General features: G+C 46.9%; 1 protein-coding gene and 1 long non-coding RNA gene across 3 annotated transcripts; one reads left to right on the top strand and one right to left on the bottom strand.

Annotated features, from left to right (window-relative positions):
• Positions 1–25,332: 25,332 nt before the first annotated feature.
• Positions 25,333–29,989, bottom strand: LOC123458559. Its single transcript, XR_006635722.1, has 4 exons — positions 29,907–29,989; positions 28,824–28,942; positions 28,365–28,475; positions 25,333–26,641 (listed from the first exon to the last, which is right to left on the bottom strand). It is a non-coding gene; the product is annotated as an uncharacterized LOC123458559 (long non-coding RNA).
• Positions 28,454–68,352, top strand: Apcdd1 (APC down-regulated 1). 2 transcript variants are annotated; one of them, XM_045142782.1, is made up of 5 exons: positions 28,454–28,538; positions 43,299–43,482; positions 46,896–47,427; positions 63,348–63,669; positions 66,337–68,352. In XM_045142782.1, exons 2-5 carry the CDS (start codon positions 43,403–43,405, stop codon positions 66,783–66,785), a joined length of 1,383 nt encoding a protein of 460 aa, XP_044998717.1. In that variant the 5' UTR covers positions 28,454–28,538; positions 43,299–43,402; the 3' UTR covers positions 66,786–68,352. The 2 variants fall into 2 exon arrangements, with proteins under 2 accessions (XP_044998717.1, XP_044998716.1); XM_045142781.1 differs by lacking the exon at positions 28,454–28,538 and adding an exon at positions 29,653–29,931.
• Positions 68,353–71,300: the final 2,948 nt, after the last annotated feature.

The raw sequence follows: 71,300 nt of genomic DNA, 5'->3' as shown, positions 1-71,300 counted from the left end.
GAGTTGACCACTGGTTGTTAGGCTTTGCAGGAAAAGCACCTTAACCTCTGAGCCATCTCTCTAGCCCACCTTGGCTTTTATTTTATTTTTTGTTTATTTTAATTTATTTATTTGAGAGCGACAGACAGAGAAAGAGGCAGAGAGAAAGAGAGAGAGAGAGAGAGAATGGGCACGCCAGGGCCTCCAGCCATTGCACATGAACTCCAGACACATGCACGCTCTTGTGCATCTGGCTAACATGGGTTCTGGGGAATCAAGCCTCGAACTGGGGTCCTTAGGCTTTACAGGCAAGCGCTTAACCACTAAGCCATCTCTCCAGCTTTTATTTCGTTGAAATTCTCCTTGGTAATCCCTTTCAAATTATGCCTGCCGTGCCAGCATGGTGCCAGACACGCAGTCAGCTCTCAATAAATACTTCCTAGAAGAGACAGGGAGGAGCTGATGGAGTTTGCCATGTTCTTCATGTGTTATTTTCTATCTTCTCAAAAGCAAAGCATGATCATGAGGTTATTTTTAAACAGTGAAATAACATGCTAAGTTTAGCTCTTTTTGCATCTATAAGGAGGTAAATGTGAAGGTCATATTGTAGACTGACGAGATTGAAACTCAATTTCAGGTAAAAGTTGGGCCGGGGGGTGAAAAGAGGGGAGACAAAAGCTATCTCTTTGATCTCTAGGGGAGGCCTGCTATGCTGCAGATTCAGAAACACAAAGACACTCCTGGGCTAGTCACACCAACCAAGAGAATCATGCCCTTGAATGGCAAAGCCACCCATGAACAGGCAAATTCAGGATTCATAAATGTTCCAGAAAAGACCATGTGCGTTCGAAGCAGTGTGGATTTCATGACTAAGCAAACTGACTGGTGTGTTTTAGTTGCTTGTTGCTGGAGGGACCTACCTTGGCAGGGTTTCCGTGCCCAGCTAGCTCCACGCTGCCCTTTTGATTTCTTCCTTCCTTAGCTGCAACCTCTACCAGAATTCCTGGCACCAAGAGAGGAGGTTGTCCATTGTGCTCTGATGTCAAGCTTGGGCACTTCCCCAAGTCATTACATCTGAAATGTCTATGATCTCTTTTATTTGGGAAATTTGGGCTAAAAAACAAGCTGGAGGGAAAAGTACTTTTTTGTTTTTGTTTGTCGAGGTAGGGTATTTTTATAAGCACCAAGGACTACCTTAACATGCTAAAATGGTTGCTATGTCTAAACATGGACAGGTTGTGACAGACAGTGGCCACAGCCTCCTTGCAAGTTGCCTGCACTTCTGTTGAATTTGCCTCTCTCTCCTCTCAGATCCTGGGAGACACTTAACTTCTCAAAGCCAAATAATTAAGATGCCTTTTACTTTCTGTCCAAATTAAGAAAACAGTGGCACAGAAAGTTCCATTTCCTAAATTAGGAGCCTGTGACAGGTGAAAGGCCTTCTGATATTTACCATCATCTCCAGCATTCACGGCTGCCACTGGACCCTAAACATTCAGGCTAGCTGTGTATGAGAGCCCCATGTCACGCTGTTTGCAGCATCTTTTCCCAGAGCAGATAGAACCATCCCGCAAGTGTGCAGCCCAGTTCTCGGCTCAGCTCCATCGGTCAATAAACAACCCCACTGATGCCTAGAATTCTTGGCCCAGAAAACACCAATCCACTTGAGGAGGTGAAACGACTCCCCTTTGTTGGATACAGAGACGGATGAGTATACCGGGCTTTTAACATAAATATGAGATAAAGCTATTTCAACTTACAAGAGTCATTATTTGTGCCAAATTTATATTTAGAAAGAGAACAATAAAATTTGTGAGTTAAACTTAAACACCTAGAGGTAGATTTTAAGATTTACAAGTTTAATCAGTTAACTATTCATCTGAAGCCCAATAACCAACAAATCATCTTTTCAGCACAGAACACCATTGATCCGACATTACAAAGCACTCTCCAAGACCACAGACAGAACGGGATTTGGAGAGTATGCTGAAGCGCCCTGAGCAGTGGAGGAACTGCACTGGGCATCGAAATAAAATCATTGCCATGAACGTGGAAACACCGAAAAAGAAAATAGGCAAGATGAGCAATCAATTGCTAACATAAAAATATGTTTTTGCCTGATGTGGTGGCACACTCCTTTAATCCCAGCACTCAGGAAGCTGAGGTAGGAGGACTACTGTGAGTTTGAGGCCAGCCTGAGACTTACAGTGAATGTCAGGTCAGCCAGAGCTAGAATGAGACCCTACCTCAAAAAACAAAACAAAACAAAAGTTAGAGACTACCCTGAGACGACTAAGCAAATTCCAGGTCAGCCTGGGCTAGAGCAAGACCTTGCCTCAAAAAACCCAAAAGTAGGCTCTTGCTCTAGCACAGGCCAATCTGAAATTCACTATGTAGTCTCAGGGTGGCCTCAAACTCACGGTGACCCTCCGACTTCTACCTCCCTGAGTATGGGGATTAAAGGTGTGCACCACCATACCTGGAAAAGCCAGTCACGGTGGCATATGCTGGTAAGAAATTGCTGAAGAAGTGAGGAGGCAGGAGGATCAAGAGTTTGAGGCCAGCATGGGTTACACATTTGAAAAATAAATAAGGGCTGGGGAGATTGTTTAGTGGTTGAGGCACTTGCCTGTGAAGCCTAAGGACCTGAGTTCAATTCTCCATTACCTATGTAAACCAGATGCACAAGGTGGCACATGCATTTGGTGTTTATTTGCAGTGTCTAGAGGCCCTCGCACACCCATTCTCTCTCTCTCCCTCCCTCCTTACCTCTCTGTTCCAAATAAATAAATAATGTAAAGGGAAAAAACAAATCCTTTGTGGTAATGAGAAATATTAGATTTAAATGGAGTATCCTTAAGGGAAAAAAAGAGCAAACGAAAACCTGAAATTATTGAAACGTACATCAGGGGAAAAAAATTACCTTGAATGTAAGGAGAAAGGGGCTTTCAGTTTATAAAGGCACATTTTCTAGAAAACAGAAACAAAAATGATGAATACTGAGACACATCCTGGCTGTGAGTAACCTTTGAGACAAAAAAAAAAAAAAAAAAAAAAAGGATTATCAGTCATCCACACAGAAACTCACTGGGCTGCCTGGCTGGCAGACTTGTCTGTCCTCAACAATATTCACAGCCAAGATCCACTGGAGCGATGTGATGAGGGAGAGAAAATGTAATCTAAGCATGTTACACCCAACCGAGATGATATTCAAGTACAAAGACAACAGGTTAAAAGTTCCAAGTGTGAAAGAACTTTAAGAAATACAGCACTCTGTAGTCTTCATGGATGAAATCAAGCTGACCAAAGGCTAATCAGGGAAACTGAGGGCTAGAAAGAGTCTTAGGGAATATGTCCAGAAACTTGGCATCCAGCCAAGTGTTACTTCTAGGCATTTAAAAATGAAAAAAAAAAAAAATCAGCCAAGTGGTTAATCAAAATCATGAAACAGAACTTGAATAGGCCAGCCAAAGAACTAATTATGAGCAGTGCATCCTCTACACATAGAACCAAGGCTGAACAACCCCCCGGTTACAAAATGAAATATAAATGTTAAAGTCAATGGAAAAACAATAACGGGAGACAGGAAACCAGAGGTGAGCAGAAGTCTTCAGATGTCCTATTTTTCCCAGCAGGGGTGAACTATCTCACCGAACGCTATAAAGTCAGGTACAGTGAGTGAAACCGCTACTGACCTCTACCGCTTAATGTTTTCCTGATGGTTTTCCTAAGTCATGGAAGGATCTGTTCAGGAAAGAATCTTTCATGGTAGGAAAAGAAAATGCATTGATCTGAAGTCATGAAATTCCTATCTTTAAAAACATAATTTTCTACTTAATTTAATAGAAATGTACTTTATTGCTTTACTTTAGACAAAATGCACAGCATGACGCTGGCCAGGTTTTGAACACATTATGCTGTGAATTTGCCAAGTATTTCATTTGGGCCTTCATAGGAAAAATGCCTGGGAATTTGTTCACCTATTCTAACAAAGTTTTAAGTGATTTCCCCTTCCTTCTGTGTTTTTCTCTACTGCTTGAATTTTTATAACAATTGTGATTCATTTTGCAAATAGAATAAGATAGTCGTTCTTAAAGGAAAATGACTTGGGCTCAGAGGGTAGGGGAAGAGGGTTAAACACACCAGTAGTTAGTTATAAAGGGCTTGGGGAGGTCACAGAGCCAACCTGAAAGAGAAACAGAATTGTCACCTAAGTGTTTTGAAGGGCAGAAATGTTGTGTAGCAAGCAGACTCCTCTAAACTGAAGAGAGAAAGGAGGCCCTGGGGATTCAGGAAGTCAAGTCTGGGAGACCTGACTCTTAAAGGTCACACAACCCCTCTGGAGGTTATATCAGCTAGAAACCGAAACATCCCTTCTTGGGGGAGGGGCAGGAAGGACGTTTCAGAGATTCAGGGAGTCAACAAGTCTAGGAAAGAGTTGCACGGCCCTGCCCTGAAGTATATAAAAGGGAAACAACTGCTTGGGGATGAGACTCCCCAGTGGAGCTGCGTGTGAGAGGTAGAGTGTGCTGGAGACTCTCCAAAGGATGAGCCTTTGAGTCGAAGCAGCGCCTTGTGGCTGCCTTTGAGTCATCTATTGCTCCAGTAAGCAACCGACCCCTCACCCAACTCTGTAAGTAACCCAGTAAACTCACTGGTTCACCCAACTGGTTTGGTCTGTCGCCTGTGCCCTATCTGGGGGAGAAGACGTGTGCTTCTGTCACCCTGTAACAGAAGGAAGCATCAGCCCACTAAAGCGGTTGTTTTTTCCAAGGATCAATTATGGTTATGTCAAGGTGAATTCAGAGATCGGACCCCCTTCCCTGCTGGCGGCTGAGAGATGAAGGCAGATGTGCGTTGGCAGCCTAAATTGAGCCAAGAGAAGCGGTTTCCAAAAACCGAGGAGGGGCCCGGATGCTGGAATACGGAGAGGTAACCCTGCCAACCAGAGACCCTAGAGAGCAAACACAGCACCCAGGGAGGCCACCTTGAGAAGCAAGGTCAATCAGAGACCAGAGGAAGGCAGGAGGAGCTGCTAGAATCTTCTTTGAGAGGCCGCTGGTGCTGTAAGCTAAATCAAACCAGCAGAGTTGTCCACTCATATATCTGAAATACGGGGTCTTTTCTAAGATGGACCACCGTGGGTGGGGCCCCCTCAGCATCCTGGGACCACTGAGAGGGACAAATCCTAGCCTTGAAGGATGTGTGCATAGAAATGTAAGCCAGCCTCACATGTCACCCTTCTCTGTATCCATCTGGCCTCCCCCAGCTGAAACTATAGGCCATAGCCCTGAAGGTAAGCTCAGGCCAAGGTGTGTGAGAGTCTGTTGAAACGGAACACTCAGGCAGCAAGAAGCTGTCATTCTTTGCTGGTCACTCTGCAAGCTGCTATTTCCCAGCCCTTCACCTGTTACAAGAGTCTCAGCTGGCTCCCCCTTGCCAAAGGCAGAAAGCTTGTTGGCCTGTTTGCACAGCCGTGATAGGGTAATTGCACAGAACTTTATTGAGCCAGCTGACTCACTCCGAAACCCGGATTTGCTTCCAATTAGTGGTGCCGTTTGATACAAGGTGCCCTCAGCAGCCCTGAAACATCCCCCTGTGTCAACAGGGTTCGCAACGATTCTGTTGGCAGAACCCATACACAGCGGGCCCAGAATCAAAGGGAGATTAAATTTGAAGCATTAAAAATTCGCTTAAAAGCCAACGTGAGTCACTTTAGTAGACGCCCAAAGACTGACAAAGGGCCAAGAGAGCTCACTGCTAATGGGAAAGTTGGGACAAAGAGTAGAAAAACAGGCATGTGGAAGGTGAACCTGGAACAAAGAGCCACGAGTGCCATGTGACAGGGCGTTCCCTCTGCAGGGAGGTGACGCTCCCTCAAGGGAAGCCAAAGACGAAAACGATGCTCCCAAGAACATAACGTGAAGAGCACGGGGGCTGGAGAGATGGCATAGCGGTTAAGCGCTTGCCTGTGAAGCCTAAGGACCCCGGTTCGAGGCTCGGTTCCCCAGGTCCCACGTTAGCCAGATGCACAAGGGGGCACACGCGTCTGGAGTTCGTTTGCAGTGGCTGGAGGCCCTGGTGCGCCCATTCTCTCTCTCTCTCTCTATCTGTCTTTCTCTCTGTGTCTGTCGCTCTCAAATAAATAAATTAAAAAAAAAAAAAAAGAGCACGGGGCCAACGCTTCGCCTGGGGAGCGGCTGCAGGGGCGCAGGAACACCAGAGCCATGAGTGATGCGTGAACAAAGGCCGAGTCTCGCGGTGACAGAGCTGTGTCCACCTAGTGGGTGTCATCCTCCTGCCGCTCACTGAAGACTAGTGTTCTGGTTCGCCTTGGGTGGTCCTGGTTTGACTTTGTGGTTCTGGGCTAAACCTCTCAGCCCTTGGTAAACCTAAATGACAGTCCCCAACCTGGTCCTCTCTCTAGAGCCCTAAGGGTGATCGACAGCTTCCCAAGGCATTCCCTTGGCATTTTGCTTACCTAAAACGGCCCAAGAATTTTTCCTCCACAAAACTCAGCCTACCGTGTTCTCTTGTAGGACAGTGGCTTTCCAATCAGTAGCATCAAACTTCCCCTAGGAACTGTCTAGAACGGTAGACAGGGAAAGAGTCAGCGCCAAACCAGGAACATTGACATTTCCCTGGGAATTTTCTAGAAATGCACATGTTGAAGTGTGACCCCAAGTCTATAGAATCAGCCCCTAGGGGTGAGGCCCCAGGTCTCTGGGTTTTAACAGCCGTCCTGCACCTTCTAATATGTGCTACTGTGATTCCCATTGCTTCCCAGGACCCCCAAGCAAAGACTCCTCTGGCAGCCAGGACCATTCCCTTTCACACAGTACACTGAGACCTACTTCCTGTTGCCATCAGAGTCCTTGCATCAATCTCATCTGGACAGTTCTCTGTACCCAGTCTGACTGCAAGGGCTTTGAAGGCAGCATTGCCATTTGCTAATGCTTTCTAGGTAGTATCAATCTATGTTTATAGTGCCGTGGCAGTTTTATTAGCTCTTTTATTATGGGAACAGATTTATTAAGTTATATTTTGTTTCCTAAGTCGAACCATGTTGGAAAGAAATGTTTAATCCTCCAAGAAAGAATGTCAGAGAAAGAAAAGAAATGGGGGTCTCTGAGGCTGCCTCCGATCATCTCTGTAGGTAAATTTTGCCTTCATTTCATGAAAAGCCACAAATCTTGTCTGCTCCTCCTTAACATTGGATTGACAGAATGGTGACATCTTTCCCTGCTTTAAATGTGATCCTAGCTTTCAAACTTACTTAAAAAATTTTTTTGGCTTATTTTTATTTATTTATTTGAGAGTGACAGACAGAGAAAGAGGCAGAGAGAGAGAGAATGGGCGCACCAGGGCTTCCAGCCACAGCAGACGATTTCCAGATGTGTGTGCCCCCTTGTGCATCTGGCTAACGTGGGTTCTGGGGAATTGAGCCTCGAACCAGGGTCTTTAGGCTTCACAGGCAAGCGCTTAACCGCTAAGCCATCTCTCCAGCTCCCAAACTTACTTACTTTTTTAACTTTTCAAACTTACTTACTTCTTTAACTCTGACTGGACACTGAAATTTTAGGAAACTGGAGAGATGGCTTGGCAGTTATACTCCTTTTTTTTGTGGTTTTTCGAGGTAGGGTTTCACTCTTGTCCAGGCTGACCTGTAATTCACTATGTAGTCTCAGGGTGGCCTCGAACTCACGGTGATCCTCCTACCTCTGCCTCCTGAGTGCTGGGATTAAAGGCATGTGCCATCACCCCTGGCTCTTAATTACACTTCTTGCACACAAGCATGGGAGCCTGAGGGGGCCTGAGACTACCTGCGTTTGAATCTCCAGCCCCCATGTAAACAGCTGGGCATGGCCGTGTGCACCTGTAACCCCAGTCCTGCGAACAGGAGGTGAGAGCAGGGAATCTCTAGAGCTTTGGAACAACAGCAAGCTCCTGCATCAGTAAGAGACTCTGGCTCAAATAGTAACGGGCAGAAGAGCGATGGAGCACGGCACCTGGCATTCTAGTCCGGCCACTGGGAGGTGAGCATCCCTGACGTAGGGGAGTGCATGGGGCGCTGCAAGGGTGCATACGCGTGCACACACCACACCTACCACACGTGCACACACAGACCCCTTGTTACTTAGGTACATAAGCAAAAGCAGATCAATAAGAAGAAAACAGTGACTCTGAGGGATTCAACAGCATTTCTGAACATTTAACTGACTCTCCATTTGCACTGGCTCTGTACTGGAAGAACCCACCCTTTTGGTCTCAATTAAAAACACTGCCACATGTCTGCTATTAATAATGACAGCAATTTACTTCTGTTGAAATTGAAAGCCTTCAATTCACTTTGAAAACCCTAAATGCATTTCACATGGCATGCAGGCATGTTTCAAAGCTTTCTTCTCCTTTATAGTTTCTAGCCACCCCCCTCCTTTTTGTTTTTTAAAATAGACTTAATCTTCAAAGCTTACGATTGCCATTTAGTGTCTGAAGATCTACAGATCTAAACACACATATGAATGTATATATGCACATATGTGTCCATGGATATTGAGATTTGTATGTTTTGGTCAAACAAATAGTTCTGCCTTCTGAGGTAACTTGGGCATGTGAATATAATTTAATTGTTTTTTTTCTTCCCTAGCATTTTTACTTGACATTTTAAAAGTCAGTGAAACTAATGAAAAAGAAGGGGCGGGGGGCAATCTTGCAATGAAGAAACGTAATTGTTTTCAACAAACCACATGTGATATTTCAGATGTATATTTTATATGGCATTGTCATGAAAGAGTATATAATTGAGGGAACTTTTAAAAGTCAACCATTAAGAGGGAGCCTACAATGACTAATTAGCATCCATCAGATACATAAGAGGAAGAAATGAGATGTTGACCACATCAAACAGGCTACTTTTAATAGACCAGATTCATGTATGGTGCTTTTGAAAACACAGATTGCTGCTCAAGAGTTCACCACTCTCCCCTGAGCAAGGATGCCCATTTTGGAGGAGCTGGGAGGGGTCCTGAAAAAACACCTGCAGACAATTAAGGGCAGGATCCCTCCTCTTCACTAGGAAGTAACTTCACTAGGAAGCAAATGTTATCCAGGGCCTCACAGTTTGGAAGGGTCAGTATGAAGTAAGCAGTTGTTGATGTAATATCTTGGAAAATTTGTTTAAGGCTATCTGATAGTCACAAATAACAAAGTTGGAGTTTTTGTCTGTGATTCATTCGATCATCTGCATCAATCATATTTGTTGAAATCACTTAACTGTCCTATATGGCCAAATCAGGCACAAAAAATACGCCCATATGCGATTATATAAATTAACCACGATGTAGTTAATTCAGAAAAGGTTCTTTGTTTTAGGATGGACCTATTGAGTATTTTCACCCATATTCACTTACTCACTTGCTAATTACTTAAACCATGATTGGTCCATTATAAACATTCAGTAAACCAGCTTTCACCACCAAGAGACAGCTTCCAGTCACAGCCCTCCTAAGAAGCTTTCCACTGAACTGGAATTATTGTTACAGGAAAAACAATGCAGAATTCCTAAAATATGTTGTCCCCTTCCTTTAAAACAAAATGGAGGAATTTTTATTAAATTCTTATTTGCATGTGTTTGTATATGTGTACAGATGCATCAGAGCCTTCTACTGCTACAAATGAATGCCACTTTTTGTGTTAGGCTTACGTTGGTGGATTGGGAACTGAGCTAGGGCTGGCAAGCAAGCACCTTTAGCCACTGAGCAATCTTCCTGCCTCCTTAAATTTATTTATTTAACTTATTTATTTTTAAAATATTTTATGTATTCGAAAGAGAGAGAGAGAGAATGAATGTGGGTGTGCCAGGGCCTCAGCCACTGCAAACTCCAGACACATGCACCACCTTGTGCATCTGGCTTACGTGAGTACTGGGGAATCGAACCTAGGTCCTCTGGCTTTGCTGGCAAGTGCCTTAACTGTTAAACCATCTGTCCAGCCCCTTAAATTTATTTTATTTTTTTTTTAATTTTTTATTTATTTATTTGACAGGGACAGACAGAGAGAGAAAGACAGATAGAGGGAGAGAGAGAGAATGGGCACGCCAGGGCTTCCAGCCTCTGCAAACGAAATCCAGACGCATGCACCCCCTTGTGCATCTGGCTAACGTGGGACCTGGGGAACCGAGCCTCGAACCGGGGTCCTTAGGCTTCACAGGCAAGTGCTTAACCGCTAAGCCATCTCTCCAGCCCTAAATTTATTTTTAACTGATACATTAAAACATAAAAATGTTCATGTTCATATAGTGTCCCAATGCATATATTAGATAATGTTTGACTTAGGTTGAACATCTCTACCTCCCCAAACATTTATCATTTTTTAATGGTGAACACATTCCCACTTGTTTCTTCCAGCTTTCTGAAAAGTGCAGCACATGATCTCTGTCTGTAGTCACCCTACTAGGAAACAGCATCCAGAACTTCTTTTTCCAACTTGTCTTTCAACCCTTTACATATGTGTGTGTGTGTGTGTGTGTGTGTGTGTGTATTTCTTATTTATATTTTAGGCAAGCCTTCAAAGTACTTTCCCATAAGAAAGCAGGAAACCTCCACGTAATTCAGCAGACTGTCACAGTGACTCATATCTTGTTGCAAACAATGGGGGTATATCCCACACAGAGCTCCTGGCTGTGACAAGAACGAGGTGATGAACACCCAGCACAGGAAACCATGAAGAAGAATGACAACTCCATCCTCCACTAATTTGGAAACCTAAACCTGCGACCCCGCAAGTGATGTGTACTTTGTGGAACCTGCTGACACACAGGCTAAAAGAGGTTAACAGGCCATCTTATGGACTAAAAAGTTCAGAAGCCTTGTGCTGGAGGGATGGCTCAGCGGTTAAGGCACTTGCCTGCAAAGCCAAAGGACCCAGGTTTGATTCCCCAGGACCCACATAAGCCAGATGCACAAGGTGGCGCATGCATCTGAGTTTGTTTGCAGTGGCTGGAGGCCCTGGCGTGCCCATTTTTTCTCTCTCTCTCTCAAATAAATAAAAGTAAAATATTAAAAATATTAGGAAGACTTTATTATTTGTAACCAAAGTATAGCTGGCAGTGGAAGTGTTGCTATATTCTTCATGCCTAGGAGAGATGAGAGGTACACACTACCACCTTGGAAACCAAACCCTACCCTCCTATCTCTTCTGATTGTAGCCGTCCTTCCCCAATACCACAGTGTACTGACACATACCAGTGACAGGCTAAGAAAGAATCCTGTCCCCTCCCTAGAGAGTAGCCTGGGACAGGGAAGTGTAAGTGATTTTCCTGAACATTCTTGGAGGCTTACCTGTGAGTACAAGTCCCCTGAATAACAGAGAGGAACCGGAGAGCTTTCTCCCCCCACCAGTGCTCAGGGTTGGGTCACAGTCTAGGTCCGAATTCAGGAACCTGCTAACTTTACCTGTAGGAACCTCTGAGGCTGCACACCCAAGGCATTGGAGACTTGGGGTCAGTGTTCTGGCTTGACCTTCCAGTAGCTTCCGTGATGGCTTCCTCACATGCTTCCGGTCCTCCCCAGCAGCCTTTGCTTCTTTTTTTTTTTTTTTTTAATTTTTGGCCTGAAACAAACCTCATTTATTGACTACAGTACAGTGATCTTGAATCTTAGCTGGTAATCAAAGATGGTTATGAACTGAGAGATGCAATCTCTCTTCCAGGTACCACCTCTCAGAAATCTTGGAAAATTCCACCTAAGACCTAGCCTTTGCTTCTTAATGTCCCTGTGTCTTCTCCAAGGAGGATACAGACCCAGGTAAGTTCTGGTGGGGAGCGGCCTGAGGAGAACTCATGATGGAGTGTGCAGGACTGGGTAGCAGATAGCTCTCAAACATTGAGGATAGCTTTGTTTGTGTGTGTGTGTGTGTGTGTGTGCGTGTGTGTGTGCGTGTGTGTGTGTGTGTGTGTGTGTGTGTGTGTGTGTGTTTTCCTGTGCAGTTCTAGGAATTAAAGCCAGGGCTTCATACATGCTAAGCAAGCCCTCTGGTACTGACCTATATTCACAGCTCTCTATCTCTCTTTACATTTTTAACTTTTCTTTTTGAGAGAGAGAGAATTGGCATACCAGGGCCTCAGCGGCTGCAATTGAACTCCGGATGCTTGTGCTAGCTCGTGGGCATATGCGACCTTGCGCTTGCCTCACCTTTGTGCGTCTGGCTTCTGTGGGACCTGGAGAGTCAAAGGGTCATTAGGCTTTGTAGGCAAGTGCCTTAACTGCTAAGCCATCTCTACAGCCCTTCTATTTCTCTCTAAATTTTGAGATAGGGCCTTGCTATCGAGACTAGCTTTGAACTCATCTGTAGCTCATGTATGTCTTGTATTTGCAAACTTCTTGTCTTGGCCTCCTGACTAGAGGTGTGGGTGTGTGTCACCGGGCCCAGCACATGTGGCTTCTTGACCCATACCTCATAGTACCTGGATGATCCCTGGGCTCCACCCAGCATGATCAGACAGCCCCACAGAGCCACACTGCAGACAGTATCCCAGGGTGCAAAGCACTCAGTAAACAGAGGAAGTCATTTCCCATCTGTGAACCACAGGCTAATTGCGGGAACAAAATTTTGTTGAGTATTGCCTGAAGTGGGTACAATGACATGCCCATACCTGAGCTGCAAGGGAGAAGGGGCTCAACATTCGTACTTCTGTTTCCAGTCTTATGCCCTTCCTTCACAGTTGTTTCCTTGTCTTGGCCTCTTTCCAGGCGCATTATGTGTGTTTTTATGATCAAAGAACCCCTGGGTTCTTGTTTGACACACAAGTCCAGACTCAGGCCACCAGGCTCCCATGAAGGATCTGTTCCTCAGAACTGCTCAGAGGCCAAGAAAAGACCCTGAGGAGAAGGGTAAGGCCCTAGGACTCTGAGGCTGGTCACAACTACTGCCAGAGGGTGTTCAAGGGTGGTCAGAGCATAAGGACCAGACCACTCAGGGACATCAAACACAAGGTGATGGCCAAAATCTGGTTGTCAACTTGATAGGATTCAGAATCACCATGGAAATAAATAAATCTCTTAGCATGCTAATTAGGAATTTTCTAGGCAGGATTACTTGAGGAGGGAAGACTCACCCTAGCTGGGGTCAGCACTGTTCCATGGGCTTGAGGTCCTAGACTGTATAAAAAGGAATAAGTTCGCTGAGCAGTAGCTCTCTGCTACCTCCCTGCTGATAAGATCCCAGGCTTTGCCTGCCTGACAGACGTCCCCTTGAAACTATGTGATGATGTGACTCTGGTTTCCTGCTCTTGCCTTGCTTTCCTGGCCACAATGGGCTCTACTCTTTGAACTGTGAGCTGAAATGACCTCTTTCCTTCTCTAAGCTGTTTCTGGTCAAGTCTTTTGTTCCAGAATGTGAAAATAACTGATACATACAGGCTGCATTCCAGAAACTATCATAGATTTAACTGATTTCTTATTCTTTTTTTTTAAATTTTTTTTGTTCATTATTTATTTATTTGAGAGTGACAGACAGAGTGAGAAAGGCAGGTAGAGAGAGAGAGAGAGAGAGAGAGAGAGAGAGAGAGAATGGGCACGCCAGGGCTTCCAGCCAGTGCAAAGGAACTCCAGATGCGTGCGCCCCCTTGTGCATCTGGCTAACATGGGTCCTGGGGAATCAGGCCTCGAACCGGGGTCCTTAGGCTTCACAGGCAAGCACTTAACCGCTAAGCCATCTCTCCAGCCCTGATTTCTTATTCTTATATGAATCCTCATAATACCTATGTTTCCAATTAAAGACACTTCACTCCAGGGGTGTACTGTGACTGCTCCTAAATCACAAAGCTGAATGAGATAGCCAAGATCACTCCAAAGGACAGAGACATAGCTAGCTCAGTGGTAGACCACTTGCCTACATGTCAAGGTCTTAGGATTCATCCCCAGCATGAAAGAAAGAATAAATAAAAGTTACACCATGTCTCCTGGCTGCAACCTTCACAATCCATGAGAGAATTTAATTTTCAGACCTGCAGAAGACCCACTATGTGAACTCAGTTCCATGCTTGGGGCTATGAAAAATGACTTCCCTTCTCATTGAGCATGAAACCAGTTAACAGAATCCAGGTATGAGAGAAAATTCTCTGCCTTGTTTATTAGTCAAAAGTCTGCTTTCCATTTGTCATTATTCTGTTCAGTTCATTCTCACAGGCTAAGTATCCTTATCCAAAATAGGTGGGACCAGAACGATTTGGAATTGTGAAATTTGTCAGAGTTTGAAATATCTTTTTATTTATCTTAGAGAAAGAGAGAGAGAGAGAGAAAGAGGCAGAGAGAGAAAGAATGGGTGCATCAGGGCCTCTGGCTGCTGCAGATGAACTCCAAATGCATGCACCACCTTATGCATCAGGCTTCCTTGGGTCCTGGGGACTTGAACCTGGGTTCTTGAGCTTTGCAGGCAAGCACCTTAACTGCTAAGCAATCTCCCAGTCCAGAGTTGGCTTGAAATATTTGCATACTGATAATGAGATATCTCGGGGATGGGAGACAATTCTAAACAAAAAAGTCATAAAAAAAGTCAAAAAAGTGTCTTATCTTGAAGTTGATTTTATAATTATTCATTATAATCTTGTGCATGAAATAATTTCAAGAAATGTTCTCACTTGTGGCATGTCAACATTCAAAAAAAGTTTTAGATTTTAGGGCATTTCAGATTTTGGGTTTTCAGATTAGGGATGCTGAACAGAAAAAGATTACATGGAACCCTGAAGATATCTGTTGGGGTTCTTATAATGAACATTTGTCAGTTTTATTGGTCTCCTAGCATATAATCTCCATAAGTTTAGTGGTAGAACCTTCCTCCCTCATAGAAGTTAAAACTGTCAGCCCTGGGCTGGAAAGATGACTTAGTGGTTAAAGCACTTGCCTGCAAAGCCTAATGACCCAGATTCAATTCCCAAGTACCCACGTAAAGCCAGATGCACAAAGTGGTGCATGGTGTCTGGAGTACACTTATAGCTACTGGAGGCCCTGGCATGCCCATTCTCTCTCTGTCGGTCTGCCTCTTGTCTCTCTACCGCTCTCTGTTTGTAAATAAATAAAAACTGTTTTAAAAAATGTCAGCCCTTTCTGCCAGGCAAAGGTTTAGGTATTTGATCAAAGCAAGGTTAAACTAATTCTTCCATCTTTAAAAAATTATTTATTTGCGTGCGTGCATGTGTGTGTGTGTGTGTGTGTGTGTGTGTGTGTGTGTGTGTGAATGGACACACCACCGCAAATGAAACCTCAGACTATTGTGCCACTTTTTATATCAAGCTTTATGTGGGCGGTTAAGGAATTAAATCCAGACTGGTTGGCTTTGCAAACAAACATCTTTAACCACTGAGTCACCTCTCCAGCCCTCAGTTCTCTCTAGTCATCTGAAGTTTGGATCAATCGCTTCTGGAAGGGTCCTCTTGGAATCCATTCTGATTAAAGTAGGGCCACGGGGTAGCCCATCACCATATTAGAGGCGATGGGACAGCAGTTCCAGTGGCCATCCCCAAGGTCCAGTGGTGTCAGCTGAACTTTCTGCGTGGTCTGGTTCCAGGTTTTATGTTCACCTAAATGGCTTCTTTGCTTTGTTTCAGTCAGCTCATGCTGGGCTGTAGATTTGTTACCAAGAACGCTCCTGGCTTGTTCGCTCTCACACTTGAACTCAAGGCCAGTGTGGAAGAAGAGCTGTGATTTGCTCTCTGCCCGGCACTTCAGAAACACACCTGTCCAGCTTCTCTCAGAGGCTGATGCACCATTCCCAGCACTGCTTGATAACTGATGGTTACCATGTATCAGGAATTGGGTTTTCTCTTCACACCTTCACTGTTCACCTACCTTTGCCACCATTCACAAATGAGAACGCAAAGATTTCAAGAGATTGCAGAACATACTGAGGTTGCTGGCACACAGTAAGGATTTGAAATGAAAGCTGGCCATGGTGGCACATGCCTTTAATCCCAGCACTTGGGAGGCAGAGGTAGGAGGATCACCGTGAGTACAAGGCCACCCTGAGACTATACAGTGAATCCCAGGTCAGCCTGAGCCAGAGTGAGACCCTACCTTGAAAAGCTAAAATAAATAAGTAAATAAATGATTTGAAATGAGGCCAGTTGCCACTGTCTGTACTCTTTCTTGAAAAAAATTATATTTATTTATTTATTAGAGAGAGAGAAGGGACATGCCAGGGCCTCCAGCCACTGCAAACAAACTCCAGATCCCTGCGCCACCTTATGCTTCTGGCTTATATGGGTCCTGGGGAATTGAACCCAGGTCCTTCGGCTTTGCAGGCAATTGCCTTAACCACTAAGCTATCCCTCCAGCCCCACTTTCTGTACTCATAATCACAGGGACACTTTGATCCCACCTTCCATGCCCCCCCCAAACAAATAGATATGCAGGAGTTTATTACCACACCTACCAGCAGTTCATTCCAAATCCAAAATGATCTAGTTTTCACAAAGAAAAGTGTTAAGTGTGGGCTTTCAGCTCCCAGCTGCCAACTGTGTTTGAAAACATCAATCAAAATGGCCAAGTCAAGCCAGTCGCACGTGGCTGTTACCTTCAACATAACTAAAAGAATAAGTTAAAGCGACTTCTGGAAACAATGTCAAGGCTTTAGCCTTTAGGAATAGCATAGATTATTGCTTCCATCACTTGGCAGGCTGAGATGCCATCTCCAGGATTCCTCACCATGTAAATGCTACACAGTCCAGTGTCTTTGTCCTCTATGTTGGCATTGGACCAAGCCATCATGGCTCTAGGACAATAGAACACCAGGGCCATGAATGCTCATGCAGTGAAGATAGAAACCCCAAGAACATGTCCTTTTGTGCTGGTCCTCTTGAGCAGATGGTTTGCTTTAGCCTTACACAGTCACGTTGTCTGATCTAGTGGACCATCTACACTTAATACATAAAAGGAGTTGTTCGGGACTCTAGGGTTTTAATATTTTCCTTCTTCATATGAATGTTCCTGTCCAAGTGCTCAAAGAGGATTGCCAACCAGCTGGCAATATTAACTTTGTCCAGTTCTACTTTGTTTTTCAACTATTTATTCATATTACCATGTGTATTTAGTAAATGCATGAAAAAGGCAAGAGAGAGAGAGAGAGAGAGAGAGAGAGAGAGAGAGAGAGAGAGAGAGAGAAAGCACTTGGTTGTTTAACAGATGCTTGAATACAGTTTCATTTGAGTAACAAGACACAATGTCAGTTAATTCTATAATTTTTCTTTGATGGTGTATGCAAATTCAGGCTTTTTAAAAAAGCTATTCTGTGTCTTTTATGAACTGTGAGTTAAAAAGCAATCCAAACAGAAAATGGATTAAAGCTAAGCCAACCATTTCTACTTTGTAACAACTTCTCCACTTGAAATGAAATTAACTTAATAGGTTGAAGATGCCCCATCTTCGAAAAAGCTTGGAAGAAGGAAATAAACACGAAGCACTTTTAAATAAACATGGACAGTGTGCTTCTAAAAGAACTGAAAGAAACCTTTCTTTGCTGGTCCTAGCTCTTAGTGGAGTTGGAGGTCATTGCAGTCCAGAGAAATGTTTTGAAGCTTACTATTTGTTTTCTGTCCCTTTGTTTCTATTTATTTTAACTTCAAAGACTTTCAGATCCAAATGGAATGCAGAGTGGGAAAATTACTTTGGGAATCTTGTAAGAAAATATCTCTGTCTGTATCTGCATGAATGGTGGGCCTCTTTCGGTAAGAGAGGCAGCTATGGTATGGTGCCCTACAGTCTATGTGGGTATATCTAAGCCACTATGCTAATTTTCATATGAACTATATGATGCTATACAAATGGTTGACTTACCGTTTCCTTAAGTGATACAGAGCTATCAGTCATTTTCTTGAGCCTTCTATACCTCATCCCATCCAGCTCCACAGTGTTGTCTTCACTTCTGGGATCTTTGACCTATCTTGAGATTCATCCAGAGGCAACAAAGTCCACCGTGGAACACAGTGCCATTTCCAAGCGTCTTTGAGTATCTTCTCATTGCTATTTCTGCATGTGTGGCACCCTCAACATATTGTTCAATGAAGAACCACTGTCCTCATTATAGAAGACCTCAGGGGATGAGTCAATTGGCCAGTCAATGGGAGAAGGATTAGGAATCACAAGATACTCAGCCAGGTGATGTTGGAGAAACTACCACCAGCAAAACAAAAGATAAGGAACCATGGCATCTTAGTTGGAGCACTGTATAGAATGAAACTTAAACTTTGGTGACTTCCCCAGTAATATATTATAAAAGATACAGTTACTGGCCCAAGGAGAGTGAGTTATGTTAGCAGGGGTGCCACAGATGAGAAGCAAAATCAACCCCTGAAATCTACCCAAACATGAATAGTGACAATCTGTAGACCAGCCCCTCTTTCTCTCTCTCTCTTTACTTTCATGTGGGAAAGAGAAGAGTTTGGAAACCTCACTGAATGCATGCTCAGATCATTGAGATATGGGATCTATATTACACAAGGTAGAAAACAATTGAACTAGATAACATGCACAAGTTAGAACAGAGCTGAAAGAAAACTCTGGGTGGCATTACCAAATTCTCTACCCCCAGCTAAAAATACTATATAAAAGGGCCAGAGATATAATGAAAAGGAAAAAAAAAAATCTGATTTCCCTTGAGTTCAAAACAAATACAGAGGGCTGGAGAGATGGCTTAGCGCTTGCCTGTGAAGCCTAAGGACCCCGGTTCGAGGCTCGGTTCCCCAGGTCCCACGTTAGCCAGATGCACAAGGGGGCGCACGCGTCTGGTGTTCGTTTGCAGAGGCTGGAGGCCCTGGCGCGCCCATTCTCTCTCTCTCTCCCTCTATCTGTCTTTCTCTCTGTGTCTGTTGCTCTCAAATAAATAAATAAAATAAAAATTAAAAAAAAAAACAAAAAAAAATACAGAAAAGGCAAATCTCCCCTCCCCACTCATGCCCACAGGGCTGGGGCAGCTCAGAGAGAAGAGCAGTTTTCCTAACTCAGTCCAGGTGAGGGATTTAGGATGGGCCCTACTTCCCGATGGTGCCACGCATAAATGCTGGGCCAGGTTCCCTTCCTGCTCCAGCTCAGGGCTTATCTGCCACTTCAATGAAGAACTCCAGTGAAGACCGACCATTTAGAATTTATGGATTATTTACATTTTAGCACATGTGAATGTATGAGCTCAATTTTCATGTCAAGGGAGAAGGGCAAAGACCACAGGATCACTCTAGCTGGTAGATTTCAGGAGTACCAGGAAAAGAAAAGAAGCCAAAAAAAAAAAAAAAAAGAATGTTGAGCATGGTGAAGTGGAATCCAATTCACCGCAGCACCAGCGAAGTCGATGAGAATCCATCAGCTAATCCCGATACTTCTTTTTGCATGTGATTTTAGGGCAAAACGGGTGATTCATGCATGTAGAACATACCTGAAATGTAGTGGGTCCTGAATACCTTCTGAATGAATGATTGAATGACATCACAGACATGGAAGGTTCTTGTTACTTTCCAGGGCATGGTCACAACCGTAACCAGAAGGTGGGAAATGAGAATTGGCGCTCCCCTTGGCTCCTAGTGTTTTTTTATTGTTGGCACTCCCCCAGGGATGCTCAGAAGTGACCCTCATCATTATAATGACCGCTGGGTCACACAAGGGTTCTCAGATGCCAAGTGGAACAGTCAGCTTGCATTAATCCAGCCTGACGGAGCCCAAGGCTACTCACCTATCACAGGCTCTGTTGCCTTTCTCGTCAAAAAGTGGAAGTCCATTACCCTGTGTATAATTATGATTCTCCTCTCTCACGTGTTTACAAAGATCGCAGGTAGAATTCAACAGAGGCTGATGGGAGGTCTAAGAAAAACAACGGTTTTCTAATAAGGAACGTATCTACTCATAAAGATGCCCATATGTAACTTACCAAGTTTGTCCCTGTAGAAAGTACAGGTCTCAAAAGCATTGTATTCTTAAAAGAGGAGAATGAAGACTTGATTCTCAATAAATACTTCTTAGATAAAGCAAAGCAAAGTGTCTAAATCATGTTTTTTCTTTCTGCTTGCTGTTTGCTTCTCTGCATATATTAGTTTCATTCTAACATTGTCCTATAATGTTTCTTAGCCATATTCTTTTATCATTTTTACTTATTTTTTATTGACAACTTCTATATTTGTAAACAATATCCCACGGTAATTCCCTCCCTCACCCCACTTTCCCTTTTGAAACTCCACTCTTCATTATATCCCCTCCCCATCTCAATCTCAATCACTCGCTCTCTCTCTCTCTTTCTTTCTTTCTTTTTTTTTTTTTTTTTTTGTTTTTCTAGGTAGGGTCTCACTCTAGCCCAGGCTGACCTGGAATTCACTATGTAGTCTCAGGGTGGCCTTGAACTCATGGTGATCCTCCTATCTCTGCCTCCCGAGTGTTGGTATTAAAGGCATGTGCCACCACGCCCGGCTCTTTTATTTTGATGTTATGATCTTTCCTCCTGTTATAACGGTCTTGTGTAGGTAGTGTGTTTTGGGATCTTACGTTGCTCCTGCTCTTTGCCTATTTGTAGAATTAATGTTTATTTTAAAGTTGCTTTGCTGCCGCATGATTTTCATTGTGACCTAGGCAGAATTCCCCAGTCACAAACATGCTTTACCTCCAACTTCTTTCTTTGAGCCACCCTGGCCAGTGATGGGCAGCATGAAGTGTCTGCATCACTTAATGTCCAAGGGGAGGATCACATTATCAGAACTGGGCATGCGCCCTGGTGCCAATTGCCATAACTTAGTCTGTCTGGATAGCACATGATGGGTTCCACTCTAGCACCTTGAAGACCCAGGACTCAGACATGCACAAATGCTGGGGTGTCCTGGCCAGCCCATCTCTGTGACACAGTGGTGGATGCCTATGTAGAAGAGAAGGAGAACGTTCTATGTAAAGTTTTAGACAGGTACTTGGCCAAAGTTTCAAACTTCAGCTCCTGCTTTCATATACCACTGCTTTCTGTCACATTGTGTAATTCTCTGGGCCAGTCCTCTTAAAATGGCTTTTGAGCAAGGGCACCCCATCTCTAAAAGTAACATAGGTCATGAGGGGAACCGTGGTTTCTGGGAATAGGTGACAATGTGGGAGACATCAAACTCAACTTGAGCTGGAGATGACTGGCCTCATTTGTGTAAAGCAGGGTCCATGGTTGTTTCTCCCCATCATTCATCCTCCTGCCCCTCCCCCTGCATTCTCAGAAGGCCTCCAAATCGTAGCACATTCAACACAGCTGTGCAGTGGCAAGGACAACCTCTTTGCACCCTGTTCTTCATTAACACACTGGAAAGAGGGTGTGAGGCTGTGGAGGGCGTGGGTGAACTGAGGAAGGACAGCCTCTCCCTTCTCTCCGGTGCTTTTCTCTCCACATCATCAGTTCACTCGAACGTGGATGGATTACTTCTTCCTCCGTCACACTCCCCATGCCCCATCCTCTCTCACGTCAAAGAAGCAGAATAGCCTCCCACACTAAAGGGTATACAGAAAATCATATCTACAAGGAAGACAAAACCAGGAGCACCATCTATATTGAAAGACGGTGTGGTGGCATGTTCCTATAATCCCGGCAATCTTGATACTGGACAGGGGGACTATGAGTTCAAAAACCACTCTGGGCTACATAGTAAGAACCTGTTCTAAACAACAACAGGTCATATATGTCACAAGCTTGCAGTAAAGTAAAAAATAGATGCCTACACAGGGGAGTCCAGCACAATTCCAGAGCATTAGAGGCAAAAATAGATACAGCAAAGGAAAAAAGAAAAAAAATAAGTCTTTTGATATCTATGTGGGTCCTAGTTTCAGAGGTCCCTATGGAGTCCAAATTTCTTAAGTTCCTGGTCTAAGAGAGCTTGTCCTAAAAAAGAGTGTTGTATTTACACAGAACCTCTGTATAATATGGAATAATGTTGAGAAGGAGCCTGGACTTATTCAGTTCAGATGCAATCTTTCCCTCAAATTGGCAGTTGGCTGGATCTAGGAATTCCAAAGGCCAAAGAGTACCTTTTGAAGAGGAAATCCAGAATTATTTTACTAATTAACAAACAATGCTTCATAAGGTCCCTGATTTCTATGCTTTTTGATCATTACAAAAGAGAAAGTATGAAGCACAAAGTAGACATGGACAATGGTCTGAAAGAAGACAGGGAGGTCGAGAACCTAGATCAACCCCTCCAGCTGTGTGACCCAATAACTCTGACCTTGAGTGGCCTCATTGTCCTCAAAGTTTAAGTCCACTGGCTAGGGCCCAACTTCTTTGTCACCCATCCTAAGTAGGACATCACTTGTCGGCGCTGAAAACTTCATTGTGGCATTTCTTCCATCTGCTTCCACTGATTGTTTTAGAGTTGCTCAACCTTCTTGGGGTTGCTCAACCTCCTCGAACTCCATAAGGAAAGAGTTGAGGGCAGCACAGCTGTGTGATGTGACCCCCAGCTACCTCTCCTGGGCATCTGGAAGTCTGTGCCTCAGGACAGCCATCCTCACTAATGTGGGTATTTTATCCTCACAGCTGGGTGGGCTCATCATGAAAGCAAGATCAGCCAGCTGGGCCCCATTATCCTGTACTCAAAGAGCTCTTCCTTCCTACACATGCCAGCCTTGTGGCTTGTCCTGGGTGACATCGCCACCGTGACTGCCTCTTGGTCCAGGAACGCCCTGAGGACTCAGTTGTGCACTTGACCCAGTTTCTTACCTCCTTGTCTAGTTTCCACTGTGATCTGCTAACATTTTGCTCACTGCCATTTCACTCAGTATGTCTATTGCAGTAAAATATTTACTTATTTTTATCTTAGCTACTGAAAAATCTGTGAATAGATACTAATTCACTAATGGCCTGGATAAAGCCTATAAAAAATGTAGTGCCAGATCAGAAGATAAACTGTAGAAACATGTAAGGGTTTCCCAAGTGTTTTAAGGTTATTTCCAATCTACATGATTTCAGAATGCTAGTGTCTTTTCAGCACTTGGGTCTGTTGTGGAATCCCCTCCAAGGACAAACGCAGACAAGTTACCATGTCCTCTAGAAAAGATAATGCCGATTCTAGATTAGTTCCTATGAAAGGCACAGTTCTCAGATGCATGGCTGGGCTCCCTGCACTTCATGTTTTCTCTTGACCTCAGAACTGTCCTGCTTGTCCTTGGGACTTCTCAAGATTGCACAAGGATCCAGAGACTTGGACGTCTTTTGAGAATAGCACATTGTCACTCTGGACGACATGGCATTGAAGCTGGTGCTGATGTTGATCTCTACCTGAGAGCCCTAAGCTTCAGAGACACGGAATGTGATTGTGGAGGGCTTTCTGTGCACAGTCACACAAAAGTGTGGGGCTCTTTCAGGGACTCAGTGTAGCAGGCAACCTTTCAGTCACAACCTTGTCCATCTGCCTAATTTGCAGACGGCAATCAACCATTCTAACGACCACCTAGGGCCGGGCGTGGTGGCACACGCCTTTAATCCCAGCACTCGGGAGGCAGAGGTAGGAGGATCGCCACGAGTTCAAGGCTACCCTGAGACTACAGAGTGAATTCCAGGTCAGCCTGAGGTACAATGAGACCCTACCTCAAAAAACAAAACAAAACAAACAAACAAAAAAGACTGCATAGTTCACACATGAAATCATGAACTATAACCCCAACCCTTCAGATAATGATGAAGGCAAAATATATAAATGCCTCAAGACAGGTAAAAGATTTTCTTGGGCCAGGGGATAAGGGGAGGGAAGTGATAAAAAGACTTGAGCTAAAAGTAGCACATTCTTCATAGAAAACCTAATGTAGCAAAATCTTGAAGTTGTGACTTTTGGGCAAACTGTTTAATCTCTTTGACCTCAATTTCCCATGTGCAATGACAGATTTGTAAGAGCTGAACTACCTAACCCCAAGACAAACAAACAAGGGTATGCCGACAGAATTGTGTGTGGAAGCAGACAGGAACCCGTGAGATGACTGCCTAAGGCAGGAAGGATGCATCCCATCGGAATCCTGGCCTTACAATTAGGGTCAGTCTTCTGCTTTTAACTTTGACTTTGACCTCCGGATGGGGGTCACATATGGAAATCTGCTTAGTGTCTTCTCTAGAATCAATATTTATAGCATCACACAAGTAATCAGTGTAACTAAGTAATGTGTCAAAAGCAAGTCATGTCACTGAATTTACTTTAGCTGAATTCAGATGCATGAAAATTCTCTAAATTTATCTCTTTTTTTGTTGTTGTTTTTTGCTTTTTGGTTTTTTTTCAAGGTAGGGTCTCATTCTAGCCCAAGCTGACCTGGGACTCACACTGCAGTCCTACGCTGACCTCGAACTCTTAAGAGATCCTCCTCCCTCTGCCTCCTGAGTGTGAGTTCTGGAATTCAATGTGTGCACCTTTAAATTTATCTTTCTTTCTTTTTTTAATATTTTATTTTTATGTATTTATTTATTTGACAGAGAAAGAGGCAGATAGAGAGGGAGAGAGAGAGAATGGGCATGCCAGGGCATCCAGCCACTGCAAAAGAACTCTAGACACATGCACCCCCTTGTGTATCTGACTAACATGGGTCCTGGGGAATCAAACCTGGGTCCTTCAGCTTTACAGGCTGACACCTTAACCACTAAGCCATCCCTCCGGCCCTAAATTTAGCTTTCAATAAATATTTCTTTGCATGTTTTATTTGTTGAAATTCTGCAAAGTTAAATGAAACTGTAGTTGCACATGGCAAGCAGAGGGTGAATAATTGAAGAATAATGTGATTTTATTTGTGCAAAAAATTAATTTTTCAGTTCATTAAATATGAATCATATTAGCAACCAATACAAATATGGACAAAACACATTACCTAGATCATCTTACATCTACATTACATCCTTTGCAAGCCAAGCACATGTTGGTGAACAAGAAATTCAAGCCAGAATAATGGGCTCTAAGTAATATGATAATTATAGTTTGCAATGAATTGTTTAATGCCTACTACTCTTGGTAGCAAATAAAATAATATTCAGGAACTATAAAAAAAGTCACCCAACAGTAAAGCAAGATTGAATGTGACATTACATTGATGTAATATAATGGCAGAAGGCCACTTTGGACAGTCAGATGAAGGGAAAAATCTACTTAACATATCATTTTGCCAAAACCTGACAATGATTTTAGGACAAGAAGGTGTCACACTGGTACCTGAAGTGGTTTAGGGTGGCATTGACATCACTAGGAGTCTTCCTTGATGGTCTTGCTTAATATATGATTAATTCTTTTTTAAAACATTGTTTATTTAGGCTGGGCATGCCTTTAATCCCAGCACTCAGGAGGCAGAAGTAGGAGGATCCCTGTGAGTTTGAGGCCACCCTGAGACTACATAGTGAGTTCCAGGTCAGCCTGAGCTAGAGTGAGACTACCTCAAAAAACCTATATATATATATTTGAGAGAGACAGAGAGAATTAGGGAGCAGAAGAGAGAATAAGACTATATAGGTGCACCAGGGACTTCTGCCATTGCAAACAAACTCCAGGTGTATGCACCACCTTGTGCATCTGGCTTTATGTGGGTACTGGGGAATCTGTCAGACTTTATAAGCAAGCACCTCTCACTGCTGAGCCATCTCTTAAGCCCCTTCTTCTTCTATTTTGATGCCCCCCCACCCTCCATCACCCATAACATGTTAATGAGCCCAATATTATGCAGGTCTTAAACAGGTAATGACAGCTATTGTGAGGTCCTGAATGCCACAGCCCTTTGTATTTGGAAGACAGTGTTCCAAAGCACTCCTACCCATCCTTTGGCACTTTCCTTCAGTCACCTCTTCTACTATAGTCCCTAAGCCTTGGAGGGTGGAATAGAGATGTCGTTTAATGCTGAACACTCACTGTCACTTCTTCCCGGCAGAGGGATGAGTTTTGAATCTCCTCAGTGGTCACTACCATCTGAAAAGAGAATCCTCTCTAACCAAAAGTGAGAGCAGCTTTAATATATGAGTCTCAACATAAGTATTTAGAGGGCAATTGGTGCCAGCCCTTCTTTAAATGTATCATTTTCTTCAAGACCAGAGAAGCCCCCAATTCCTGAAATTCCCAGTGGCTCACACGGTAACTCTGCATTGGTTCAGTTTTTATGCGGATTCTAGTAGAAAGCCAAGTGATAGTACAGACTGCAGTGGGTTTCAGTCCTTGTGCCCTTGAAACTGGGCTTTCTACCACTTCACGGATCCCTAAGACTTATGACGCTTCCTGTGGACCTCAAGCCAAGCTGCTCCGGGGGGTGCCGTGGCCTGTACTGCCCAGCCTAGGGCACTAGCTGCTTAGGGTTCCCAGCAGATGAGTGTCAGTGGGAAGGGACTGCTTGATGAATGTGCTGGCCACTGCACAAGCCCTGGGAGTTCAGAGTGCGCACCGCCATTCACCAAATGTGTGGTCATGTAGGTCCTTTCTTGGTGTGCCAAATTCTCCATCAATACACCAAAGTAGCCGGTGAGGTGTTTGGAATATTCCAGCACACTTGCTGATGTGACGCTACTGCCCATGTTAGGGCCTCTCCTATCACTGCCAGGACCTGGCCTGCCTGCTCTCGTTCACTGGTCTGGAGATTCCGTGGGCTTGTCCCAGAGGTCCGGATCTGGATTCAACGACTTCCCTTTCACTTCCTTAGCCGTGCTCTTCTCAGTTCAGTTCCTGCAGGCATAGAGTCAAAAATATTTGCTCTAGGACAAATCTGCACTGTATTATTTCCCAGAAGTGGTTACACTCATAACAAAAGTAAAAGTTGGGGCTGGAGAGATGGCTTAGCGGTTAAGCGCTTGCCTGTGAAGCCTAAGGACCCTGGTTCGAGGCTCGGTTCCCCAGGTCCCACGTTAGCCAGATGCACAAGGGGGCGCACGCGTTTGGAGTTCGTTTGCAGTGGCTGGAGGCCCTGGCGCACCCATTCTCTCTCTCTTCCTCTATCTGTCTTTCTCTCTGTGTCTGTCTCTCTCAAATAAATAAATAAAAAATGAACAAAAAATAAAAAAAAGTAAAAGTTGTTCAATACCTAGTGCATTGGTAGTCCAACTGTGATTCTAGTTACTTGGGAAGATGGAGCAGGGGGATCCTTGAACTCAGATGTTCAAGGCCAGCAGGGGGAACATTTTGAAGCTAGTCTTTGTCCAGAAGAAAGAAAAGGAAAGAAAAGAAAAGGAAGAAGAGGGATGGAGGAAAAGAGAGAGAGAGAAGGGTGAGAGAATTCTGTGGAAAATGAGTCCCCTTGTTAGGACAAATCTAGACCTCTGAGGCAGGACTTGATGAGGACATTTCTGGTACTGGCCATGCTGAGGGTCAAGCATGTAGATCTAAGAGAACACATGGGGAAAATCAAATAGCAAAACAAATTTCAAAGAGTTGACGTCATTCAGGCTATGTTTATAACCACACCAGTAAAACTGGTTAGAAAAACAAAAGTGGAAACAACTTGATTGTCAAGATGACACCAAATTATAACTGGCCTCCCACTTAGATTCTTTCTCCTTTAAAGAACGGAATCAAATCATTACTGAAGTATAGTGCATTGCCTAGTCATTCTGCTAATAAGTGATGGACGACCGGGACTTGTTTCAACCCCAATCACAGAGATTGCTTACACAAAAGCACTCCCATCCCCTCTTACGCTGTTCGCTTGTTTGAAATCTTCCCAGATAAACTAAAGGACATCAAATGCTTAAAAACATGTAAAACAGCTAAACGTGTGGTATGCGTTCCTGGTGATCTGGTGATGTTCTTGTTAAGCATCATTTCCACCTGCCTGACGTTTGTGAAGGACTCAAGTTCAGGGTTTAAAATGAAAACCTGTGTGACCCTTGGGGAAACATTCAAATCCCATAAATCACTGTTGGCTACTCAAGCCTAGCAACCAGGATGACCAGCAATGACCAGAAACAAAGCCAGGCTCACAGAAAGTGGAGCTGAGTAGGACTGAGAAAACACAACCGGGTCTCCTTTGGCACCATCTCCACCATTGTTGTTGTGCCCACACAGAGACTCTTTCATCTGCTAGATTTGCAAACAGTGGCATGGTTAATTCTCTCAAGATCCTTGTGCACCAGGCAGCTGGTATACATTATGATCCCCATCTTAATGATGGAAAGATAATGATGATGACAAAAATGAAAACACATCAAAGGACTCCAGCAGCATCACATGAAGACACCCATGGCTCTCTCAGAAAGAAAAAAAAAAAAAACTGGAAAAGTGGGAACTGTCAAGTTCATTCGGGTCTGTTTTACTATATTACATGAATGCTAAGATCCAACTAGTTTTGAACATCTAATGCCTAGGGAGTTGAATTATTGCATTGTTCAAAGGGGCAGAAAATCCTCTTGGGAAATCAAGCATGTATTTAAAGTATTTTATTTAGGAAAAATACCAGCGGAGTTGAGTCAAGAAATGTTCTCCCCTCCATCCGGTCTCATGTCCGCTCTTTTATCTTGTGTGCTAGGAGGAGGTGACCAGATGGTCATCTCAGGAGCCTGGTAAACTTCCCTCGGGAAGAAGAGAAAGTCCAGGTGAGAACTTTGCAAAGGAGGAACCTACCTACCAGGTAAGTCTGACAGCAGCGTACAGGATTGCTGTGTTCTGGGAGAATGGTGGAAGGGCCGGAGAGGAAGCCATGCCTGCCCCCGGGGGTCTAAAAGGCCATTGTGACGTTGAGCAGACCACAGACCACAAATAAAGCCAGCGGGATTGTGGTTTTAAGATTTGCGCTGAGAGATGACTGACTCAAAGAAGGGGCCTTAAGGGAGTTTCTCTGACATGTCTCCCCTGTTTCAACACGCCCTTTGCGCGTTGGAAAGGGGATCACAGAGAGGGTTTCTGTTGCTCCTACCATGCCCTTCACAAACAGGAGCCAGCCACAGTCCCTGCTCCTGCCGGAGGCGCCCTAGCCGCTCACAGGCTTTGTAATGAGCTCACGTTCCGCACTCAAGGAGTCCAGCCCCGCAGCACCTGCAAGGTCGGAGCAGTTTTCTACAACTCCACTGCAACCAACTCCGCACCCGAGATCATGCCCTCCACCCCACACCGGCCCCTCATCTTAGCAAGTCCCTCTTCCCTGAGGTCCCACTGGACGCCCGCAGACCCTGGTTAGGCCTCCCTCCATCAATCACTCCTCTGCATCTTTTCACGACTGGAGGGGAAGAGGAAAGGGTTCGAGAGTCGTTTGGGCTTGCTAGGCTGGAAGCCTCTCCCGGGGAGGGTAGAAACGTCCTTGGAGTGGGCATCCCTGGAGGGGGTAGAGTGCTGGGCCAGGGGACACCCGGGGGGGGGGGCGGGAGAGAAAGGTCGGGGAAGGTCGAAGGGACCGGAGCGGGAGTCGATCTGGAGCAGGGAGGAGAGAAGAGACGGAGGGAGGGAGGATGGAGAGGGGAGCCCGGGGTGGAGGAGGGGCGGCGGGGGGCGTGGTCCCCGGCGACGCCCCGCCCCGGCCCCTCCTGCGAGCCGCAGGCCCCGCCGCCCGCCCGCCGCGCTCTGCAAATATGAAGAGTCGCTGCGGCGGCAGCGGCGGGAGCGGCGGCGGCGGCTGCAGCTCGAAGCGGCCGGGGCGGGACGCGGAGAAGCCGGGCGTCCGTCCAGCATCCCGCGCGGACCGGGACTCGGACCCGGACCCGGACCCGGACCCGGACCCGGACCCGACGGCGCCGCCGAGGGAGCGCGCGCTCCGCCGTCCCGCGCAGCAGCGCCCGCCGGCCATGGGACGCGCCGCTGCCTGAGGCCGGGGCCTGGCCGGTGGCCGTGGATCCTGGAGCTGCGCCCCCGCAGATCCCCGATCCCGCCCCTCACCCGAACCCCGTGGGCTGAGCGCGGGGCTCCGCGCGGGGGGGGACACGCGATCGCACCGCGAGCGGCGAGCGGGAGGCCCGCCGGAGCCCCGGAGATGTCCTGCGTGCGCCGCCGCCTCCTGCTCGGATACCTGTTCCCGGCCCTCCTGCTGCACGGTGAGTCTCCCCGCCCGGCCGATCGCCGCGAGCGCTCGGGGTCCTCTCCGAGCTCGCGGTCCGCGGCGGCGGCGGCGGCGGGGGACCGAGCCTCGGTGCGCTCCGCACCGCCCTCTGCGGGTTCGAGGACAGCCCACCGCAGCGCCGCCCACTGGCCTTCCCGGCCGCACCTCGCCCACGCTGGGACACTTCTCCTGCCGAGAGTCCCGGGAGGGTCACGGCCCAGGGAAAACTTCGCTCCGCTCTCTGGGCCTTTCCAACTACATGCTGTCACGAAACCTCGGGCTTGGCGGTCCCCGTTCGCCCCCCACCCCGCCCCGGTGCCAGAGCGCCCCGAGGGAGCTCTCCGCTCCGTTCCAGGCCTTTTACGAGGCTGTAAAGAGAAGCTGCGAGGGTTTAAGGGGAGGACGTGTCTCGCGGTTGTCTGTCTGTCTGCTGTCTCAGGACCGACCGGTATTTGCTGTGTGCCCGCCCTTGAGCTTCGTGTTGGCTTGGTGGAGTGGGCACTGTTGGGTGCTCTGGGCACAGCCAGGGGGGACTCTTGGTAGACTGGATGTCCTAAGACTTCTTCAGGGACTGCATGCTAGTTCCCCTCATGCTGGTGTGAAGTGGGATCTGCTCTTTCCGGGTTTCTAGGGGCTCTGGAAAATTAAATAAATAAATAAACAAACCCTAAGCAAGGCAGCATCAGCTCTGGAGAAGAGAGGATTGTATTTGGCTGGACAAGGCGTGTTCCGTGGCAGGTGGATGTTGACAATGTGTCAGGCAAGTGCAGGAACACCTTGTGGTTAAAGGGTACCTTGAACAGTGGTCGGACACCTGACGTTTCAGCTTCAGGGCTGTCCTTTCCACCACAAGCCGCCAGCCAAACCCACAGCTGGCTGTCTTCAGAATGCATTGGAACCAGGCCTGCAAACCAGGCTGTGGATCCCCCAGGAGCAAGCAGAGAGAAGAGAACTCATCCTGCATGCGCTGCGATATTCCAGTTTTCTTTGTAGTCCTGTGGGTGGCAGCTGATGTAGCCCCCCCCCCCCCAGGCCTTGTGAACGTGTCTGGTTGGGCCAGACCTGCCTGATGGATTGCCAAGGTGTATATTGGGAGCCCCAGCCACCCCAGCGTTTTAGAAGTCAGAACGGAACGCTTTCAATTCCAGGGCAAAAAAAAAGAGAGAGAGAGAGAAGGTATAATTATAGGGTTGGACTTCTAGGCCCATCTGCTTAGAATTACAGAGCAGTTTTAATCTTTGGCTGAAACATGAAACAAATCAGAGCCAATGAGCAGATCAAACAGCAGCTGCCATGCATACAAGAAAAAAGAAGATGAAACAGGCAAAATTGTCTCTTGTTAAAAAAATAAAATAAAACAACTTGTAATGTCTATGAAGAAAAAGATCATAGCGCTATCAATGGCTTTCAAATGAAATTTACTCAAAAGGTTCTCATCCACAGAATTTTTTTTTTCATGAAATCATTGCTTGTTGAACTGCAAAAGCTATCCTCACAGATGCAACCTGGCCCAACCCTGGGCATTTTGCACACTTCTGAGACTTACGGGCTGTCTATGCCTGTCTGCCAGTCTATCTGCGATAGCTATAGCTGGCTGGTACCAAGAGCCCAAGTATATCACTTTGGTCTACTGTAGCTAAAAGTCTCCCAAATTTAAATTTAAGTGTGGGTCTATGGTTACCCCATGGGATCTGAGGAAAGTCCTACCCCAGTGGTTCCATGAGGCAAGCAGGACCCAGGGAGTAACTGCAAGAGACAGCCTGAGCTGTGAATAGGAGCAGAGCCAGAACCTAGGCACGCCTGTCGCAAAAGGGGAGGTGCAGTTTGCCTGGATGGCCTAGATAAACCTTCACAGAGTAATGCCATTTCACGTTGAGGTTGTGATGGCAAAAATAACAAACGAGAGTTGTCCAGAGATCTGCTTAGATCTACTAGGGAGTTTTGACTTTCAGTGCAAGAAATAGATATAGTAGTTGTTCAATTTATAAATATTTGGGATCTGAGAAATGTCATTAGGTAGACTAACAGAAAGAATTTGACTCCCCATCCCAATTTTCACTTGATGAAAGTAGTTTTAACAGAAAAGAGATATTAATCAACTTAAGAGAATGTTTTGGTGAGCATGCCTCACGTGGCAGACTAAAAAAAAAAAGTCAAGAGTAGATGGACCCCGATTGATGATTTCAATAGAAAAATATGAATCAGCAGGAAATCTTAGAATGGCTCTGGTTCTTTCCAAATAGGAAGGCATTGGATTGGCTGGCTCATCATACGTTAACTCCATTTGTCTATTTATGGTAGTAACTGCAGATCAATAGCAAGTATTCTATGGTTTGAAATGTATTTGTGGTATAACCTCATAAATAAGACATCTATAAACCACTGGTTGCACTGACTGACAAATGAGGTTGACAAGATACAAAGGTTCCCTCCTGAAGAGTGCGTGAGACGCATCCGGGTGTTGTTCGGCTTTTTGGCTACTTCAATTTCAGTTCACTGAAAATCATAAATCACCCCTAAATCCCATCAGTGAGTATATTAGCTCTAGAAAGTCTTGAGCCTGTTTGTTTACATTTGCTCTTTATAAAAAAAATAATAATAATAAACCAACCTGTAAATGTAGCGCAAGACCCAAGTTCAAAGTGTGACAACATGGAAGCCCTCATGCCATTTCACATTCCTCCCCTTCAGATTCTGAAAAACAATTGCATTTCTTAATCCAAATATAGCCTACTAAGTGCCACGGGGGTATGCAGCTGGCAGGTAACCGTTGTCACGTTTCCCTTGCTTAGATGAAGAGCCACACAGGGTCAGACGTCACATTCGGAAGCCCGCCCAGCTTGCGCAGCTCAGGCTGGGCAGGAGGTGTGGAGATGGAGTGTAATGCCCTGAAAGGATTGCCCAGGTGAACGCCCCTCTCGGCTTCCAGGGGTGTTAGGTTGTGGAGATGTTGGGAGATGGTCTTTACGCAACTGCTGTGCTGTTTACTTTGGTAGGATTCATTAGCTTTTCAGAGAAGTGGAGAGTTTTTTTTTTTTCAACTATTCTTTTTTTATTCAGCTTATTGTGCCAAAACTTTTCGAAACTGTTGTCAATTGTGGAATCAGCTCCCACTCAGCAAAATGAGAGCAAACAGAAACAGAAGTCTCCCAAACGCCACTCTGCTGATAACCGGCACCTCTTTTACTCTTCATCATAAGAAGAAAATATCTTGGAAAGCAGCATGACGTATTTGGACACAGTAGGGGCCAAGGACCTTCCACAGATGCTAAATATTCTCTTGTTAAGGAAACTGACTTGCTTCCAACCTGTAGCTGATTGTCATATGCATTCTTTTCCCCCTAAAACCTAGGGGATGATGTGATTATGTAATTCCATACTGTTTAGGGACAGAGGACCACTGATAAGGTCACTTAAAGTGAAGCAAAAAAGCATTTCTGACTAGGAATAGGAAGAGATATGCTGGGGATTCTATGTGGAGGCGCAGGGCACAAGGAGCAGGGTGTGTCCTGGGCGCATCTACACCTGGAGCTGAAGTGATCACAGAGGAGACTGCCGAGGAGACCGGCCGCCAGCTGCCAGGACCACATGCTACTGTGTCAAGATTGAATGTGTGCAGGCCACTGCCAAGATCTTCCCAATTTGGGAGTGAATAATCCCGGAAAGTGGAGTGGTTGGGCCCATGGCATGAGAAAGGATGTGGTGCCAGGCTGAAGTCGTTAAGTGCAGCCAATTCTGTAGGTGTTTTCTAATTTCATTCATTCAGCTAGCCATTTGTCCAACAAGTTCATCAGTTGCCTTCCAAGGGTCACTGCTTGCAAAAGACAGCAGTGGGGAGGGGTCTCCTCCTGTCCTGGGGAATATTCAGGGGCAATCATTAAATGGTATCAGCAAGCCGTATAGAGCTAGGACGGTGGCCCACTGGGAGCCATCACCCCATTCTGCTTGCTTGTAGTGGCATATGTACATTCCACACGTACACATACTGAATACACAAACATGCTATAGGTACCACATACAGTACACACATATATTCCACACACAAACATGCTTAATACACACATATATGTTACACACTTAACACAGCACACACAAACACATATATCCACATATATAGAGTACACACAGACTTCACAAACACATTATAAACATATACCACACATATATATCACACACAGATAGCACATACATATACCATACATAGCACATACACAAATATATACCACACGTTTGTCACTCAGACATGCCACCCTCATTGTACCAAATGCAACACACATCCCCAGGACTGTGCAGGCCAACATGCAAACTTGACCATCTCAGGCTCAGCCTGTGTCCAATCTGAAGACCTTGATAAGATACAGAAATGTCTCCAAAATTAAAAGGAGCCAGAAGTGTGAAATTCTGACTTTATTTCTTCTAAGAGGTAATTCAAAGGTTTACAGATGGTAAAAAGTAGTTCTTTTAGCCTTTGTATTTCCATGAGGGAAAAAATGGAAATTAAAAACAAGGGCTTGATGCACACAAGGGCCCGGATGGTGTCCATTCCAGTTCTATCTGCCACATACAAGCCTGTAACCCAGCACATGGAAGCCACGCTGGCTGGCGCTGATCTCCCAGTAGCTACTTCAAAGCAGGCTTTATAGTAATGACTGCTGCTTTAATGGGGCAGGGCAATTTCATGGCTAAGTAATTACCTGCAGTTAAACTCACCAGTCTCATTTTTATATCACACTAGTCCTAACTTGTGACTTGTTCTCACTCCGATTGTCAAGGTATACATGGTACTTTATATAGGAAATGCTGCAAAATGAATTCTGAGAAAAGGATTGTTCAAACTCCTTTACCCAGGGGCAATATTAGTGATATTTTGACATTATGTCCATCAAACTTTGAACAAGTTCTTGAAAGTATCAGAGTACAACTATAGAGACTAGCCTGGTGGAAGATTAGTTCAGTCCCAGTGAATTTTGCATTCTATTATGTGTAAATGGTTTAAAAGTTCGAAGTCCCAGTCAGTCCAGATAGGCAGGTGAAAACTGGGATCTATCTAGATATTACTCAAATTTTTTTTTAGGCAAGCCCAACAAATTTATTTATTTATTTATTTATTCATTTGGTTTTTTGAGGTAGGGTCTCACTCTGGTCCACACTGACCTGGAATTAACTATGTAGTCTCAGGGTGGCCTCGAACTCTCAATGATCCTCCCCACCTCTGCCTCCCAAGTGCTGGGATTAAAAGCATGCGCCACCATGCCCGGCATTCGTTTTTAAATATATATTTTATTTTTATTTAATTGAGAAAGGGAAAGAGATAGAGAGAAAGAAAATGGGCATTCCAGGGCTTCCAGCCACTGCAAACAAACTCCAGATGCATGTGCCACTTTGTGTATCTGGCTTATGTGGGACCTGGGGAATCAAACCAAGGTCCTTTGGCTTTGCAGGCAAGCACTTTAACCACTAAGCCTTTTCTCCAGACCCCCTGTTTTTGTTCATTTTTTTATTTATTTAGTTGAGAGCAACAGAGAGAGAAAGAGGCAGAAAGAGAGAGAGAATGGGTACACCAGGGCCTCCAGCCACTGCAAACGAACTCCAGACATGTGCGCCCCCTGGTTCATCTGGCTAACGTGGGTCCTGGGGAACCGAGCCTCGAACCGGGGTCCTTAGGCTTCACAGGCAAGTGCTTTACCACTAAGCCATCTCTCCAGCCTGCCCCCCTTTTTTAAACACAAATGTTGTGTAATTCTACTTTTTTAAAAATTATTTTTATTTATTTATTTGACAGAGAAAGAGGGAGGGAGGGAGAGCATGAGCACGCCAGGGCCTCCAGCCACTGCAGATGAACTCCAGATGCGTGTGTCCCCTTGTGCATCTGGCTAACATGGGTCCTGGGGAATTGAACATGGGTCCTTTGGCTTTGCAAGCAAATGCCTTAACCACTAAGCCATCCCTCCACCTCCCCCCTTTTTTAATGTGAGAAAGAGTGAGAATTGGCACGCCAGGGCCTCCAGCCGCCGCAATCAAACTTCAGATGTGTGTACCCCTTGTGCACTTGTATCTGTGCATCTGGCTTACCCGGGACCTGAGAGTCAAACATGAGTCCTTAGGCTTCGCCGACAAGTGTCTTAACCATTAGGCCATCCCTCCAGCCCATTATTCAGATTTAAGATGTTATTGAAAAATAAAGGAGCTGAACTTGTTCACTTTTGATTTTTCATGTCAACAAGGGTCCCTGCCTCAGAGAACTAAGCACACAGCAGGTAATCAACCAGTGTTGGTGGAAAGTGTCTTTCAGGCAGTGAGCGGATGATGCCCTGACCCATCCCCAGTCTCTGCAAAGGTAACTCCTTGTCTCTCGGTAGCTGGGCTGACTGCTGAGAACACTGTCGGTCTAGGGAGGAGATGTGTGTGGGTGACAGTTGAAGGCTCACCTTCATTCTCTTTGAAACTGCTCAGCACCTTCTGTGAGCGTGACCCCAGCTTTCAAGTGATGCAAGTAGTTAGTTAAACACTTAAGGCTTGTTATTTGGGGCACAAGCCTCTGTGTAAATGTTAACCTAATGCTTCCTCTCATTTAGGAAGGTCTGTTTTTTATTTCATGTCACTGGGCATTTTCATTCTCGGAGCAGTGGACTGTTGTGTGTTGATGGGTAAAATTGTTGCAGTCATGCAGGATTGCTGGGTGGAGTAACTTATTCCATGGAAGTAAATCACTGCTACGTCAGTTCCCGCATAAATACACACACACACACACACACACACACACACACACACACACACACACACACACGAGCAGTCCCTCCAGAGCTCTAGAATCCCATGTAATGTTCTGAACATGACAATTTATAAAATTAGGCCGTAAAGCCCACAGGACTTAATTTGTTCTCAGTAGTTCAAGCCTCCTAGACATCTACTTAATTTTTTTCTTCCTCTATTTCCTCTAAAGAGATGCCCCTTTTGCCATAATGATTTTCTCTGGGCCCAGGCCAGGCTGGAGATCATTTTCTGAAGTTGTTTGATGACTGACTTATTCAGAACTCCCCTGGACTGGAAACAGTGATAGCCGCTTCCAGGTCAAGGGGCGTCGTGGCTGACTGCCCACACAGTTACCTTGGCGTGTCTCTGTGCTTTTTATGAGGACCTGCAGTTGACTAAGTGAGACAGTGTGTGGTAGAGTGAGTTGTCATGTGGCTGTGTAAACTTTAGTTACTGTCTTTGTCATTGATAATGTTTAGTTCATATAGGAAAATAATTCATACAAAGTGATTTGCCCAAAGCTACTCTGAGGTCTGAAAACTCAAGGCTGTTTTCTTACCAATGCTTTCTTCGTTCTTTATCTTTGGGATATTGATTTTCCTTTTTCATAAGGAACATCTTTTTTTTTTTTTGAATTTTTATTTTATTTTTTTTGTTTTTCTAGGTAGGTCACTGTAGCCCAGGCTGACCTAGAATTCACTATGTAGTCTCAGGCTGGCCTCAAACTCACAGTGATCCTTCTAACTCTGCCTCCTGAGTGCTGGGATTAAAGGCATGCGCCACCACACTGGCCATAAGCAAAATCTTAATGACTAAGAACCCCAATTCCTGGTCCCCTGATTAAAACATCCAGAACCTTCCCTTTATTATTATTTATTATTCTTAAGTACCTACATACCTGTAAACCTTCTCACTCTTGTTTTGTGAGCAAATTTGGAGGAAGAAACCCTTTTGTGACTAGACAAGGTGTTCATTCTAATACATCTATAGCCACAGTACTAGCCTTTTCCTCTTCAGATATAGTCCAAATTTGCCTTCCTTCCACAAGGTAGTGGAACCTTTAAGAGACAGAGCCTAATCAAGATGTCTTGGTACAGGCCTGTCGACCCAGCATCAAGAAGGCTCAAAAGTTCCAGGCTAGCCTAGGCAAGTTAGTGAGACCCTGTCTCAAAATAAAAATGTCAGAAGCAGGAGCTGAGGATGTAGCTCAGTGGCAGAGAGCTTACCCAGCATGTACAAGGCCTTGGGTTGAAGCAATCAATCTCCAGGACGTCCCCCTCCCCACAAGAAGATAGTGTGATAGCGTGTAGCCGGAGATGTTGTGAGTCACCGAAGCCTCGCCCTTGGAGCTGGTTCATGCTGGTCCCAGGGAGTGAAGGAGTTCTTGCAAGTTGTTGTCACAGAGCACATGTGGCCCTAATCCTGCTCTGGCTTCCTCTTACCATGCGACCTTCTTGTACAAGCTCCCACCAAGATGCCATTGAGCACAATGTGACCCAGCCACAGCGCCCAGCAAAGGCAAGCAAAAGCCAATGCCATACTCTGTAGTCCAAAATAAACCTTAAAAACAAACAAACAAAAAAAAAAAAAAAAAAAAAAACCAGCCTCAGGTATTTTGACAGAGCAATAAATGTAAATTGATAAAAGGCTGGAGAGATGGCTTAGCAGTTAAAGCGCTTGCCTGCGAAACTTAAGGACCCAGTTTAGATTCCCCAGTGCCCATGTAACCCAGATGCATAGGATGGCACATGTATCTGGAGTCCATTTGCAGTGGCTAGAGGCCATGGTGGGCCCATATTCTCCTCAAATAAATAAAATAAAGTGAAGTAATACAAATACCAATCCCATTTCCATCCTGTAAATATAGTATCACCTCAACCTGACTGGTCCCCTGCCACCCTGGCAGTGCTGATAGCCTCACCTGGCTGCTCATGAGCAATGCTCATGACCAAGTAAAAGGCCATGTGCAAGGTCAGCATTTGTCTGTACAAACCCAGAGCAATTGACTGCTGCTTTTTCATACACTCCCAACGACTTTCCCACTGGATTTTATTTCTTCCACTATTAGCCAAAAAGCATGACTGTGTCACTCTGTTCTTACGAGTGACCCATCCCAAACACTAACCATCACTCGAGCCTTTGAGCTCCTGGCTTCTTTCTCAGAGGACCTCTTCATCAGCTTGACTCCTTCCATGCCCAGGCCTCAAGGTCGACAAAACTTACCTCAACGCATCTTTGTGCTTCCTGCCTCTGATTGGTATTTGTTAAGTACAGTGGAACGTGTCCACATCCATGGGACCTGGTCTGATGGGTCCTGCTGCCTGCCCTCTTCTTCATGGGGACCCTGGAGCTGGCCCTGTCACTTGGTTCTGAGTACCTCATAGCTCAGAGTGAGGCCAGCCCTGGATTACTTTTTTATCATTATTTGAGGTGTTTTATTAACTAGGAGGGACTTTCAGAGAGTGGCTTTGGAGGCTTATTGCAATTTGAAATAGTAACACTAACATTGATCAAAAGGAACTGTGCTAAATGGAACTGAGACCAAGAGAAGGGGTGTGGCATTGTCTGCTCATCACGTGAGCATTCTGAGGCTCCGAGAGGTTGCATAAGTTGTGTGTGGCAACTGTGTTCATAGTGTATCTCAACCAGTTGCAGAATGCCCACTCTATCCTGTCTTAAAACCTTTATAGCTAGGGGCTGGGGAGATGGCTCAGCAGTTAAAGGCACTTGCTTGCAAAGCCTGCTGGTTTGGGGTTCAATTCTCCAGTACCCACCTAAAGCCAGATGCACAAAGTAGTACATATATCTGGAATTCGTCTAGTACATATATCTGGAATTCGTCTGCAGTGGCAAGAGGTCATGGTGTACCCATATGTACTCACTCTCTCCCTCACGCTATCTGCTTGCAGATAAATAAATAAATAAGATATGTGATTTTTAAAAATTTATTTATTTGAGAGAGAGAGAAAGAGAGTGGGCCAGAGCCTCTAGCCACTGCAAACAAACTCCAGATGCATGCACCCCCTTTGCATCTGGCTTACATGGGTCCTGGAGAATCGAATCGGGATCTTTTGGCTTTGCAGGCAAATGCCTTAACCACTAAGCAATCCCTCCAGCCCAATAAGTTGTATCTTTTTAAAGTCTTCATAGTGAGTATGCATGTTAACATGAATGGGGGTCATAACCCCCATTGGTCTGTAGAGTATATACCCTGAGCCCATGACATTGTTTCTGCCTGTGAGAACCTGGACAGAGATGTTTCTGTTGCCGCCACCTCGCTTCCTGTGTGCATGCCCTTGTATCCCTGTCTTGAGTCTAGTTGCAAGTAGACTGGTTTTTAAAACCCAATTGAGTCAGTACACTTGGTTCTTTTCTTTTTCTTTTATAATATTTTATTTTTATTTGTTTGGCAGAGAGAGAACTGGCACGTCAGGGCCTCTAGCCATTGCAAACAAACTCCAGATGCATGCATCCCCTTGTGCATCTGGCTAACATGGGTCCTGGGGAATTGAACCTGGGTCCTTTGGCTTTGCAGGCAAATGCCTTAACCGCTAAGCCATCCCTCCAGCCTCACTTGGCTCTTTTCTATAACTCGCTTATAAATGATGCCCTCCACCCCTACAAGAAAAGCCACTCTGAAGAGCAAGCAGGTCTTGTAGCAAAGGAGTGCTAATTAGACATCAGTGAGACAGATGGCTATGGGAAGAATAACTCCCAATCCTCTATTTTCTTGCCCAACATCATTTGTTAACTTGGAAAGAAGAGTACCCACCAAAAAATAAAAATAAAAAGTGAGGCTGTGTTTGTGTTTTGTTACTGAGATACACACAGAACAAACATTTGCCACCAAAGGCCAGAAAAATTGCCAAATTTCCCTGAATAGATAAAAGAAATGCCAAAGAGGCTACTGTGAATGATTCATGGGTGTCCTGGGACTGTTGCTCAGGCATTGTGTCATCGTTAAGTGCTTTGTCAATGGTGATAAAATAATGGTGCATCTCAACAGTCACTGAAGTCTTGGGTTGGATAAAATCCTTTAAGTGGCAGATCCAGTTTCAAGCTCAAGCCGTCTTAGCTCGGGAGACATCCCTCTCATCACTGCACTCCTGGCTTTTATTATATTTATGGGGAAACAGTCGCAGGGTGTAAAGGCATTTGCAAATCGAGTTTTAATAGGAGAGTTTGGCCATCACTGAGATGTTGGCATCTTTATTGAATGCTTAGGGTCACGTTTCAAGTAGATTGTTCTCCAGCCTCCGGTGCCTTATGACTTTAATTAAAAAATCTGTGATGCTAACCACATTATTGACCAACCAGATAGGAGGCTGTGTTACATTTTATCCTTGATTCCCTAACAGGGACATTCACGAACACTCCTGTCACTCAGATCATTACAACTTTTGGGATTGGCCAAGGTACGATGAGTGACATCTTTGTCCCCTGTATTAGTGCATGACCAAGTAAGAGATCAACATGGATGCCAGACAAATGGGCATGAAAAGATCAGAGCGGTGACAGATATTCCATCAGAGGACGCAGTGTACACGGTGTCCATCAGAGGGTTACTGGGAGTTCACCCCCCAGTGGGTCAGTCTTTCTTCCTGAACCAGTGCCACAGCCGAACAACTGTAGGAGCATTGTCGTGTAGGTGTGTTTTGGGGGGTGGGGGTGATCAGAATACCCGTGATTCACAAATAATCTGGTTCAGGAAAGAAAGAGGAAAAGGATAGCTGGTGGTACTCCGTTGCCCAGGCTGCCTCTTCTGGCAGAGTGTGGGGGGGGGATGGACAGGGAGCGTCCACAAGCACCCCGAGAGGAAGTGCCTTTGCTCCATGGAAGCGCGGAAGTCGAGGCCCCTGTTTCATAACTATGACTGTGACAGTGACCCAGCAGACAGAGATTTCTGTTGTACTCTTTGCCTCATGCCAGCTCAGGCTCGAGTGAGGGGACTTGGGTAAATGAGGTTGGTGGGGAAGTTGCGGTAAATCAAACACCAGCATGTATTAGTTACTTTGGCATCGCAGGGCGTCATAAGATCTGACAGAACAACAGGAGGAAACGTGTCTTCTGGCTCAGTTTCAGAGGGCTGACGTCTCCTTGTGCAGGGGACAGCGGCTCCGTTCATGGCGGAGGGCAAAGACGGTTCACCTTATGTTGGATCCAGAAGCAGCGAAAAGGGGATGGAACCAGAGGCCAGGCTATTCACCTTCAAATGCCCTTGTCTCGATGGCTGGGCTCCTCCTCCGAATGGTTCCATAGCCTCCCCTCCAGCTGGGGAGTCAACATTCCAGACATGAACCTGTGGAGAACATTTCACATTCAAACCATACGATATCACAGTCATCTTGTGTCGAGAATGTCTTACCTCAGTTTTCATTTACCCAGAGGGGCCTCTGCCTGATGGCCCCTGACCGCATTTGATCTGTGCAAACAACCCGAAGTCAAGTGTGCTGAGAAAAAGACAGCAGTCTCACTGCAGGGACAGCAGACTCAGGTCTGAGTTGGTCCAAGGAGGTGTGATATTCTCATGTCAGTCTGCTCTGGACCTAACTTTGTGTATGGTAGCAGGAGGGGCCAGCAGCTGGCCACATGTGTCACTGTAGTCAGGAAGCGGAGAGGGATGGGTGCTGCTGTTCAGCTCACTGTCTCCTTTTTTTGTTGTTTTTTGTTTTTGTTTGTTTTTTTGTTTTTCCAGGTAGGGCCTCACTCTAGGCCAGGCTTACCTGGAATTCACTATGTAGTCTCAGGGTGGCCTTGGACTCACTGCGATCCTCCTACCTCTGCCTCCCGAGTGCTGGGATTAAAGGCGTGCGCCACCACACCCGGCTTCACTGTCTCCTTTTGAGTCAGCCCAGGATCCTGGCCTGTATAATGGTGGTACCCACAGTTAAGATGGCCTTTCCATTCCAATTAACCTAATCTAGATAATCCCTGGCAGGCACTCGGACAGGCTAACCTAGCCAATCTAGGTCCTGTCAAGTTGACAGTCAGTATAAACCGTCACACATCATAGCATCCAAACCATGATCAGGGCATCCATTTGGAGGCTGCAGTCACCAGAAAGTGCACCACTCAGTGGGAGCAGACCTGAGCCTGGCCAAAGAGCCCATCCCAGCTGGGAGTTTTTGAACTGTTCCGTGGTTCCTCTTCCCTTGTCTGCTCAAGGCCACATTTTCATGTTTGTGCTCTCTACTTAAAATATTTCATTGTGTTTGGCTGTCCTTCCTAATGCCTGCTTTCTTCCTCTGCCTTCATCCCCACTTCTTCCTCAGTGACTAGAGACCACAGCCACATCTCTCTTCTGCATCCCTTGCTTGGCTCACTGAACGCTCTGCTGCCTCGGTACTTGACAAACTGCCCAGTCTTAGCTGCCGTTTCCCCGGTGTAGGGAGCCGAGCTCTGGCTTTTTGCATTACTAGCCAGGGGACCTCCAGGTTTCTGGCCCTCTCGGAGCTTGTTTGATCACCCAGGAAATGACCTCCAAGGATGGTCCCCATTTGGGCGTGGCACTCCCAGGAGAGCAAGCCTGGGGTACAGCGTGATGTACCCCTGAATCACACCTGCTGCTACTGTGGCTGTTTTCCTGACCTTTCCACTTGTGTCTTTCAGGGCTGGGAGAGGGTTCTGCCCTCCTTCATCCAGACAGCAGATCTCATCCGAGGTCCTTGGAGAAAAGTGCCTGGAGGGCTTTCAAGGAGTCGCAGTGCCATCACATGCTGAAGCATCTCCACAATGGCGCACGCATCACTGTGCAGATGCCCCCAACGATCGAGGGCCACTGGGTGTCCACGGGGTAAGCGTGTGGCAGGAGTGGAGCCGGAGAGGGGCCCAGGAGAAGGGATCTTGCTTGTGGGGGTCTCAGATGCAAATTGTGACTTGGGTGTTGTTATAGTTCTAGTGAAGAACCCGACAACTCTTTGAAAAGATGGTTTAGACAACAGCTTAAGTACTGCAGAAATCTTAGGCCGAAGCCGCAGTGATATTGCAGCGCAGTGAAGTACGTGGTGAGAGTGAATAGATCCTTGTTTACTGAACTCTGTGGGACCACTTGTGTATAAAGTGAAACCATTAGCAAGTGAAATTAAGAGTCTGTGTTTCACCAACTCTGAAACATGACTGCAGGAGCTTCTTTGGGTCTGAATATTCTAGCCATATTCTGGTAACTTAATACATGGCTTCGGGGCTCTGAGAGTGTATTAAAAGCTGCCTCGACTAGCCAGGGCGTAGTTCTTCGATTCTTTTCTGTGCTATGAAGGGGGGATTTATCCCAGTTTGAGCTCTGTCTTATCTTCCATTAGAGCTTTTAAAAATAGCCTCAAGGCAGATCTGTGAGTTTTTTTTCTTTCTACCCATTAAATTGTTGAGCATTAACAAGACTAACTGTGGGATCTGATGCCTTCTCCTTCTGCACTATTCCTGGGGTATGGATAGCAGTCTCCAGGGATCTTGGGAAGTGATTGAGTGCATATGGACGTGAGAAAAGAGAAATCTTATAAAATGCAGATTTGGAATTTTTTTTTTGAAAAAAAAAAAGGGTCTCTTAAAATAACTGCATGACAAAGGATTTGTATCTTAATCTTAAATGTGAAAGACTGACTTGAAAATGATTGTTTACAAGGTGTACAGTATGAGCCACACAGCAGTGTATATTTCGTGTCTGTAGCAGTGCAGTGAACCAAACAGACTTGATCCCTTATTTCAGGGAATTTTCAAATAAACACACAAAGAATCACCGGCAGGCAAGCCAGGACAGCAGGTGCTAAGGGAAACCGAGAGAGTGCCTTATTTTAAGATCAGGCTGGGACTCAGAAAGTCTAGTGAAGAGCAGACATTACAGTGCAGATGGCAAGAAGCAATTTCTATGCAGAGAAACTAGCAAAGTTTGGGCTACATTCAGTTAACAGGCCTGACCAGCCTGGAGACCCTACAGACCCCAGCTCCAAACCTCGCTCCCTGAGAAATGCACAGTGATTCTGGGGCGCCTTGAAGAACACATCTTTTTGGTGCTGTTTTGTTTGTTTGCTGCTTGAGACAGTTCCTCCCTGAGTTAGTTGCCCAGGCTGGCTTGAACTCCTCGGTTTAGAAGATCTCTTGTCTAAGCCTCCTGAGTATGTTAGGACCACTGGTGTGTGCTGCCTGGTTGAGCTTCCAGGTCTTTTAATCTAAGAGAGCTGGGAAGTCATTGAAGGGCTTCCTGCCAGGACTATGCTTAAAATATGATTTAACTTCATTAAAGGGCATCCTGGCTGTTGTGTGGCAAGTCAGTGGGAGAAACTATGATCTGGGAGTGACCATTGAAAGACTTGCTAGATGATAGCAGTTTGGATGGGAAGAGGGATAAGGCAGTAGAGAAATAGGTAGACCTGAGGTACAGACCCTATAACCATTGATGCTGAGATTAAATATGTGTGCATGCATGCGTGTGTGTGTGTGAGAGAGAGAGAGAGAGAGAGAGAGAGAGAGAATGGGGGCTGGCAAGATGGCTCAGAGGGTTAAGTGCTTGCTACACAAGCATGAGGACCTGAGTTCAGATCTCCAGCACCCATGTAAAATGCCAGGTGTGGTGGCAAGCACCTATAATACCAGTGCTGAGGAGGCAGAGGTGGGATGGTCCCTAGCGCTTGCTGGCCAGCTTGTCTAGCTGAATCAGTGAGCCCTGGACTTAGTGAGAGACCCTACCTGAAAATACAAGGTGGTGAGTGATTAAGAAAGGCGCATACGGACTGGAGAGATGGCTTAGCAGTTAAGGCGCTTGCCTGCAAAGCCTAAGGCCCCATGTTTGACTCTCCAGATCCCATGTTAGCCAGATGCACCAAGGTGAGGCAAGCACAAGATCACACATGCCCACTAGGTGGCGCAAGCGTCTGGAGTTTGATTGCAGTGGCTGAGGCCCTAGCACACTAAATCCTTCTCTCTTTCACCCTAAAATAAAAATTTACAAAAAGAAAGGCACACATTATCAACCTTTGATTTCTATCTATACATGCGCCCCCACACACATATGCCCACTTGTATACAAGCAGTACATCCATGTACATACACACAAGAGAGAGAGAGAAAAGCTCTTCCCATCTTCTCCATTACTGCTTACACTAAACTTCTATTCCCTTTGGAGAGTACCTGGGGTGGCCTTTGCCTCTCGTCGCCAGTGTTCCAAGGACTGCAGTATGTCTTATACATCCACAAGGTTTTAGTCAGCTTTACTTAATAAACGTCCATGTAGCACAAGGTACTACCCACCTTAAGTGCTGGTCATCTGTCTCCATCTGCTAACTAAAAACCCTGAATTGTTTGCAGTTTCGAGAATCACTTGTGTTTGCGATTTCAGCCCAACTGCTTAATTTAGCCAGATTGTGCTGGCTCAGCTCAGTTTGTTTGGGAATAGAGGTAGAATTCTGATGAGCTGAGAGTCATGATGGAACAGACCAGAGTCTACCAAGCTACATGGACAGGCTGGGCAGGGTTTCAAGGGATCCTTCCCCTCGCCTCCACTCCTGCAGGCTCTGCTGCGTGTAGATGGAGGATCATTGAGAATATAGCCATTTTGTTAAGTTTAATGTCCCAGCAAAGGACATTCCTGCTTGTCAACCGACACATGCCAGAGGAACCCTTGTCTCTATCATTCTGGTATCTTTGCTTTCACTTAATTTCTTTCTCTTGCTCAAGAGAAAATTTTGACTGGATGGAAGGCTGCATTTCCATTTGCCACTAATGAACTAGGAATTCTCACACTTCCTTAGACACGGTCCACCAAACTGAAGTCAGCCATTTGTTACGTAACTGATGGAGGATGCTCTGGGGGTAGGCAGCATTGCACTGGGCCTCCTTGTCCAGAATGAAAGGAATCGTTCCATAAGTGAAGCCTGCAGTTTCTGCTCCTCTGCCCTGCCCACACAGTGAGAGAGACGCCTCATTAGGCTGGTTAAGGTCCGCCTTCTGTAGCCACATTGTCAAGATTCCTAGTTAGGCTCTGATGCTTGCTGCTTATGTAATCATGATCCTGTGCCTCAGTTGCCACAGCCACTTGTGGTGGTCATATGTAATTCCCAGGTTGTGAACAGTTGACTTCTGTGAAGGGCTTACAGTAATGTCTGCTGGGAGAAAGCATTTTGTTCGTCCAACTACAATAACCTGATACTGTCCTGAACCTTCTCCCACATGTCACTGGGCTCACCGAGGTCTTTCCTCATCCTTGTCTTTCCCCAGCTGTGAAGTGAGGTCGGGGCCAGAGTTCATCACCCGATCTTATAGATTCTACCACAACAACACCTTCAAGGCCTACCAGTTTTACTATGGGAGCAACCGCTGCACGAACCCCACGTACACGCTCATCGTGCGTGGCAAGATCCGCCTTCGCCAGGCATCCTGGATCATCCGGGGAGGCACTGAGGCCGACTACCAGCTGCACGGCGTCCAGGTCATCTGCCACACTGAGGCGGTCGCCGAGCAGCTCGGCAAGCTGGTGAACCGCACGTGTCCGGGCTTCGTGGCCTCAGGTAGTCCTTGGGTGCAAGACGCGGCCTATGACCTGTGGCGGGAGGACAGCGGCCCCGAGTGCACCGGGGCTGTGAACTTCGCCATGCACGAGCTGCAGCTCATCCGCGTGGAGACGCAGCACCCCCACCACAGCCTGGACCACCTGGTGGAGGAGCTCTTCCTGGGTGACATCCACACGGACGCCACGCAGAGGGTGTTCTACCGGCCATCCAGCTACCAGCCACCCCTTCAGAATGCCAAGGTACCCAGCTGGACCCAGAGCCCCACATCACCCTGCATCCCTCCAGTAAAAGAAAGAAAAAAAAACAACAACAAACAACCCTTGGTTTGGGGCATGTCACAGAGGCCCCAGGGGACCTGAGGAGGGCAGTGTTTTGACCATGGAAGAGGGCAGGGGAAGGTGGAGTCCCTGGGCGGTAAGAGGAGATATGGAAGACGGGGGAAGGACACATAGCCAGTTGGGAGCCCAAGGGTTGCCAGCCACTTGCTTTGTGAACTGAAGCCTTAGTTTCCTTAGTGGAAGTTGAAGTAGCATGGGTGATGTCCACATCTACAACACCCTGGACACCCTGCCTGCCTGCAGAGTACATGAAGGAAAGGAGTAGGTGTCATGACCACAAGGGGAAAGACGCCAGAAAGCAGCACACACCCCAGGCCTGGAGGAAGGGCAGAGAGGGGCAGTAGGCAGGGGACAGTGACATGCCATCTGCAATAGCCAAAGGTTTCCACAGGGTCCTTCTCTGTTCCTGCCTTCAGCAGCCTCCTGAGAAATGTCATCATGACCCTGTGAGGCAGGGATATCTAATGTTCAAGGGGGCTAGCTCTCAACCATCACACACGTAGTGAATGTCAGTGCCAGCACATGAATCCAAATCTTGCTCTAGACCCAACTGCTGCTCACCTTATTAAGTGATATGTGAAGTTACTATAATAGAAGGAGGACTGAGCACTAAGTGATACGTGAGGACTCAGGACTAAGTGATAGGTGAGGTTACTGTGAGGGAGGAGGACTGAGCACTGAGTGATAGGCGAGGTGACCGTGAGGGAGGAGGACTGAGCACTGAGTGATAGGCGAGGTGACCGTGAGGGAGGAGGACTGAGCGCTGAGTGATAGGCGAGGTGACCGTGAGGGAGGAGGACTGAGCGCTGAGTGATAGGCGAGGTGACCGTGAGGGAGGAGGACTGAGCGCTGAGTGATAGGCGAGGTGACCGTGAGGGAGGAGGACTGAGCGCTGAGTGATAGGCGAGGTGACCGTGAGGGAGGAGGACTGAGCGCTGAGTGATAGGCGAGGTTACCGTGAGGGAGGAGGACTGAGCACTGAGTGATAGGCGAGGTTACCGTGAGGGAGGAGGACTGAGCACTGTGTGATAGGCGAGGTTACCGTGAGGGAGGAGGACTGAGCACTGAGTGATAGGCGAGGTTACCGTGAGGGAGGAGGACTGAGCGCTGTGTGATAGGCGAGGTGACCGTGAGGGAGGAGGACTGAGCGCTGAGTGATAGGCGAGGTGACCGTGAGGGAGGAGGACTGAGCGCTGAGTGATAGGCGAGGTTACCGTGAGGGAGGAGGACTGAGCGCTGAGTGATAGGCGAGGTGACCGTGAGGGAGGAGGACTGAGCGCTGAGTGATAGGCGAGGTTACCGTGAGGGAGGAGGACTGAGCACTGAGTGATAGGCGAGGTTACCGTGAGGGAGGAGGACTGAGCACTGTGTGATAGGCGAGGTTACCGTGAGGGAGGAGGACTGAGCACTGAGTGATAGGCGAGGTGACCGTGAGGGAGGAGGACTGAGCGCTGAGTGATAGGCGAGGTTACCGTGAGGGAGGAGGACTGAGCGCTGAGTGATAGGCGAGGTGACCGTGAGGGAGGAGGACTGAGCGCTGAGTGATAGGCGAGGTTACCGTGAGGGAGGAGGACTGAGCACTGAGTGATAGGCGAGGTTACCGTGAGGGAGGAGGACTGAGCACTGTGTGATAGGCGAGGTTACCGTGAGGGAGGAGGACTGAGCACTGAGTGATAGGCGAGGTGACCGTGAGGGAGGAGGACTGAGCGCTGAGTGATAGGCGAGGTGACCGTGAGGGAGGAGGACTGAGCGCTGAGTGATAGGCGAGGTGACCGTGAGGGAGGAGGACTGAGCGCTGAGTGATAGGCGAGGTGACCGTGAGGGAGGAAGACTGAGCGCTGAGTGATAGGCGAGGTGACCGTGAGGGAGGAGGACTGAGCGCTGAGTGATAGGCGAGGTGACCGTGAGGGAGGAGGACTGAGCACTGAGTGATAGGCGAGGTGACCGTGAGGGAGGAGGACTGAGCACTGAGTGATAGGCGAGGTGACCGTGAGGGAGGAGGACTGAGCACTGAGTGATAGGCGAGGTGACCTTGAGGGAGGAGGACTGAGCACTGTGTAATATGAGGTTACCGTGAGGGAGGAGGACTGAGCACTGAGTGATAGGCGAGGTTACTGTTTCTGACGGAGGGGACTGTGGATGAAGGCAGCTAATAATGGACCCTTGGCATGGCACATGGTTCCCTGATGCTTCCATAATTCCCTGTGGAATCCACACAGCATTTCTTTCCCACAAACTCCGAATCAGGTCAGCACAGCAGGCGGTCATTTGGGAAGTTCCAGGCACAGAGCTGACAGACCTGGCTTGTAATGGTGTCGGCCAGTTTCCTCTGGGTGGTCTGACTAGGTGGCTTCTTCAGTTTATTCATTTTTTTAAAGTCCTCTTCGTGCACAATCCTTTTTGTTCACCCACAAGGACCCGGGATAGCTAGGTGCTTCCTGTACAGAAGTAGTGAGGGGCTGCTTTTCTTTCCATCTTTCGTTGTGAACTCATGCCATGAAAGTCGTCATGGCAAAGGCTGTTTCCTCCGCATGCGTCTGACAAGGGTGCATCTCTGTGTGCACGGTGGAAGGCCTGAGCTCCACTTCCCCCCAGCCTCCTGCTGCATCGCATTGCACTGCACTGCAGCACTGCACGTGGGCTGCATGACCCCCAGTGCTGCCTGAGCTGTCCTCTGCATGCGTTTAGCAAGGCTGCATCTCTGAGAGCACGGTGGAAGGCCCGGGCTCCGGCTCCTGGCTGCCCTGCGCTGCATGTGGGCCGCTGACCAGCAGGCCTCCAGCCCTGCCCATGCTTTGTGCCTTCACAGAGGAGGAGGCAGGGCCATTTTGCTCTGCCCTGTGGGTGTCAGAGGCACCAAAGAGAGGCGAAGGGTTGGCGTAGATGGGGGAGCCCTGCTGGTATCTTAGTGGAGATGGGGGAGGAGCCTGGGGCTTTGCCCCTTCAGCAAAGGCCTCAAGGGGCCAAGAGGCTGTTCACCCGGGCTCCGTGTGTATGAGGGTTCAGTGGGTCCTCTGAGTACAAACTGACTGACTTTACAGAGATCCCCAGTGGTGAGAGTGGTAACTGCCATGAAAAAAGCGGTTTAGGTGCCTGCGCGCTCCACCATAGCCAGAAACATGCCCCTTCCCTGGCTCACTTCAAACCCTGGTAGTGATCTGCCGAGTAAGTGGATCCCCCCACCCCATTCACAGACTCACTGGCAGCGGCGAGGCAGCCTCAAGCTGGGCATCCCCAGCCTCCCATAGTCCCAGCACTCAAGGGGCTGAGGCAGGAGAATTGCTGTGAGTCAGGGGCCATCCTGGGCTACATAGCCATCGTGAGCACCAGGCTAGCCTGAGGTACACTGTGACAATCTATCTCAAAAAGAAGGAGGAGGAGGAAAAAAAAAAAAAAACAGCTTTGGAGGCCAGTATCCGGCCATGCTGCCTGCCCCTTACCTGACCTTGGTCTGCTGTTTGCTCTCACCCAGGGCCAGCTTGGCTTTCCTCACCAGTGTGCCCCCACGTAGGCTCTTTGATCTCTTAAGCTCTTTAAGTCCCAGAGAAGGTAAAGGTAAAGGGACCGCCCCCCGCCGCCCCACAATTCTTTTCTTGTAATTTTTTGCCTTCACTTCTCTGAGAGACATTTTAGGGTGAGGTTGCTTAGCGGTGGTCTCTAGGTGACCCTGTCACCCTGTTGCCCTTCCCCGGTGCGTGCGATTAGGAGGACCTCTTCCCCACCCAGCCTGTCTGTCTTTGGTTTCTGGGGAAAAATATCTTCACAGTGAGGTGTCGAGCCTTGGCATGGAAATAAATGCAGGATGGCAGGTCTGGTGTTGACTCTTTTTGAGATTTTTACTTTTAAAAAAAGTTAAAAGCTTTTCCCCCCCATCTTTTTGAACACTGGACAAATTGCTGAAGATTCAGACTTCGGAAATGGAAGTCCATTCTGGAATGTAGCTGTCTGGTTGCTGTGACTGGGGCTGGGAGGTGACAACGGTGCTCCTTGTCTGACCTCTTGGGCCGTAGTGCTTAGTGTGTCCTTCTGGTAAAAGGTGGAGCTGGCAGAGCCAGTGGGTTACTGTGTAGAATAGTGTCTGGCTTCCCGTCGTCTCCCCCTGGGCTAGACTCAGGAGCCCTAGTGTCTGATAGCTCCTTAAGTGTTCCCTGTTTAGGACATCGGCTGGCCAGAGAGAATGCAGAACCATGAGACACACCCTGCACGCTTGAGGTCATTGGGGATCGCGTGTGTGTGTGTGTGTGTGTGTGTGTGTGTGTGTGTGTGTGTGTATGTTGGAGTGTCAGAGTGGGCATGCCAGGGCTTTTTTTCTTTTTTGGTTTTTCGAGGTAGGGTCTCACTTTAACTCAGGCTGACCTGGAAATCACTTTGTAGTCTCAGGGTGGCCTCAAACTCATGGCAGTCCTCCTACCTCTGCCTCCTGAGTGCTGGGATTAAAGGCGTTTGCCACCATGCCTAGCACCAGGGCCTTTTGCCACTGCAAACGAACACCAGACACTTGGGCTTTTTTGCATCTGCTTACATGGGTGGCTTGAGAATTGAACCCAGGCCAGAAGGCTTTGTGAGCAAATGCCTTTAACTGCTGGAGCCATCTTCCCTGCTCGTCATCTGCATTCTTAAGAAATAGGATATTTTGAGGCTGGAGAGATGACTTAGCGGTTAAGCACTTGCCTGTATAAAGCCTAAAGACCTCGGTTTGAGGCTTGATTCTCCAGGACCCACGTATGCCAGATGCACAAGGGGGCGCATGCATCTGGAGTTCGTTTGCAGTGGCTGGAGGCCCTGGTGCGCCTATTCTCTCTCTCCCTCCCTCCCTCCCTTCCTCTCTCTCTCTCTCTCTCTCTCTCTCTCTCTCTTTCTCTCTCTCTCTGCCTCTGCCTCTTTCTCTCTGTGTCTTTCTGTCACTCTCAAATAAAAAAGAAAATAGGATCTTTCAACCCTTCCCAAATTTCGGAAATGTGAAAGGTGGAAAGGACAGTGTAGTTTAGCATGCCCAAATGTGAACCCATTTATATAAAGTGAATAACTTAAGCAGGAAGAGGGGAGTGGAGGATTTTTGGAAAGGGCATGAAAAATAGCGATTATCTCAGAACGAAACTACGTGGGGACAGTTAAGCTTCATTTTGTGCGTGTGTGCGTGCACCTTCTGCAGTTTGCACCATGATCTTTTATTACTTAAATATTACCATCACACAAAATTAAAATTTAAAAAAAAGAAAGAAAAATTTCCACTAGGAGACTAAGGAATGATGAGGCTGGCAGCCTGTCGGGAGCAAGGCCACTTCTCTGCGACTGCTGTTGCTGTTGCCTGGCCAGGATGGCTGGAGGGTGGTGGAAGTCCACATGGCCGTGGGGAGCTGAATGGACTCATTCTTCTCTTGTCCCTTGCCTTGTGCCTCTTGGCCTCAGTGCACAGCGGCGTCATCAGGAAGTTTTTAGATCCTTCCCCAGGATAGCTAGGAGCAGGAATGGACTTGGCTGCTGTGTCTTTCCACACGCTGGGCACAGTTGCCTATGCCCACGGGATGCTTGAGCAGTAGGGTTTTTGGACTGACAGTGGCCGCCTAGCCCAAGACAGGAAACAGCAGGGGAGAGTCTTCAAAGGGTGCGCACGCCTATGCAGGGGGGCCTGGAGCCTCCAGTTTTGAACTCTTCGCCTCCCCTAATTGCTGGTCCATGGAGACCTGGCTGAAAATTAGTTTAAATGCTAAATTGAGTTTGAAACCACTAGTTTCAGCCCCTGTGGAAACAGGACACCATGTAAAAATAGAAGCTTCAAGTCAACTTGTTTTGCTGGGCTATATTTTCGAGGCTTTGCTATGCGGCTGAGTCCTTTGGCAAATAAGGGACGTTTGCAGAGATTCAGGTGTGCGCGGAGCTCTTTCAGGAGGGAACTGGCTACTGTTCATCAAGGAAAATCAAGGCATCCTAAAATAACCCTGAAAGAAGATGCTCTTAGTGGGCACTTAAAACTGGTACAGCATGGCCTCCCACTCCATTCGCCAGAGCTGTACCATTGGAGTGTGTGCCCAAGTTCATTGTTGCACTGATAGGAATTAAATGCTTATTAAAAGCAAATGATTGCCCGGAGCCTTAGACACGGCAAGGCATCAGGATAAGACTTGCAAGCAAGTGGAATTGGTCTCTCTCCAAAACCCTGCACCAATTCAACCCTGGGGTTGTAAATCAAAAAAATAATGTTGTCTGAGAACAAGACAGTCCCCCAACAACACCATGTGTCTTAAATATCTTGACCTAGCAAATTTGCCAGCGCAGTTACCTGTAGGTGGGAGGGAAGCCAGCACCAGGGCTTAAAGCACCCGGGCTCCCCATGAGAAGAAGCCCAGAGCTCCCGTGCACTCTGGAATTCTGTAGGAACCTCCAGGCTGGAGCCCAGCATCAGTCTGTGACTGGTTTGTTATTCAGAACATGGTTAGAAAACACCTTGGTGAAGGCCACAGGACACTGGCTTCAGGACCCCCAGACATGGGGCTGGAGAGATGGCTCAGTGGCTAAAGGCATTTGGTTGCAAAGCCTGCCAGCCTGGCTTCAGTTCCTCAGCAGCCACATAGAGCTGGATGCAAAGATGGCACATGCATCTGTGATCCCAAAGTGCTTCTCACAGTGGGAGGTGGAATCAGCTAGTCTGTCACTCCTTTGCAATCTGGCTGTTGCTCTGCAGTGACAAGAGGGTCTGTCTAAAAGAAGGTGGAACACAGACACCTCTGACCTCCACATGTGCACAGAGGCACATGTACCCCCCCCACAAATTAATTAATTTTTAATTAATTTAATTAATTAATTTAATTAATTAATTTTAAAAGACCCCCACAGATACCAGAATTCGCAGGATACTCAAGACAATGTAAATGCTATATAAGTAGTTGATACAGCATATTGCTTAGAGAATAGTAGCAAGCAAAAAAAAAAAACAAAACGAAAAGGACAGGTGATCTGTGTGACTTCTTGCTGCTGGTGATGCCAGGGGGACTGAACAAGAGATGGCTGGAGCAGGGGTCTTTGCAGTTCAGCTCCTAGCACGGGCTCTGCTGTGGGCTGGCTGGCTCGCTCTCTCTCTCTCTCTCTCTCTCTGAGTGCATGCCATAGGGTTCCTGAGTATGCATATGGGGTCACTGGTGTGGGGAAGGAGCCAAGTGCTTGTGAAACGATCCCATATGTTTTCTCTTTTGCCAGGGAAGAGAAAGGAAATGGGGTTTGTAGAGCCTATGGGAAATGGAAGAGTTGGTACAAGGCCCAAGATTCAGGGAGTCAGGACCTGAGGTAGTTTCCCAGGCCATGCTTATGCGAAGGATGACTCTGAAAGAGAATTAATTGTGCCCACTGGCTGGAGAAAGAGAACTGGTGATTGGGGTCATCTCACTTTAGAAGGGTCACTTGTGTGGCATTTCATTTGTGCCACTTTGCTTGGGCTGCCATTGGAAGTGCCACATGATTGCTGTCTTACAGGGACTCTGCCATGCACTGTCGCTGCAGATACAAACCATGTTATTTCGTGACTCTTCCAGAGAATCTTGGCAGAGAAGCCAGCTTGCAGGGTTGCCTTATTTAAGGCCAGGAAAGGTTTGTTGTCAGGGACAATGCTAGCGGTAAACGTTTCATCCCTTAAAAGGCAAGAACATTGCGAGACCAGGATGAAAACCCCAACAAACAGGAAATTGGCCATTTAAAAAGTATGTCTGGAGCTTCTTACCTGAACAGCTAGAGAGTGAGGAGGAAGAGTGAGCCAAGTCAGGGCGTCCTGCAAACTCATAGTAGGTTAAATTATTTTTAACATTAGCTTCCGCTATTTAAAGGAATTAAAATACCTAAATGTGAAAGAAAGCAGTAAAGATAGATGGAGATGATCTCTAGTAATCAAAGTTAAGGTCATAAAGCACCAGTTGTTAATGACACTTATCTAACTGTTGAGTCTGTATAGCGTGTGTATGCATAAGCAAGGCAGAGGCCTGGTGGTCTAAGTGATACAACTGAAACGTCCCAAGACGGTCACGGCCTTGGTGAGCTCACTTCGTACAGACTGACTTTTCATAGCAGGTTAGCTTCTAGAAAGATTATTGCTCTGGAGACCCACAGTGGGCCCCTTCTTATAGCTCAAGGGTGCACAACACTGTATCGTTGGCATTGCATTCCCCCAACACTCGCCCAGGGTCATAGGCTGGCTTACCAAAGAATGGGCAATTTATAAATAGAGGTTTGGCTAGCTCCTGGTTGTGGAGGCGGTGACATGTGAGTGCATGACATTGGCATCTGGTGAGGCCCTTCTTGCTCCATTCCACCTTGGTGGTGGGCATCGCAGGGTACAAGCGAGTGTCTCTCCTCTTTGAGGCTGCTAATGACAGCATACGGGCCCACCCTGATGAGCTTTCTAAATCCTAATGATCTCAAGCCCTACCTTGAAGTGCCATTAATAGAGAAAGTCGGGGATTGTTTTAACCTGAGCACGTTTCAAACTACAGCATGTAGAAATCGTCAGTCTACCTTTCTCCTTACCCAGTCAGCCTCCTGAGCCAGGCACCTTAGGGATGGCTGTCAGAAGCTGTGTTGTCCCTTTATCCCACTCTGAGCCTTGGAGTATGTAGCCCCCTCCTGCAAGAGCCGCGAGGCTCATTGGGTCGGTGTGCTCCCGGGTACACGTGGCATGTGGAATAGCACATGCAGCTGGAGGTCGTTTGCAGCAGCAAGGGGCCCCGCCATGCTCACACTCATTTCCTTTCTTTCTCTTTCCTCACCAACAACTAATTAAATAATAAATACGTATGATTTTAAATCTTTTTTTTTAAAAATGAGCCCAAGGTCATAGGCTACTTAGATTTCAGTTCTAGAAAGCACTCTAAGAGGCTCCTTCCCACCAGTTGGCAGCTCTCCCTCTGTGATGAATGCATGTCAGCCCCGTTCGGTTCCTGGAATACCGGGCGGTCGCTTTCTGCCTGTCAGTCTGTCCATCAGAAGCCTCGTGAGAGCCAGCAGTTTTCTCCTGGGTTGCCCGGGAAGGGGAGCTCCCTGGTCCTGGCCTCAGGGGACTCATGCAGGAAGGGTGCTCACACAGGATTCTCTGCAGGGGAAACATCACCCTGCTCATAGCAGGCTGCAGTGGTTTTCTAGGTGGGCCACTGGCCTCTGTGGCTTTTTTTCCGAGAATCACGAATATGCTTTTCATGGGACGGAGCAAAGCCCTAGGAAAGGAAGTTTCTGTCATCTCTTCCTATTTCTCCTCCTCCTCCTGGAACAAAACGTTTTAGCCAAGAATCGCTGCTTTGGAAGACTTGCGCTCCGTCCAGCCTGCTGCCCGCGCTGGTCTCTTCGTGAGAAGATCCTCTCGAGTCATTTCTTCCATTTTGGGAAGGCCGAGGAAACAAGTGGACCCTGTCAAGCAGATGCTGCTGACCAGCTCTCCAGAAATAAATGTTGACAGGAAACAGGAGAAGCCTGAAGAGCCCCATCAGTCATCAGCCCCAGAAGCTCTTTTCCAGGGGATGTAGTCCATCACGGGGGGGGGGGGGGGGGCGGAGGGGGGGGGACAGGGGACGTTTGTTTCTTTGCAGAACCTCAGCCTGAGGGCTGCATGGGCTGGAGGCGACACATCCCAAGTTCAAGCACCAAATTATAGGCCCAAGACTCTTGAGTCCCATAACACCATCTGAGCCAAGTTCTTTTCTCTCTGTGCCTTTGCTACCTCATCTGGAAAATGTGCCCGTGTTCCCTTGGGGAGGGTGAAGAGCTTAAGAGGAGGATGCACTTGACCCTCAGAACCTAGCGTCCTTGCACGCATGCTCCAGTTCATAAGCTCTTCCCCGGGAATCCGCGGACAGATATGGCCAAACTCATTTCTTGCCAGCAACATTGCCCCTTGGAGAGTGTAAGGTTTATTTCGGTTTTTAAAATAAGCTTGTTTTTCTTGTCAGTAGTTACTTGCATAGGGATCTTTTTTTCTCTCTCTTTGACCCTTTTTACTGAAGTCTCCACCTTCCCTACGCCGGGCATGGGACCCAGGGCCTCCTGCATGCCAGGCACGTGCTGTACCAGTACTCAACTGCACCCCCGTCCTGGGTTAGACCTTTTTATAGTGGGTGTAAAGAATAGCAACCAGGAAACACGTTCTGGCCCCTCTGCTTTTAACCTTCAAATCGTATGTGTACGAAAACTCTGACTTTAAATAGCGCTCTCTAAGATGCAGGGAAATGGAGTAGTGCAGAAGCCAAGAAGTGAGTGAGCCTGGGAAAAGACACTTCTCAAGTGGGAATCTTGAATCAGAATGTGGATCCAAAAAAAAAAAGAAAGAAAAGAATAGTAATTTCATAAAGCAAATGATACTTCATAGAACAAACATCTTTCACGTCTAAAAATCTCCATATACAATTCTCCTTTTCCACTTGTTAATCTTCCAAGGCTATTTCACAAACCATCTTAGAAAAGCACTGTTAGAGCAAAACAATATGTAGGTTTTGCCTCCTGCTTCCCTGAAGACATTGCTGTAGCCTTTTCATATTATTCATGCCAGAGATTTTTTTTTTTCACATAACAGGTGTCTCCCTTACTCTTGGCTAAAACAGTCACCTTGCTGACCTTTGCAAAGGTCAAAAGTACCACTGTTTATGATACCTTTGGCTTCTTCATGGTAACTGGAAAGCTGCTTCAAAAAGTAACTAATGAGCCGGGCGTGGTGGTGCACGCCTTTAATCCCAGCACTCGGGAGGCAGAGGTAGGAGGATTGCCATGAGTTCAAGGCCACCCTGAGAATACACAGTAAATTCCAGGTCAGCCTGGGCTTGGGTGAGACCCTACCTTGAAAAAAAAAAAAACAGTAACTAATGAACTCAACAACCAAAGTGTGTGTGGGGGGGGTGCAGGGGGTAAAAATGGCAAAAGACTTAGGCCAGTCTCTAAAGAAGGTATAAAAATGATTAACATATTCTATTCTCACAAATCATTATGGAAATATAAATTTAATCTGCAATAGGATACCAAGTTAGCATTTTTTTAAAAGAAAAAAAAAGTGGAAAATTAGTGTCGGCTAGGATGGGTGGAAATTGGAAACCTTGGGCGTTGTTGGTAGAAATGTAACGTGGCACAGCCACTGTGGGAAATAGTAAGTATAGTGCTTCCTCAAAACAGTCAACACTGAATTATCTTCTGGTTCAGCTCTCCTACTACGGGTGGGAAGAGTAAGAGAAGAGACTCAAACACACATCCACACACCCACCCAAGGCAGCATTATTCACAGTAGTGAAAAGTTGGAGGTAGCCTCAATGTCTGTGAATCAACGAATGGATAAACAAAATGTGCACTTACATGGGATGTGATCTGGGTTTGAAGGAAGGCCATGCACGCTACAGCAGGGGCAAAACTTGAAGGCATTGAACTGATGAGATCAGCCAATCACCAGAAAATCAAATACTGTATGATTCCACTCATATGAGGCACTTGGGGTCAGAGACGGAAAGTAGAATGGTGCTTTCGGGGACACAGCTTGTGGAAGGGAGGAATGGAGAAATAGTGTTTGAGGGGTGCTGGTGGAGCACAGAGCTTCAGTTGGCAAAGAAGGTTCTTGATGTGGATGGTGGGGATGGCTACCAAACCACGTGAAAATGCTTCGTGCCCCAGAACTTTACACTTAAAAATGATTACAGTGGTCAGTACCTAACTGTGTTTTCTTACTACAATGTGCTAAGACCAATACATGAGAACCAGGTTCCTCCTGGTCATTGTACACAGCCCTGAATTCCTACAAGCCCACCTGAAGGCAAACACTCCCCCTCCTAAAAAAAAAAAAAAAAAAAAGAATTGCCTGGCTTGCTTCTCCCTGATGTCCAACAGAGAGCTTTGGTCTCAGGACCAGTGTATGTACGAAGTGGCAACAGGCTGGCTGATCCTCTTGGAGCTGAGGATCTTGCCCCCCTCCCCCGTCCTGAAAGAAGGGCTCCTTAGAAACGGTGCCATTCTGAAACATCCTGGAGGGAAGCTGTGTCACACACCCCTAACGTTGTCCTTGTCAAACAGGGAGCCCTTGATAGGCAGCATGCTCCCAGCAGCCCTGAGCTTTTCCTGAATCGATATTGGCATTTAAGGGGAAAATAAGTCTTTGCAGAGGTTGATTGGGACTAACTGAACTAGAGACTGCAGAGATAAAGTTGACACCACTCACGTTCCCAAACTTCCGAATTAGAGATGCGGGGCATGCTATGGAGACAAAATAGAGGTCGGGGTGGATGGGGAAGTGAGTGATTTGGTACCTTCTGGAAGCAGGTGCAAAGGGCAGCAAACATCTTTGCTAGGGAGACTCCAGCTGTTGGGGAGGGGGGAGAACAGCTCTGGGTGCATCATTGCAGACACTGTGGCTTCACCCTGCTCACCCTTACTCAGTGAGCATGGGCTTCTGGTGGCTCCTCTCGTCCCAGAATGTGACTAGCCACCTACAGCGACTGCCTCAGTGACACTGTGAATAGGTCCCATGCTGTGGAAATGTCCCAGCAGTCACAGGGTCACCTGCACTGTGAGGGATCCCTGCGTTAGAACTGTGAAACCTACACTTCCTGGCAGCTTATTGGGGAGCTAGACACTGGCACAGCCCCAGAACTCTGGCTGCTTTACTTTTTTAAATTTTTTTGTTTATTTTTGTTGATTTATCTGAGAGCAACAGAGAGGGAGAGAAAGCGGCAGATAGATAAGAGAGAGAGAGAGAGAGCGCGCACCAGGGCCTCCAGCCACTGCAAACAAACTCCAGACGCGTGCACCCCCTTGTGCATCTGGCTAACATGGGTCCTGGGGAATCGAGCCTCGAATCAGGGTCCTTAGGCTTCACAGGCAAGCACTTAACCTCTAAGCCATCTCTCCAGCCCTTTATTTTTTTTTTTTTAACTTGATTTGTATTTTCTGCCCTGATGTACCTCTGGAGGACTGTGGCACATAAAGGTAGCAGACCAGCCATTTTGGTTTTCTCAGGTGAGCCCCACCTTGACCTGCCATTTCTCTTCAGCACTATGCAAGTGGATTTTTATAATGGTCACCACTGTACAAGTGAGGAAGTTGAAACTGAGAGAGATGAATAACTAGCCCATGATCACCAGCTGTGAGGTAGAAGTCAGGGCCGGCCCAGACCCTCGGGACCTGGCTGGGGCCACCTTACTCCGCCGCCACGCAGCATGGCCGTTATGGGCTGCATGCTTAGCGTCTCTCTCCACCCTTTCTCACAGGGGCCTGCAGATCACAGGCTAGAGGGAAGATTGTTCTCTTCCATGTGCGTGTAGAGTCCTCTATAGGAAACCCCAGGCCAGCAAGTCCACCCAGACTCTGGGACTTGACCTTCCCCTCAGTTCTGAGGCTTGAGTTAATCTCACCATCTGCAAGCCACAAACCCCGCAAATCGTGTGGGCAAAGGCATCATTCTCTCAGTGAGTGGTAACTCTGAACTCATTTAATGAATGCAGAGACCCTAGGTAATGAGAACAGTGCTCTCCATGAATGGAGGACATAAGAGGGTGCAGGTGGCAGCTCACTTCTCCCCCTTCCTCCCATACCAGTCTCCAAAGAAAGGCAGACAGCGAACTAAGCACTGACTGACTATCTCATGCAAGATCCTTGCATGACAGTCCTAACCTTAAGGCAAAGGTGATGTCTGACTAAGGGAACATACTAGGGAATACGAGTCCCAGCCCTGGGAATGACGTTCGTTGTGACTGGACCTGGCCATACCTGGGGTAAAAACGAGGGGCTGCAGACCCCAGTGACCTACAACCTCCCTGATGAGAGGGCACATTTGGAAGCTGGTGGTCCGTGCTCTCTTCGCCCCCTGGGCCTTGCGCTGCTACCGTGGGGGTAGAAGAGCAGAGAAGACCCCACTTTCAGTATAACGCGTCTCAGACTCGTCCTGTAGCTTGGGTGAGGTGGCCACGTGATGACGCTGTGTCCAGGACCAGTACTCCTGTACCGCATCAGAGGCTTTTGGTGTCAGCCTCAAAGCACACAGGGTGGGCAGAGCCGATGTTTGTGGTGTGAGCACCAACCACAACAGACTCCACTGGAAAGCCTCCAGGAAGTCAGAACTTCACCATGCTCTTTAAGCTGCAGGTGACGTCAGAGCTCAGGAGCTAGGAACCTTGGGTTACTTCCTCCTGCCAGCCTTCTCCACCCCTGCATTCATTCTCAGCAGGATCCTGCGGCTCCTCTTATCTGTAGCCACAATACTATTTCCTCCCTAATGCACATCACTGTTTCTTTCTTTCCTTTTTTCCTTTTGTGAGGCAGGGTCTTGCTCCAGTCCAGGATGATCTGGAATTCACTATGTGGTCTCAGGCCGGCCTTGAACTCATGGTAACCCTCCTGCCTCTGCCTCCCAAGCACTGGGATTAAAGGTATGCGCCACCACGCTGGCACCATTTCTTCATTAAAAAATTTAATTGTGGGCTTTTTTTTTTTAGCTGCATGCTTCCTCCAAGCCTGCTCCTATCCTGGGAAATACATTCTACGCTTTTATTCTCACCTTTAATAAATCTATCCTTTCGCGGGGGTGGAGAGATGGCTCAGCACTGAAGGTGCTTGCCTGCAAAGCCAAAGGACCTGAGTTCAGTTCCCTAGTACCCAGGTAAAGCCAGATGGCACATGACTCTAGAGTTTATTTTTAGTGGCTAGAGGCCTTGGTGCACCCATTCTCTCTCGTCCTCTCTCAAATAAATAAATAAAATATTTTTTTAAAAAAATCTGTCCTTTTACTACTAAAAACAATCATGGTAAAATACACAGCATAAGATCCACCGTCTCCACCATTTTAAGAACACAGTTCAGGGCATGAATTGCATTCGTACTGTTGTGCAGCCTTCATGACTGTCCATGTCCAGATCTCTTTCTCTTCCAAAACTGAAACTCTACCCGCTGTACATTGGCTCTTCATCCCTCCCTTCCATCCAGGATCCCTGGCAGACAGCCACTCTCCTACCTGTGTCTCTGGATTTTACTATTGCAGGTCTCATCTGAGTGGAATCAGATCATAGGTATCGTGTGTGTGTGTGTGTGTGTGTGTGTGTGTGTGTGTGTGTGTGTGTATGGCTTATTTTGTAGCACAGCATCCTCAGAGTCCCTCCGGGTTGTAGTGCGCATCAGTACGTCCTCCTTGTTAAAGCTGAATCCTGTTCCATCGTGTATGTGTGAACCATAGGTGTTCATCCATTCCTTTGGGGGTGGGCACTTGGGATTGCTTCTAACTTCTGGCTCTTTTGGTAGCCCTTGCTTGGGATTTTATTTATTTATTTATTTTGGGATATAGATGGAGAGGAATAGCTGGGTATGATAATTCTTTTATTTAATTTTTGCTGCACCATTGTACTGTTTTCTGCAAGGCCTGTGCCATTTTACAGGCCAGCAAAACCCAGGGATTCTAGTTGTTCCATATGCTTGCCAACACATTTCTTAGATTTTTTGATTGCAGCCATCTTAAGGGGTATGAGTGATCACCACTCTTTATTTCTGAAATCAAGCATCCAGCACATGACCTGAAACCTAAATAAGACTAAAGTACCCATATTACAGTTGACACACTGAGCCATTCTGTCCTGTCAGCCTTACCCCCATGTGCATAGGAGTGTGTGCACACGCAGGTACGTGACATTCACCTCTCTTTCTTCCTCCTTCTCTCCCTCCCTCCACTGGGCCCCATTTGCTTTGGGAGTTCAGGTAATAGGGTGATCGTACCCTGGATGCCCAGTCCCGGCTACAGTGGGCGCCCTCCTCATTTGCAGGGAAAGACACGTACATATGTGGAGCTCAGGAGAAGACAGAGGTTCCTAAGTGCGTTTGTTTCCTCGTTTCAGAACCACAACCACGCGTGCATAGCCTGCCGGATTATCTACCGCTCTGATGAGCACCACCCTCCCATCCTGCCCCCGAAGGCCGACCTCACCATCGGCCTGCACGGGGAGTGGGTGAGCCAGCGCTGCGAGGTGCGCCCCGAGGTCCTTTTCCTCACCCGCCACTTCATCTTCCATGATAACAACAACACGTGGGAGGGACATTACTACCACTACTCAGACCCTGTCTGCAAGCACCCCACCTTCACCATCTACGCCCGGGGCCGCTACAGCCGTGGTGTGCTCTCCTCCAGGGTCATGGGTGGCACAGAGTTTGTGTTCAAAGGTAGGTTGGCTGCCTCCAGAGTTCCGGAGCAATTTGGGGACACATCTGTGGAGGCAGAACCCAAGGGGAAGGGTTCAAGATGCTGGGGATGAAATCAGAGCCATTTCTACCTCCAGACATCCTGGAAAATGCCCCTTAGCACTCCCTCCTACTCAGAGCAAGGGCAATGCCAGGACTTGGCATAGCTCAAGTGGCGTGGGACCCACATTGCCAATGGGCAGCTGTCAAGTGTGAGCCAAGGTTGAATGTGCTATGAATAAAACCTCGAGCACGAGTGTGTTCTTTGGTAAGAAAAGTTTTAAAAAGTATTTTTTGTTTGTTTATTTAGGAGGGAAGGGGGGAGAGAGAGAGAGAGAATGGGGATATGAATACGGGCATGCCAGGGCCTCCTGCCACTGTGAATGAACTCCAGATACACTTTGGGCTTTAGTGGGTACAGGGCCATCTCCCCCAGCCCATGTTTTCTTTTTAGTACTCGCTGTGATGAGCCTGAGCTATCCTCTTGTAGCATTAGGCTCACCCGCATGCTAAGTGCTTTCCTGAATGGGCCATATAGAACAGGTGTCAGTGACAACCTGATTGGCAGAGTTGTCATTTCCATCCTGAGAAGGGTTTGCACGTGAGAACTTGTCACAGGCTGGAAGGTCAAAGTATCTCTAGAAAAGTCCACAGCATGCCTCTCAGCAGAGCAAGAAGGCAGACCTTGTGTCCTAACGCTGTAGACTGACAGAAGAAATTTGCCTGTCTCCCTGTAAGCCCATTCTGTGATATGCAGAGTGCGGTTTCCCAGGGGAGCTTCCTGAGCACTGAGCAGAACTCCACAAGGGATGAATGTGTATTGATTTATTCATTGTTTTTCTGTTCTGCAGCCTAACTGAATCCAGACACCCAGCTGATAGACTGGTGTTAATCTATAAGAATGCTAATTAGGACATACATTTGACACCAAATCTTTTAGATAACTTAACACATTTTTGTAAAAGTAGAATTCTTGTTGGTTGAATGTATTTGGCATCTCAGGGTGTCAGTCGTCCCCAGCGAGCACTTCTGGATAACACTGAGGCACAATTCTTTTTCATACCTACAGGTGTGACCAGGGGCAGATTGGGCTCAGCATTTAAACACTCAAAATGTTCTGTGTTTTCTGGTCACACCTGCAATATTCAGCCACCCCTGGTATTCATGAGGAATCAGATCGAGGAGATCCAAACCCAGGGTTGCTCAAGTGTCTTCTATAAAATGGTGTCCAGTTGCGTAAACCTGTGAATACCCTCCTTTATGTTTTAATCATTTCTAGATTACTTATAGTGCCCAATACAGTGCAGTGCTACATAGGTAGTTAGTATATGGTGTTATTTAGAGGATAATGATAAAAAAAAAACATCTGTACATATTCAGTATATATGCATTTCCTAATTGGGAGGGCTAACACATCTCTAGAATCAGGATTCATTTGCCCAAGATGGGGCTAACTCCTTGTCGGAGAAGAGACTGAGTCAAGGAAAACTGACCCTTGGAGTTTTTTCAACCAGAGAGAAACCTCCTGGTGACAGGCACTCATTGCTGTTTTTACTGAACAGCAAAAACCATAATGCATGAGGAACAGTATTGCGTGTTCAAGGGATGGGCAATGCGTGAGTAAAAGTCAAGGAACCTTGGACTTTGAATAGTCCTGAAACATTTGTTAAAGGAAGGGATTTAGGGGCATGACCTGCTGGACTCTGGTGGTCCAGAACACACACACACGCTCCGTTCACAAATGTAAGTCCATCGAGCCCTCCGGAGCCAGTCCTGTGAGCAGGTCATTACTGACCATGTCATCCCAGTGCTATGGTCAGCACTTCTCACGCATACACACTTGTCCTGGGTCAGAAGTGCAACCGGGTCACTGAAGAAGTAAAGCAAAGAGCACAGGTTAAGATGGGTCAGCACCTCTAACATTCCTTGTCAGTACTGGTCATCTGTGCTCTTCAGGCTGAGGGTGGACCAAAGCAAAGGAAGCCTAGTTGCATTGTGTTAAGTGGGTGCATCACATAGTTGTAACTTCAGGGCAAGTTATGAGTCAGGCACTTAGCAGAAAAAGCATCTTGCAGCAATATTTTCAGAAAATCTATCTGTAAGATCCGTAAGAAATATTCCCATAGTTCATTCTTTATTTAAATATATTTTTAATTTTTTATTTATTGTATTTATTTTGAGAGGGGGGGCATGGGCACACCAGGGCCTTCAGCCGCTGTAAATGAACTCCAGACGCATGCACCACTTTGTGCATCTGGCTTACGTGGGTCCTGGGGAATTGTGCCTGGGTCCTTTGGCTTCACAGGCAAGGCACCTTAACTGCTAAGCCATCCCTCCAGCCCTCAGTCTTATAGTTCATTCCCAATTCGTTCTTACAGTTCATTCCCACAATGCAGGTCCCCCCGCACCAATGTCTGCACTTGGTAAAATGTGCAATATTAAGAGCTGGCTGACCGTGTTTGGTGTGACTGCCACTCAGGTCAATGTGTGGCACTCTTCCCATGTGAGCATGCTTTTGTGACTCCAGTAGTCAGCTGAGTGGGAGGTAGAATAGTGTTTTGAAAAGAAAGCCTTGTTGAGATAGCATCTGCTGGGCATCTGCCACCCACACTGTTTCCCTAGAGTCATGGCAATCTCTCTCCTCTGCAGTGAACCACATGAAAGTCACCCCCATGGATGCGGCCACAGCCTCGCTCCTGAACGTCTTCAGTGGAAATGAATGCGGGGCAGAGGGCTCCTGGCAGGTGGGAATCCAGCAGGACGTGACGCACACCAATGGCTGCGTGGCCCTTGGCATCAAGCTACCTCACACAGAATATGAGATCTTCAAAATGGAGCAGGACGCGCGGGGCCGCTTCCTGCTGTTCAATGGCCAGAGACCCAGCGATGGCTCCAGCCCAGACAGGCCCGAGAAGAGAGCCACATCCTACCAGATGCCCCTGGTGCAGTGTGCCTCCTCCTCCCCCAGACTGGAAGATCTGTTGGAAGACAGTCGAGGCCACCAGCATGGCCAGGCAGCGGGGAGGACAGCTCGGCCCCTGCTACTTGCCGCCCTTGCCTGCCTCTTGACTCTAGCACATTTGAACATTCTCAGATAGTGGTTTTAACATATATATATATATATATATATATATTTTTTTTTTTTTTTCCAAACCAAGACTCTTTACCGTTCACAAATTTTCTTTACACAAAGAAAGGACATTGGTTCTTTTGATGCACTTGAATCCCTGAGAGCTGTCATTCTCTTTCCCTCTCCCCCTTCCTGTCTCTGAATCGCCAGCAGTGTGTGTGTGAAGTGTCCGCTTTGAGCCTCTTCCAGCCTGATCCCTGGACACCGGCCTGGCCCGAGAACTTCACAGCGGAAGTAGCACTTTAAGTCTGCGGAGCGTGGTGGGAGCCCAGTGACAGCTACGTCCTCTTATCGTGTCCTCCCGACTCGTACAATGTTTCTGAGCTGAACCCAAAAGGCATGTCAAGCCGGAACTTTTCCCCGCCATGCTGAATGGGGTTCTGCTCATCTTTCCAGGTGCTTTCACGCTCCAAGTTTTCGACGCTGGAATCCAGTGCAGAGTTGGTGTGGGGTTGAGATCTAGGCCCCCTCGTCTTAAGAGAGAAGAGTCGAAGGGGTGGATGGGTGCATGGGAGAAGGTGCAAGGCTTAGCTAAGCCGTCGTTTACAGCCTTTATGCAGATCCCAACTTTCAGAAATGTTGAGTAGAGAATTATCTGTAATTAAAGTTTCAAAGTAATTTAAGTTGTTTCACTAGTTTTCACATGTTGAGGGAAGAGGTGTGTGGGGTAACATGCTAGGTTTGGTGGTGACAGAATGCCAGCTGCTGCTTTGTTCCCCATCTCAGTAGACCAGGGATGTTGGAAACAGAAAACCCTCCTCTTCCCAGAGAGTCAGAGCTGTGGTGCAAGGGCCGCTGCAGTGCCTTAAATATCACGAGCGACGGGAAAGTGCTCATTTGTGGCAGCATCTTCATCTTCCACATGAGGTGGCTCACGCTGTGGTTGTGGTGGACAGATGGACCGCATTCCCTGTGTCTGCCATTTCGAAGACACACAGACATAGTTTCATTGCTTCAGTAGCTAGGAGGATCCGGTGGGAGTCATCCACGCTGGGTGCTCTGCTAGGTGCCACATCAGTGATCTGTGGAGCCTGTGTGTTAAGTCATCTTGTCATTGGATGTGCTGGCTTGACCTGGTTTCCTTCCTGCCATTTATTGGGCTCCCCTTCCCCCCCCCCATGAGGTTCAGGTCTGCCTTCTTCAGAGCCAGCTTCCTGTACAGTCATTGGAATGGTGGATTTTTGCCAGCTGTCCATCTGCTTGGATTGATTGGAGCCGGCACTAGCCCAGCACCCCAGGGCTACGTACGGCTCCCAGGACCCGCACAGGCAAGTGTTGCGGGGTCGAAAGCCTAGATGTAGCTAAAATAGACTTGCCTCGCTTGATCCAGGAGGAGGGTCAGCCCTGTAGTTAAGAATTACCTGTGAAACAACAGTAGCACTTGGCATGGTATTAAGTTATGATGGCATTTGAGTGCAAGAGTGCTTTATATTTAGAATGTATTTTAAGTCATGGTGCATACTTGAGGGGGCCTATTCAAAATAAAAATACTAACTTAATGTCTTCCAAGTTTAATAAACAAGCTATAAACCATCCCACCAACTTCCTTATTTGTGAATCTACTTAATAAGTACTGATGCTCTCTAAAGTAGACCTCAGTGATTGGACACGAGTTAGGGTGACAGACACTCAGTTTACTGCCATCCACCTAGATTCGGCTGCTCTTGCTTTTTAACAATATGCTGCACACATCGCCCCACACACACAGATATTAACATGCACATAGTGTTTGTATTTAAGAGTCTATGTGAAATTTGTGTGACCCTACTATTTTCTGATGCATTATCAGTCTTTACAGAGGAGTAACATAGTTTAATCATAAGTCATCAACATACCTAGAAGTGTGTTATCATATTGCATTAATTCCTCTTGGTATATTGTGTTAACATTAACAAGATCTCCAAAATACGTTCCCTCAAGTGTCCCATGATGATCTTGATGGGACGTGATTTCCCTGAATCAACAATTACCTCTTGGTCATTGAAGATTGAAGTCTAGAGATGCCAACTCACGACCAAGTTGTTTTGTTTTGATTTTTGAGACACTGCGTCACTATGTAGTACAGGCTGATCTTGACCTCAAAGTCCCTCTGCCTGCCAAGGGCCGGGATTACAGGCCTGTTCTGCCATACCCTGCTTGGAACAAGATGCTTTCTGCAGAAGGTATGGCTGAACCTAGAGTATGCTAAAGTTTACAATGCTCCATGGGAGGTACCCACTCAGGTCCTGGTAAGTCTCCCTCTGCCAGTGTGGTGACTACTCAGAAAGCCTCCATCTTGGGAGAGTCATGAATGGGAGGTTCTTGCAGACTTCACTGGCCTGCACAGCCAGGTTCACTGCTACAACCGAACAGAGACTGCATAACTGTGTAAAGAACACAGGTTTCTTTTGGCTTAGAGTTCTGGAGGCTAGGAAGTCAGATCAGGTGGTTGAACCTGATGAGGACCTCATGTTTCTTTGGCCCACAGTAGCAAGCTGGCAGGTATGTGAGAAGTAAATCAGGAAGGTGGACTTGCTTTATACTATCTACATACATACATACATACATACATATGTGTGTGTGTATATGTATGTGTATGTGTGTATATATATATGTGTGTGTGTATATATATATATATGCAAACATACATATACATATACCTATATATAATGTTTCAGTCCCTTGAAAATGAAAACTAACTCCCAAATACAGTGTCAGTTCATTCATTAGGGTTTGGTCCCATGACCCACACACCTCCGCTAGGCTGTAGCACCACTCCCGCCCCTCCCCCCTACACACACCCCCAAATTTGCTGTACTGAGGAATTAAGTTTCCAACTCATGAACTTCTGTGAGACACACAGCACCAAGCTTCTGTTCTTACTGAAAAGCGTGATGACATGGGTCAGGGTCAGGGTCAGGGTGAAAGTTGTTCAAGTGCCAGTAAGATTTAGATGTAATCAAGACTTCAAACTCTAGAACCCAACTTCACTCAGCCCAGAACAAAGGGCTGCTTTTTCTCAGACGTGACAAGTCCACACTTGTGTCCAAGAGCAGTTGGGCACATCACGGCCAGCATCTGACTGAGATATTCTGGTCGTAGCAGGCCACCTAATGGTCCCATCCATAGCAGCTCACTGGAGCAACTCAGCACTGGCCACCAGGAAGGACCACCGCTAGGTAGTCTAGCAGCCCTGGTGTTCACGATGGGCTGCCCACACGCCTACAGGAACAATCTGCCTGTGAAGCTTGCGGCTTGGGAGGTGGGAAGCTTCCATGACAATAACAGAGCCATTTTCCATCTGCCACCGCTCTCACTGTATCTGGAAACAAATTATTTTCATGGCAAGTGCATATAGACATTTGCACTGTTTTGTTTTAGAATGGTGGATCCAATCCCTATAAGATTTGAGGCACCAGGCAATGGGATGTAAAAACCAGCAAAGTATCTAACTAGACATTGCAGGACACTGTCTTAAAAGAAAATGAGGCGTTCAGGGAGCTATGGTTGCATGTGGGGCCGCTGACCCAAGAACGTGTGTTTCCTTTCTCCATCTACTGGTATAACAATAAAGGATGTTAAAGAAAAGGAAGAAAGAAAGAAAATGAGGAAGGCAGTGGGTGGGAAGGGGGTACAAAGGCTCTCAAGGATAGATCCACATTAAGAAGAAATCAAGGTACTGGAGAGAGAGCTTAGCAGTTGAGGCGCTTGCTTCCAAAGCCTAACAGCCCAGGTTTGACACCCCCACACCCATGTAAAGGCAGCTGCACCAAGTGGTACATGCATCTGCAGTGGCTAGAGGACCTGGCACACTCATCTCTCCCTCCCTCTCTCTTTTCTCTCTTTCTGTCTCTCTCTCTCACTCTGCTTGCAAATAAATCTTTAAAAAAAAAAAAAAAGAACAAATGTAGACAGTCTGTGTAAATGCTTTCCCCTGACTTCTAGATTCATTAGAAAATTCATGAGCATTCTTTTCTTACCTGTACATGTCCTAAAACTGAATCCTTCAAATCCCTCCAGTGGGCTAAAGAGTATTGCTGGCTTGTAGGACTATCACAGATTAGGCAGTTGGGTCCCTCTTTGCTTATAATCCCACTTCTCTGATGGCCTCACTTGGCAGGAATAACAAAAACTATCATGGAGAACTATGAGGAAATCCGTGGCCCTTTCTCCATCTCTGGGATGTGACCGGATTGACAGGTAACACTTTTAGCATAGCCCCTCCCAGCCAAGGAGCCTAACCTATCAAATTAGGTATCCACCAAAGGTATGAACCTGTATACACACACACACAGACACACACACAGAGAGACACACACACACACAGACATGCTGTTGGATTTGATGGAAGGATGTAGGACCTCGCTCAAGGCTTTTCTTTTCATACCAGTGGTTGTCACGGCTCCCCTCTGGCCTCCTGGCCTCTATCTCTGAGCTCTCTTATACAGACTCCATAACCCCATGTATACTGAAACCACATGGTAGCAATTCGGGCCCTCTGTTG

Source organism: Jaculus jaculus, chromosome 2 (genome assembly GCF_020740685.1).
Source record: "Jaculus jaculus isolate mJacJac1 chromosome 2, mJacJac1.mat.Y.cur, whole genome shotgun sequence".
NCBI lineage: Eukaryota > Metazoa > Chordata > Mammalia > Rodentia > Dipodidae > Jaculus > Jaculus jaculus.
Note: the sequence above shows the minus strand (reverse complement) of the source record. Positions and strands in the feature narration are given on the sequence as shown.

What these genes read in the sequence shown, in the direction of transcription:
- Apcdd1 (XM_045142781.1), top strand. Translation starts at nt 29,871, where the DNA reads ATGTCCTGCGTGCGCCGCCGCCTCCTGCTCGGATACCTGTTCCCGGCC. An exon ending in CCCGGCCCTCCTGCTGCACG is followed by an intron (nt 29,932 to 43,298) that starts GTGAGTCTCCCC and finishes TGTGTCTTTCAG; the next exon opens with GGCTGGGAGAGGGTTCTGCC. An exon ending in CACAGAGTTTGTGTTCAAAG is followed by an intron (nt 63,670 to 66,336) that starts GTAGGTTGGCTG and finishes TCTCCTCTGCAG; the next exon opens with TGAACCACATGAAAGTCACC.